This window comes from Mchenga conophoros, linkage group LG5 (assembly GCF_057382185.1).
Source record: "Mchenga conophoros isolate Kocher_MC1m ecotype Shallow Benthic linkage group LG5, M_conophoros_male_GT1.1, whole genome shotgun sequence".
Lineage (NCBI taxonomy): Eukaryota > Metazoa > Chordata > Actinopteri > Cichliformes > Cichlidae > Mchenga > Mchenga conophoros.
The window spans coordinates 7,069,416-7,141,504 of NC_140530.1; the positions used below are offsets into that span (position 1 = coordinate 7,069,416).

General features: G+C 40.3%; 2 protein-coding genes and 1 long non-coding RNA gene across 3 annotated transcripts in view; all 3 read left to right on the plus strand.

The window, feature by feature from the left end:
• Nucleotides 1–21,359: 21,359 nt before the first annotated feature.
• On the plus strand, nucleotides 21,360–25,322 carry LOC146573674 (uncharacterized). Its single transcript, XR_014892555.1, has 3 exons — nucleotides 21,360–21,572; nucleotides 22,684–22,818; nucleotides 24,102–25,322. It is a non-coding gene; the product is annotated as an uncharacterized LOC146573674 (long non-coding RNA).
• Nucleotides 25,323–36,044: 10,722 nt separating this feature from the next.
• Nucleotides 36,045–39,718, plus strand: LOC146573675 (uncharacterized). The gene is made up of 5 exons (XM_085272976.1): nucleotides 36,045–36,258; nucleotides 36,590–36,681; nucleotides 37,060–37,254; nucleotides 37,343–37,419; nucleotides 37,676–39,718. The coding sequence occupies exons 1-5, from the start codon at nucleotides 36,108–36,110 to the stop codon at nucleotides 38,313–38,315; spliced, it is 1,155 nt and encodes a 384-aa protein (XP_085129102.1). The 5' UTR covers nucleotides 36,045–36,107; the 3' UTR covers nucleotides 38,316–39,718.
• A 31,270-nt stretch (nucleotides 39,719–70,988) lies between these two features.
• Nucleotides 70,989–72,089, plus strand: part of svbp (small vasohibin binding protein) — a 2,901-nt gene continuing 1,800 nt past the window's right edge. Inside the window, exon 1 of the mRNA XM_085272980.1 lies at nucleotides 70,989–71,153. The gene's annotated coding sequence lies outside the window, so the exon portion shown is untranslated. The remainder of the gene's footprint in view (nucleotides 71,154–72,089) is intronic.

Below are 72,089 nucleotides of genomic sequence, written 5' to 3' on the forward strand. Positions count from 1 at the left end.
AGGGTCATAGGTCACTGGGGGCGTGGCTTTCCCATGGAATGAAGAGCCAGTTGTATTGTCTTCATACATTACTACAAATATGCAGGCATCATAAACAAGTGGCCAAAACTAATACTCATGGACTCATGGACTAATACTCAAACTAATACTAATGCCATGACGAAAAAACTAAAAAAAACTAAAAAACTAACTTTATTTCAATAAAGATTGTCAACTCAATTAAAACTTAATATTTTATGACACTTTCCAGGCATTTTGTTATATCTGTGTTGGAAATAATAGTACGTCCAAATAAACTTATAAACTATTTTTTTATAGTTTATATTATATTTACTTTTTATCACAGAAATCTAGAGACAGCTGTCTGCGCACTCATGGGCTCCTCACAGTCAGGAAGTCCTGAGTAATTGGTATTAATCTTGTCAGCATGGGTACCACCATAACTACAAATTAACATAAACTGTCAATTTTACATTAAACTATTGATATGGCAGTAATACACGTAGGATAAAAACATTCATTCTCTATGTGTTTTCTTTTAGAATCTCTCTCCACCATCCTTTGCCCCCCAAAAAATGTGCACAAAGGTTATCAATGAGTTTGGCTCGTAGGATTATTGCTTCTTTGTCTTTTATAGTTTTCTATAGATATTTCCTTTTTTGATTTTTTTTCTTTTCTTTTTGCATTTATCAGTAAGTATCAGGGTTTAAATAAAATGTACTCCACATTCTGGAGGTAGTATTTTCTGACAGTTATCAGACTCGAGGGGTTCTGATTACAGGCTATCAAATCCTCCTATTGTTACAGTGATCAACTCTAAAAATTCATTTGGATAGAGATAAAGATCCTGCTTCAAACAGTAATACTGTTCATACACCAGCTGTCCTGAGTAACACATCCCCATACCAGTAACAGAGAACAATGAGAGGACATTCTCTCAATATCCTAAAAATCCACAGAATGTTATAATAGCACCATTAAATAAGCAAAACAGAACATCCTCCTAAAGTCATGCTAGCCCAAGTTATGACCAAGTTGGTATGATAGACCCTGTGCACGAGAAAATGCTAACTTCCTGTTTTAAGACCAGATGTAGGGTTGTACATTTCCGGTAGCTTTATTTTGCAGTCAATTGCTGCTGCGAAGGTGGACTCAAAAATCATGCCCAAAATATGAAAACGGAACGATTACGTTAAGTTACAAAGAGCAGAGGGTGGGAACACTCACCATTGCTGTGACATAAAAAAATCAAATGATCAATTTTGATGTTTGAAGAGCGTAGCTCGATTGTTTGTTTACATCACTCAACATAAGCAGAACTGCATTACTGCATGCAGAAGACACATCGTCCACATTCAGAAGCACATCTCTGTATAGTGACAGTTCTTATGATTTAAACAGGCAAATGTCCAGCATTCAAACTACAGGTGAACAATAGTCAAAGCCAGATGTTTCCCCGTTATGTCGATATCAGAACACACCTACACAGCATGTCAACAAACCGTGAAAAAAAGCCACAGGATATAAAAAAATACATGAATGATGCTGGTAAGGGTCTCTATATGTTAGTATTTACGAAGGGTATGTTGTGACTTATCTTCACAATTACAGTGGTCCCTCGCTATAACGCAGTTCACTTTTTGCAGCCTCGCTGTTTCATGGATTCTTTTAGTGCAATTTTGCATACTTTTTTTTTAAAGCGCATTATGTTCTGCGCCCTGATCAGCTGTAGATCATTGTCGATCTCCTCCGTGCCGTGCTCTCCTGTACAGTACAGAATCGCTACATCGATCACTAGCAGTGTGACTCTGAAGTGGTGTACCTTATGTTTGTAAGTTTTCTCCCCAACAAACATAACAATGTCGACGAAACGTTTTGCACTGTCAAAGGCACCTGCGGTAGCACCCAAAAGGCAGAGGAAGATGCTAACCATCGCACAAAAAGTTGGACTTCTGGACATGCTAAAGTAGAAGCTACCGTTTTTGTTTCTTTTTACCATACCACCGGATGATAAGGTGCATTAAACTTAAATTAAGCAATTAAGCTTAAAATTAATCATTATTATCATTATTATTTATAGAAAGACAAATATACTGTATGTTTATTTCTCAAATAAATGTTTGGGACTGAAACATATAATGGACTTTTTTTTTAGAACATAACACCCACGATAAACGAGGGAACTCTATATACAAATACTGAGAAACTTCAACCCTTTCTCTTTTGCTCTGAGGCGCGAGGGAAAAATATCGACAAGCCGATGAACATCATCTACAGATATATTCGGTAAATGCCCAAAACATGTTGAGAATTGTAAATCGCCGCTTGATTCGTCCATTTGGTTAATTTTTTGGAAAACCCGACCGTAAACAAGACGCGAATATCACACCGGAAACGAAGCGCCCTACAGGAGTTTCCCCACCGGAAGTAGCATATGCTAAAGTTTTCAACATGTTTTCGTGCAACCGATATGGAAGATTCTTTAAACATGCCTTGTCCTCTGCGCAATGTTGTAATATGACAAATAACCAAAGTGGAAAGTAATGCATGCAGCTTTGCAATGCTACATTTCTGTTCCCAAAACAACGTTTGAGGAGAATTCCAAGGCTTTGTTAAGAGTCACTGTAATGTTAAAGAACAATATAGAAAGTCCCCTGAATGTCCATTTCTTTATGGGTTGGTTATAAGAACTAGCAAACATTATTTTAGATGATCTGATGATATAACAGTGGTGAATAACTGGTAAAGTCCAGCTCTGGTGGTAACAAAGATATCAAGAATATGAATATGACTGAATAAGATATATTCTCTTTGTGAAACTAGCCTCCAATGAACCCAATATCTCCTGGAGCTGTCCCAGTACAGTACCTCTGGCAGCCGTAATCTAATCTTTGTGATTATCTTTAGCGGGGAGGCTAATATCTGCAGCCTGGGTGAAAGTACGACTCCTGCTAATAAGGCTGAGTGAGAGCAGTGTTTAGACAGTGGGAGAGTGATCGCTCTCTGGCACTGCTCCCTGTGATTTATGACCTCCTTAATGGCTCTCTCCCTTCTGTATGTGTGTGTGTCTTCGCTTATCACCGGTATATATAAGTACCTCCTTGAGTTTCACCTTTTTACTTTGGCTGACACTTGCAGTAACACTTAAGGGAAAAATTTGCTACAGGCTACAGGTGGCTTAAATCAGAATGTTCAGGTAGATGACATTTTTCATAAAGAAGCACACTTTCACTTCCATTCCACCACATTTCATGTACGATAGAGGGAATAAAGGTCAGTCAAACAGGACAATCTGGTAGGGCAAATGTTACACTTTGTGTAATCTGAATTTCATCTACTGAACGAAATGCTATTTGTTGGACACAGAGTCAGAAAACAGGCAAACAAGTCCTAAGGTGAAGGGAACAGCTGAAGTGGGCCACAGTAAAATCAAACACCCACAGATTGAGGTGAAATGAAAGTAAAGTCTAAATTAAGATCGTGTGTGTGTGTGTGTGTGTGTGTGTGTGTGTGTGTGTGTGTGTGTGTGTGTGTGAGAGAGAGAGAGAGAGAGAAGGAGAGCGAGCACAGAGCTGTTTGGCTTGGCTGTAGCCTTCTGCAGAGCATTACAACCAAGCAAGCCAGCAAGGCCAACCTCACAGCCACACAGGCTGAGTGTGCAGCGGCTAACTCTCCATGCCCTGCTGCTGAGTGGCCCTAAAACCTCCCAGATCCTAGCCAATGACCTGGCTTACCCTGCGCACTCAGGCCCCTTCTTCTTTCGTAATCTTTTCCCTCCTGTGAGAAAGCACTTACAGCGCTGGCTTCTTTCTTTCATCTGCTATGTCTCTTAATTTCCCCGTAACTGCTCAGCAGTGGTGGAATCACACAATCCTGCTGCTTTTACAGATTTCTTAAACGGATGCTGTCCTCTGAGCAGTGAGAATGAAATCAGCTTGAGTTGCTACCTGAGAAGCCTCACTGCTGTTATCGCTGGCTCGGCACAAAGCCCCGTTGTGTTCGGATTAGCTTTTGAATGCATTACGCCATCTAGCCTCACCTGTTGGAGATGCACCCTAAGGTGGACACATCACATGTCGTTAGATGCTTCTAACTGAATCCTGGTCCAAAATTTTTGGGGGGAAAAATGTAGAAATGCACGATATTTCTGCCTTTTTCTTTTTTCTTATTTTATCCCCTCATCAGTTTGATTTATGCATGGCCTGCACTCCTGTAGAGATGGATCTGTTTGAAGAGAAATCTAAGGTATGCAGCTCAAGTCCTCTGTCATAAATTCTCTGTGTGGCTTGGTGAGTTTCAGGACCTCACACTAAGGAGGGTGGAAGAGCAGAGAGAGAGAGAGAGGCAGAGCTCGATATCCCTGAAATGTCATCCGTTTTGCCAAGCCATAATCTAGAGATAAATTATTGGAATAAAATGGAAACACAGCTCTCGGTTGCTTTGGGGAGCTAGAAATGTCTCAGTGCATTGTAAATGTTGACATTAACACAGTCATGCTTTCCACAATGTGCTCCACTTAGTCTGCATCCACAAATCAAAGTCTAAACCAGTTTTCAAGAAAAATGTCTTTACTCTAGATTTGATATAAGAACAGAAATCCAGTCATTTGGTTCAGTTTTGGCTTTTTTTAACCATCCATCATCTTCCATTTGGAGCTGGAGCGTATCCTGGCTACATTAGGGTGAGAGCTGCATACTCCTGGACAGGTCACCAATCTGACACAAGGCTAACACAAAGAGACAGATAACCATTCACACCTATGGGCAATTTAGAATCACCAATTAACCAGAGATCATGCAAACTGCACAAAGAAAGGCTTGCTATGAGGCAGCAGTGCTAATCACTACACCACCATGTTGCACCTTTCTTTTAGGAAAAAAATCTGCTAGTTATAAACTGATGCAACTCTGCAACCTGTCCTCTAATGTGTGCCTTTCTCTTGTTTTGTATATATTCATCCTGTTTGTTATTTATTCCTCCTATTTTATTCCATTTATACATGTACAATGACGATAAAGGACTATTCTATACTATATTCTTTTGGCATGGCCTGATTGAGAAGATCACATGATGTGGTCATGTGATCAGAGATGGGCAGTAACGCGTTACTGAAATGTGATAACTTTTTTTCAAGTAACGAGTAATGTAAGGGATTACTATTGCAAAAAAGTAATTAGATTACTGCTACTTTCCCGTAAGCGCGCTGCGTTACTGCATTACTTAACCGTGATTTCGTTTGTGAGAGTGTCTCATGACAATGACATACGAGCGGGCGACACCCATGGAGGCAACAGACGTGTGCAGATCAACAGTGGATAATACGGAGTGCAGGGAGAGTACGACCATGCAGCGTTTAAAGCGTGGAAGTACTGACATTACTTTTAGTTTGACTCTGTAAAAAGAGACAAAAACATTAGCGTCTGCTGTTCACTCTGCGTGGGAAGAAAACTTCTTTGTACAGCAAAAAATTTAACTGGAAATCTGAGCGAGCACCGAGCACGCTGCCACGGGAATGTGACGTTCACACAGAAACCCCGGGATCCTCCACTGACATGACTGCTGTGGCACCAGGCAAACCTCCACCCGCCCCACTCCTGCTAAACAGGTGACAATAGATTTAAGAGTGACAGGACTTAGTGCTGCTCAATCTTTGATTTTATCTGTTTTGCTGTGTTTTACTTGCATCTATTTGAAAAAGAGAGTGTAAATACAAAAAAAATAATATTTTATATGTTGGAATGTGCAGAAAACAGGTTTAACTGTTAAAGAATTTCTTCAAGACAAAGACGGTTGCATATACAGTGGAACTCCGACTTACGAAATTAATTCGTTCCCGAGGGTCTTTCGTAAGTCGAAGCACCCATCGCGCCTTTTGAGTGAACGATAGGCTATAGGCTAATTGCTAACTGCAACAACAATACGTCGTTCAAGTGGAACAGCGAAGCGCAAGTACGAAAGCCAAGGGGGTTGTCACATGATTCGGAAGGCATTGGGGGCATTGTATGCATTCTGGGCTCAGCCAATCAGAGCCAGCGGATTTCGTTACGCGGGCAATTTGCCGTAAACGGGCAGAAATATTGCCGTTAAGTGCCTTTGTAACTTGAATTTTTCGTTAAATGGGGTATTCGTAAGTCGGGGTTCCACTGTAATTTAATTTTTGCTTAATGCAATGTGCAAAATTCAAAGATTAAAACTAATAAAGCAATTTTTAAAAAGAGGCTTTCCATTAGATTCAATTATATATGATGAATTATGCATAAAAAATAGAATTGGGCTGAAAGGTCTGTTGCTTTATTACATATTCAGGCTGTATATCATGTTTTTAAAAAGTAACTAATTACTTTTGAAAATAAGTAATGAGTAAAGTAACTGGATTACTTTTTTGGAGAAGTAATCAGTAATTAGTTACTAATTACTTTTTTCAAGTAACTTGACCAACATTGCATGTGATCTCCTCAAGATTTAACTGTTAGATTTTTTTTTAACTCCAAAATTCAATAACCTCAAAATTATAATCCTGTTAGCTTTGAAAGAACTCTATAGAAATCTCTCATTTGCTCTTTTAAAATATAATTTATCTTTAAGGTCAACTTAACGGTTTATTGGTCAAAATTTGACAAAAAGCGTTAGAAGTTTGGTGCATGTTGCCAACATGTAGAAATTCTTTAAATTATATTATCATGTCACATTTGACCTCTGACCTTACTTTCATATTTCATATCTGCCTTCTTCAAGTTGACCCACAAATGTGTTATTTTTATTGCCCTGCAAACATTTAAGTCCCTTTCCCATCAGTACCTACTCAGATCGACTCGTCACAACTCGGATCCACTGGTTTTCAATTACAATTGAGTACCAACTAATGTGCATGGTCGTTGTCATAGCAATGTGTCCGAGCATCCGGCGACATAATTACTATGCTTCATGAACGCTACAACAAAAGTGGACGATGAGGCAACAATATACCTGGTGTTGGCTCTGTGGCTTTTCATCAGACTCTGGGACCATGGCGTTGTTTTTTCCATTTCCCTAATTGTCGGGTTTAAAAAAATGTCAGTTTCAATTTCCTTTAACGAGATGCTCTCATGACTCATCAAGCGACGCTACTGACTGACCAATCAGTGGCATGCAGTCTGATGACAACACATTTTAGTACCTGCTCAGGTTGCTTGGAACCCTGGGCGAACAGGTACTATTTTAGTAACTGGTACCAGGTATTATGACCTAATGGAAAACCCTGAAAACAAACCATGGCGAGTCGAGAGTACTAATGGAAAAGGGGCTTTAAAAAGGCCAAAAAAGACAAATAAATATATACAAAATACAATACTGTTTCCTTGAAAGCAAATCCTGCCCAGAGAGTGAGCTGTCTTGGCAAAGATTTGTATTCAGAATGCTTCGTGTACTATCTACTCATCAGCATAATTAGTGTATTAAATTACTTGTAACAATAATGTAACTTACTCTAACAATCAGCCTGTCAGTTCTAAACGTGTAACTTTTTGTGGCTGAAAAATAAAGCAAAGAAGTGCCAAAAACTGCAGTTCCTTCACCTGACACTGGTCTCTATGGTGGGTTTCCTTTTTGTTAACAATACATGGACTTTTTTTTTTTTAATCACCCATTTAAAATGTAAAGTCTGATATCAAGTCTAAGTCTTGTTCAGCATTTGGTTCTACTAAAAATGATTCTCTGCTGAATTTGTTTTTCGGTAGTTTCCTTTATAACCCCACAATGAATTAGAGCTTGCTAAGATAAGATAAGGTAAGAAAAGATAAGACTCTTAATAAACCCAAATTTGGGAATAGATTTGCTTAAGCAGTTATAAATTAAATTAAACACAACAAATAAACATATAATAAATAACTGAAAAAACTGGAATGGTATACAGCTAAATAAGCATGGCAAAAGACTTATCTTACTTAGGTATCTCTAACCCTTTTGTCCCATTGGTGATATCTGGTTTCACCAGTGGGTGAAATCACAGTGGCTGCATACATTTTTCATATACAGTCTATAAGAATTACTGACCACAGAGGAGCAGCTTGGTCGACTCTAAACAAACCGAGGCTTCAGTATGGACACGTGTTAACTAGTTTACCTGGCTAAGAAAACACATTTAACGTGAATCAAATTTCTCCTGTTTTGGTTATGTCCACAATATGTCTTGCATCAAGTTAACATTGACGGGATTAGTCTGCTCGCAAGATATACAAGCTCTTATTTATCGTAGATACAGCTGGCTGATATGACGGTTTCCAAGAAATGAAGCTACAATATCCTATTAATCCCCTGGTGGGTTTTTGCATTACAGGTCATACTTTACCTTTAAAGCCCAGGAATAAACAGTTTATATTGGGTTTGTTTATTTCAATTTAAAATGAAGCATAAAAAAACAACACGTCATTGTTTTACAGGGTTTGTACGCCAAGCTATCAACCTTCTCATCTTCCCAAAACATCAAAGCATTGCTTTAAATGGATAACAATGTTAGCTATTTGTCTGAAACGTCAGGTTATTTGTTGCCTTTTTAGTGACTTACACCGACAGTTGATACCAAAAAGTGGTCAGAGTGTTTGTCTCACATTGCATTCCAGATTCCCAGCATCACATCTGACCCCGACCCTGGGGAGCCTTTGATTACCTAAATAAACTGTTACGAGTCACTTCAAATTAAACCCTGCCTGACTTCTCACTATCTTTTTTCTCACTGTAATGCTGTTTTCTCTCTTTGTTGCTGCTTCCATGCCTCTTAACTATTTTTCTTGTCAACGGCCCCCACCTTCATTGCCTTGTTGTAAAATAAACTAACTAACCCCGCTTGTGAAACTCAATCCTCCACAGCACAACACGGAGAGAGGTACACCTCATAAAAGTCCGGAGGGGGGGGAGGGTTTACGCACTTCAAACAGAGGCTGGGATTAAAAGGCCATGTCTGTTTACTTACAACCCTCTCTGCAGCTCTCTAGATTCCCACCACTTCCTAATTCAATTACAGAGGCAAAGCTGTAGACAAGGCTGAATCTTCAAGGAACACTCTGAGGTGGAATTTCCCTCCACCCTACTGACTCACATTTCAGGGTCGCTGTTGGTTTTGTGGGAGTCGTGAAGGGCCATGACAGGAAGATTTGGCGCCAACATCTAGAAGAGCACAATCGTGGATGTTTTAACTCCATAAATTTAGGAAATAAGCAGAATAACAGCGATTAAATCTGTATCTGCTTTACGAAGTACTTGGCTTTCCAAGCACCTGGTGTCTGGTCGACCATTCCAAGGAATAATCATCTGGTACGCAGGAGGTGATTTGTTATACATTTCTTGGTTGTATTGGAAAGACAGGGAAAGAATGGGACTGTTCATGAGCACCGACAGTTACAATAATTGAACACACGAGAAACAGACTGCCACCTACAGAAACATCTGGAAACAGAAAATCCATGGCAACGATATCGCTGTACGATACTTGAGACCTCTTTGGCTCTCTGCATATAAGCATATGTTCGTGCATGTTTGTCAGCACAGTTATAAATTTCGGGCTGCACACAGATGTTTGTAGACATTTGGACCTGAAAAGTATAAATTAGGATGACATTGCCCACCTCATCGTACAGATGAAACCCACAAGAACAATTACAGTGTTTAAGATGAGCAAATGTTTAGAGTGAAAACACCAATTCCAAAGCTGGTCCTGCAAGAGTTAAGCATAGCGTATACTGATAGATTCATCTGTATTAAATAAAATAAAGGGCCAAGGTTTTGAGTAGACACGTAGCTAAGACTCTTGGCAATATCGTGTATCTTTTATATAAAGCATTCACTATCACATGCAAATCATTGAATCCAGGTGTTCAAATCACTTCTATGGCCAAAGGTGTATAAAATCAAGTACCTAGGCATGCAGACTGCTTCTACAAGACCTTTGAAACAATGGGTTGATCTCAGGACCTGATAGGATGCCACTTATGGTGTCAGGCAGTTTTCAGGACTTGGGCTTGGCCCCTTAGTTACAGTGAAAGGAACTCCTAATGCAAGACATTTTGGACATTTTTGATGCTTCCTACTTTGTGGGAACAGATTGGGGATGGGCTTCTTCCAAATGACTGTGAACCATTGAGAACCATTTATTGAACCATGTGACAAATTTCATTGAAAAATTAATTACATTTTCACTTCCACGTATGATTTTTATTTTGTATCATATTTGCATCTGACATTTTTTCTTAGAAATTGCTTCAAAATGTACTGTGCAATTTATTTAAGTTTTCCAGGGAGGAAAAATTCACCCAGCTAGAAAATGAAAACCTGTTTATGTTCACACTGGCCAGTGACAACAGTCATGACCTATACAGTAATCTTAATCATTTTTTTTTATAATCTTTTTGACATGTGCTTTAAACGTTCACACAAAATTCACGGTCCGATATGTATCTGTGTTTCTTTAAAGTACATTTTAAAACAATAATACTGCTATTTGTGTTAATAAAACATTTGAGAGTTTACATTTCAAAATGACCTCAAATTAGCCATGACACACACTGGGTCCCCATATGGGCCGTCCCCAGTGTGGCTGGCAGGTCCCACTGATCTCTCTCTGTATAGAGATAGTGGTAACATTTTTTAAGTAGACTAAATCACCAAATTTACTGTCCCTATGAGGCCTTTTAATTAAACATTTCCATTGGCCACTGGATTTTTCAAAACGGTCATGTTTACAAGATGGCCATGATTTCCCTACGAGAAAACTATTTTGCCACAGAATTTCAGCCACTCTCAAAAACATAAAAATGAGAGCAAGTCATATTTACAGCTAGATATTTTTTTTTCAGATTTGTTGCATCTTCTTTAACAAAAGAAATCAAACACCATATATCATACCAAGAAACCAACACTGAAGGAAATTTGATCTTACTTTCATCTTTTATAAAATTCTTTAGCTTGGCCACATAACAGAAAAGTGTTAAAAATAAATAAATAAATAAAAATAACATGTAAAGTAACATGGTCTCTCTTTCAGTCAATACTTCTTAACACAGTTCTATTCTGAAAATGTTAATGAAGATAAAGAAAGATCCACAAGTTACTGAAATGCTCAAACTTTTTTTCAGCAACCGGTCCAAATGCAGAGCTGTTTGCCTGCATTCAAGCTGTCCTTTGTTGTACAGCAACAGGCCAAACTGAGTGGCCACATTGTGGGTAGAATTCAGAGTCGTGGCAGCCCGCAGCAGCTGAGAAAACAGTACTCATGTAGCTTGGTAGGACGCTCATACAGAGATTAGCATAGCTGCTGTTTACTCTGTACTGCCATGGAGTCAGCCACATGCATACACACAGCAACTCTGCTGCACATCCTTTGTTATACAATATTAGAGCTAAACCCAAAAGATTTACCAGTGCATGAAAATTAGCCCACAAGCTGTTAACCTTTGAAAATGCTCATTTCACGCACACACTTACACAGCTAATTGTTCAGGTCAATCAGCAGCTCAGTGATGCATAGTTGTGACAATTGTGTAAAGTGAAACTGACGTCAACAGTAAAAGGTTAAACTAAACTAATGACCTACACACAGCTCAGGACTGTAGGTTAGCTGAAGATGGTTGAAGATAGTTAGCTTAACCTCATGATAATAGCCCATCTTACTACAGATTAATACTGCAAAACAACGAGTTCACTTTAATGCCAGAACTTGACATTTGTAGTCAAAAGATAGTGAAAAAAGGAAAATGAAAAAAATGAATCCACCCCGGCTTAAAAGTTTGGACCACCTCTTTGCAACCAACGCAATCAATGCTGTGCAGGTCCGCTAAACAAACTGTTGGCTCCACATGAGTGTGTCCATGTCAGTGAAATAAAAAAAGATTTAATGTTTGTTTAAAAATGTTTTTCTTATAACAATTTATATTTTTTGACAGCTGAATATTACTCGATGAGTTAAGTGTTATGTGAGTGAATCATAAATTATTGTAAATGAATGTCTGCACAGGCTTACAGAACACCAATACTAATGCTTTTCAACTTAATTCAAATAACAGTTCAGTGACTAACTAGAACAGATAGAGTGAAAAAACTGAGCATGAACACTGTTTGTTGAGATGCCTACAACATTCTTACCTGTCAGTTTTATAAAACAGAATTACAAACACCAGTCCAAAGTCCTTCTAGAAGCAAGTCTTATGTTTCAGCAACTATCTTAAAACCTGTAGGTACTTATTTGGGCAGTAACTGTTTAATGGCAAAGGAATGTAGACAATGTACTGAGGAAGATTTGAAGAAAGCATAAAGATAGATAGATTCTAAGTTTGAGTCGTAAAACCTCTGTGGAGGCACAGAACAACAATAGTCATATAACAGAACATATCAAAGGACTTGATGTAACTTGCCATATCCACTGAATGCTGTTTGACTGGAGCTAATTTTCTCAAAAATAAGGGCCAAGACCCAAAGCACAGCTCCAAACCAAGCAAGCAGTCAGTTGGTGTTCGGTCTACAATGGAGTGGTCACTCGTCTCAGCCCCATTGTGGTGTGCGGGAACAGTTTGACTTTACAGTTTGGATGACATGTCTCCAGATTACCCCAACAAACTGACAGCTAGTGCAACAAAAGGCTGCAAGGCTGTGGCTCTTTCACAACGCGTTCTCAGGCTTCAAACTACATCCCATACTGCATTCTTAGGTGCACAACAGGATACATATTTATACGATCCCAGTTTTCTCTGGTCCAGTAATAATTCTAAAAAGCAGTAACTAACAGTAACAGTTACTGCCATTCAGTGTTGTACAGTTTTTTCAGTGTTTCATACATTTGATTTTGTATTGAAATTACTTTTTATGTGTTGAAGAACATTCATAAGCATTTGATAACTTTCAAAAGGTTTGGTAGTGGTGCCAGTGGAAGTTTTGGAAACAACTGGTTAGTCTTAGTGAGGCTCAAAATTTTGTATTATTAGGAATGGTAGCTGCAGACACAGGTGGCCATAACTGGTGGCTCTCTGGTAGGTTAACACTCTACTGACTGCCTTACTGATAATATGGCTGGTTGTGTGATTAACTGTACTAACAAACCAACCAAGAGGTCTTAGCTTTTGGTGAGGGAGTTTCTTTTATTATATGTTTATATAAGCTACAGTTGCACCTCCCATAATTTTGTTGTACATGTACTAGGGCTGTGCGATATGACCAAAATCTCATATCCCGATATAATACATTTATCGTCCTGACAACGATATAAATCACCAAAATGTAACATTTTCTGTAAATTCTGTGAATCTCGGGCAGCTCACCTTGCGTGAAGTGTTTCCAGCTGGGCGTCATGTAGCTGGAGTCGAGTGTTGTAACCGATGCATGAAACTATACATTTTTAGACATAAGTTGTAACGGCTACCATTTTCTTTCAAAGTTTGAGTCTAAGGTTTGTTTTTTAGGACCTGACGGCTCTTTTTTGCTTCTCATCCGTAAACTCTCTGCATACTCTTTCCCATGATTCAGTTTATTTTGAAAAGTCTCAACAGGATCTTGAGCTTTATTGTGAAAGGTTTACGTGGAAAACAAACAAGCGGACAGCGGAGCCACGCAATGGTTTTACCGTCGTTGTTGCTAACGACAACGCATAAAAACAGGTGCTTGTCCGTCCGTAGTGTGGTTATATTAAATATAAGAGAAAGAGAGAACTTTAAGAAATTAATTTAGCCACTACAGTGACCATCAAAACGATGAAAAAATATTGCTGTAAACTGTTTATTTTACGACACCCCGAAACAAGCATAGCGTCATAGGAAACAATAGATGTTTTTATATCGTCATCCGATATATATCGTTATATCGAACAGCCCTAGCTTGTACAATAACAATAAAGGGCTATTCTACTCTGTTCTATTCTTACTAAGTAACATAGCACTCTTCAGGCCACTAAGCCAAGTTCGGCAGATTCTGTCTAAAAGACAAACAGAAAAACATATTTTTTTGGAAACTATGGGATGAACTTATGACAGCTTTACTGATCATTAAATCGATCAAACCCTGTTGTCTACTCCATTCACAGTGGCAGTAACGTTCCGTGAAGTCCCAACCAAAATGCATTTTTGTGGCTCATTCGTAAAACCATTTATGTAATCCACTTTGTATTTTTGTGGGCCTTACGTGGTGTCGGCCATCACTGCTGTCAACAGACAGTAAAAGAGAGAGAATGCTGCTGCTGACGTCTGCGATGACCAAAAGCGCACCGAGAGACCACCGTGAATGTGCACTGGAAAACGCCAGAAATAATGGAAAAGAATGCTAATTGTTAGTTCTTCTTTGGCTTAAACTGATACGTGTGAATTACGCACCAGTTTACTGTGCAGAGCGCGTGCATGCACGAGACCCAGAGAAAAGAAAGCAGCGTGAAAACATGGATTAGTTTTCAGGAGCTCAGCCTTAATTTGCCTGATGCTGCTCTTACGATGTGGTACTTGTGGCCGGCGTGTGCGTGCCGGTGCACGTGCGTCTGTGTCTGTCTGTTGATGGTGACGGTGGATATTCTTAGTTTGTCGTGCAAAAAAAACCAACTCTCACTGGAAATCTACTTACACGCATTTAAATCTTCATTCTGGTTTGTGAATAATGTTAAGATAATAGACTCGCTCACGTAGACACACAATCTCACACTCAAACTTTTAGTTACTCCGTATCCTGCTGAGATGCTGTTGCTGTCAAATATGTGTGTGTGTAACCAGTGTGTTCCACTACTGGTTAACTGTAATTTCATGTCGGTTTTAATCCAGGAGCTTCAATCTTCATTCCTGGATAATACTGACTGGAAACTCATAAAGTCAGCACATAGCTTTTTCAGTAATCACCTTCTCAGTGTGTGTGTGTGTGTGTGTGTGTGTGTGTGTGTGTGTGTGTGTGTGTGTGTAGGTGGACGGGTATTAACATCTTTGTGGGGACCAAAAATTGTACGTTTGCTACAGGGCTGGACTGGGACAAAAAATTGGGCATTTTGACTAGAGGACCGGCCCACCAGGTATTAAAGCCATAAAGCCTTTGAATGAAAACGAACGCTGTGGTGACAGTGATGTCTGCTGTCTTGTTGGCATATGTATGATGTCTATAGATTTTACATCAGATAAAAACTTTGGTTGTAAGATTCAGATAATTACTTAATAAAAGCGAGACATTTTAAATGAGAATAAGAAAGAAAAGTATTTCTTTGTGCCCCCCTCTCCCTGTTAATGCCCTACCTGGCCCCCTGGCAAAAGCTTTGCTAGATCCGCCCCTGCACAGTTACCAGCTGTCAGCTACCTAAAAAAGGATCCTGGTGTTATTTGTCTCTCAGAAACAGTTCATAACTTCCCTTCAACTCATTCATGTCACCTAAAAGGTAAACCTGTTTCTCCATCACCTGTTCAGCTCTGATGATTCAGTAAGGACATCTCCTGGTTTCATCTTCATGTTTCCCTCTCACCACATATCCAAACCGATACCATGACCAGCAGCTTTTACAGCTGTGGCTCCAGCAAACATCAGCTGATACTAGAAAGTAATATTAAATATATTCTAATAACAGCTGATCAAGCTTAAATGTGCTGCTGTTGTTTAGCGCAACATCTGCCGGTTTCTTCTTTCCGGTGCAAAGTGGGCGATAAACAAACCAGAGAGAAAAACCGATCAGCTGATCATTGATCAGTTTCATGATTGAAGTAGCAACAGGAGAGGGAGGGGGGAGAATGAGAGGAGAAGAAGAGACAGCTGCAGCGTAAAGACACAGAATAACTCCACCTTTGTGTCTTTTTCCATTCTAGCTGAAGTACAGGACAAACTGTGTTTCTTTTCAGCTCAATACGAAACGAGTAATATTTTCTCTGAATACGGGACGATTGCGATTTTTACAGGACGGTTGGATACTCTACTAACTAACCTTATGAATAAAATAAAGTTCACTATCAGTAACATCATAGCACCCACCCAGCTGTATAGAAACTCCGTCTTGCTAGCTGGTACGCAGTACGAGTTATAGTAACTGAAGGTAAAAAGTCAGCATAACGAAAATAAACTCCAACTAAACTTGGTTTATATCTGATTCAGATGGACTGCAGGCCATAACTTCTTACCTGAAGTTCAGTTCACCTGACACTCGGACCAGCAGCTGCCTCGGGTCTCTCCTCTTGCCTCTCCTTTCCCTCATCCACCTGCTGGTCTCTGTGGAAGCTCCGCCATAGAATAATAATAATAATAATATATTGGATTTATACAGCGCTTTTCAAGGCACCCAAAGCGCTTTACAATGCCACTATTCATTCACTCTCACATTCATACACTGGTGGAGGCAGCTACAGTTGTAGCCACAGCTGCCCTGGGGCAGACTGACAGAGGCGAGGCTGCCATATCGCGCCATCGGCCCCTCTGGCCAACACCAGTAGGCAAGTAGGGTAAAGTGTCTTGCCCAGGGACACAACGACCAGGACAGAGAGCCCAGGAATCGAACCGGCAACCTTCCGGTTACAGATGCGATTCCCAACCACCTGAGCCACGGTCGCCCACAAGAAACCACCAAACAACTGAGTTATTTTTACGCATCGGCCAATCCACCAGCTTTCATTGTTTATACCATTACAACAACAACGACAACAACAAAAAAAACAAAACAAAAACACCCATAAAAACGAAAAATCACCATCGGCCCACCCAAATGCCCGGTATGCCCAATGGCCAGTCCAGCTCTGGTTTGCTATACTTGTGGGGACAGACAGCCTTCGTGGGGACCAGAATTTGAAGGCATTTTTAAGACTCAAAATGTGGTTTTAGTGTCAGGGCCACAATAAGGTGATGGTTAGGTTTAGGCTAAGGGTCAGGGTTAGGCATTCATTTTTGATGGTTAGGGTTGGGGTAAGCGGCTAGGGAAAGCATTATGTCAATGAGATGTCCCCACAAGGATATAAATACAAGCATGTTTCCTATTGTTGCTTTAGTGTCTGACCAGAAATCTGAGGCCTTAATTAGCCTATCGCTGATTAAGCTAGTGAACCTGATAGCCGATGTACACAGCATCCAGATATGAATATGATGTAAGAAGCAGCATGTTGTGAAACATGAACATTAATGAGGCTTGTCGTCTGTGGACAACATGGTATTCAAAGGTATTAGAGGGTGCTGATGAACAAGGACACACCCTGATAATTAATGTTTCATCAATGAGTATTTACTGAACGCAATGTCAAGCTGGTCGAACTGTGCATCCCGATGATTAATGGCAACTGACTCTACTAGACATTTACCGTACCTCCTAAATTTGCTTGAAGAAAATAAAACTGGACCCAGAATGAAATTACTTATCAAACTTCATGGCACATTTATTATCAAGATCCCAGGAAGCACCTGCTGCATGTATATTTACACTTTATTATGTTAGCAGTTATTGCATTATGGATGTGTTTTTTTGTGCTGGCTGCTTAGTGCACTTCTTGTCGCTGACTTATGATGAATGCAAAGTCCCTTGGTAGCACCAAGTGACAGCAAGAGGTGAGTTATTGTACTCATTTCAGGATTGCTGTTAGTGTGTGTGTGTGTGTGTGTGTGTGTGTGTGTGTGTGTGTGTGTGTGTGTGTGTGTGTGGGTGAGTGGGTGGGTGTTTGTGTGTCCATCCTGAACCTGACTCACTAAGACAAATGACCTGACGTCATCGCAGAGGTCTGAGGAGTGTCGGCTTGTCTGGTTCGCATTCATCTTTTACAAGGTGAAAATGGAAACTTGTTTTCTGAGAAACAGACACACTTGTTTAAATAATGATGTCTGAGCACTCTGGTGTCAGCTGCAATGACTCTGTTCAGCAATTTAGAAAATGCTTCATCGGTTGTCTTCCTTAAACCCAATTAAGTGGAATAAAAAAGAGCCTGCTGCACTTTTTAATGTATTCTGACACGGGTTGCTTAATATCTTTTGTTCCGGCACCCAAACCTTTTTTCCAGACCTCGTCCAATAGAGGCTTTGTCTCAAAGAGCCACAACAAAATGCCCACAATGATTTGTACTTTGCTGTCACTGCTGACATTGTACTTCAGCAAAGCATGAGGTCTGCATTACGCTGCGTCCTCTCTTTTAATTATCAAGAAGGACAAAAAACAAAACAAAGGCTCCTTTTGGGCTTTTTTCGGTTCCTTCTAAGATTTGTATAATCTATCAGACCAGATCAAATATCAGATTATCTGTTATGAATTTAATTTTTAGTACTTGGGCTACCCCAATTGTTCATTTTCAATACGGTTTGATTACTTGTTCACACTAAATATATAGTGTTGAGTTAGTTGGTCCACTCCAAAAACACCTAAAACACCGATAGGCCGCCGTTACATACAGACAGTATGATGATGTTGTTGATCATCTCATTTTTCTTTTGGTAAATTTGGACTCAACTAGAGCAGAATGATACACAGTACACACAGTTATTTGCTTTAGTCCTTCAGATCAACCACTGTTTAAAACAATCTTCTGAATTGTTCATCTCTCAGCTTCTTCTTTGCTAATTTCCATCAATAATGGTGGACATTTAAATGCTGATGTGCATAAATCAGTGCATACAGATCAGTATTTAAGGTTTCACTCTCATCATCCACTGGAACACAAACTAGGTGTCATCAGGATGCCACAACACAAAGCGAACACAGACACAACAGCCAGGGAAGCATCATATCAGGATTAGGAAACAAAAGAACCTCTGGCTAAGCAGATCCCTCAACACAGAGGTGACATCTTGTCAGGAGAGGACTCTGCAGTCTATTTACACCTACAGGCCAGTGGACGCTCTTTCGGTGCATGGGGAGGAATCCTGGTTTGAGCGAGGAGTCAAGGAGGTCATTTAGAGAAGGAAATAGTATCTTTCAACTGAGAAGCGGGTACTTCGCATGTCTTGGCATAAACTGGGCGAATGGAGGATAGAGGAAGAAATGGCAGGCAGATGAACAGGGAAAGGTTGCTGCCAAGAAGCTATTCTTAAGGAACGGGGTTAAAGGCTGAGATATGCCACAAACACAAGACCTGGACTGGAAATCAGAAGAAAACTGAGAGGCAGCTCTAGTTTTGAGTTAGTTCAACTGTGGGTAACAATGTTCTAGACTGTGTGTGATACATTTTAATATGCTACTTACTGGCTTCATGGTTCACGGGTATTGCAGTATCCAAAGCTGTCTGCCAAGTCGAAATATGGAACAAAATGTTTTCAGAAATAAAAGCAGTGATTAGAGCTAGTGGCCATAACTTAGGTGATCTATAAAGACAGTTTTTCTTAGGAAGTAAATTAAGAAAGAATGAATAGGTGCAGACTTAACAGTAAAAGCACATAAAACACAAAATTTTAGTTTCTACAATACTTTGACCAACATAAATGTTACATCTGTTGAACATTTGCTTGATACCACTGTTCTTTTGAAGATATAAGCATGCTAAACTCACTAAATGTATCGAAATGCCACATTACATATTGAGTGATGTGTTTCTACGCTCTGTCAGGCACACACAAGAAGGATGCGAAGGTTGTTGCAACTTATCCCCTACTATGGCTTAAACAGTGTTCGGCTTTGTGTCTTTAAATTCAGATGAAATGAACTATAAATAAAATGGCCAAGTTTTTAAATTTAAACATGTCGCACAAGGAGTCCATGCAAGGAAACAAGATGTCACCAAAATAGAGCTGAAGGGATTCACTCTGAGGGGCTCAGTGGAACGTGTCGCTGAACATGATGTGGTGCGGAGGAATCTCATTCCCACCGTAAAGCATAAATACCTCAGCATACCACGGTTCACCAAGGCTGTTTGTCTGGCAGTGGGACAAGTGTTTATGTGTATGTGTGTGCGGAAGGTCAACACTACAAGCCGAGAAAATGGGGACTCTGTTATGACACTCGGTCCATGTTCGACTTCATTTCAAGAATGCCAAATTCACAGCAAACTAACACGTGAAACCTACTGTTTTCTACATGCAGGGAGTTAATCTAGTGCATAATTTCTTCCATATATTGAGCACATCCACACACACCAAACCAGACTGAGGGCAAAGCTGAGTGGTTCATTCATGAGGCGGTCCTGTGGGAGAGAGGTTGTGCCCTGTTACCTTATAAAGGAGGGTTTATAGAGGCCTGTAGCCTGTTTCACTCCCCTCTGACAGCACACGACCTGTCTTACATGTTTTGTCTATCTCTTTATCTCAACTCTAAATATCAGATAGAATAACTATTACTTGAAATAGTGTTTTTAGAGTAATATGCCCAACAGGAAGCCCTACTTTTTTTCTTTCTAAACAGACTTGGTTCAACATCGATTATGTAGGTTGCACGTTTGATTTTTAATAACTCTGACTGCTGTTTGAGAGCAAATTGCTTCATTGCGCTTTAAAAGTTTCACTTATCAGCCATGCTTCCTTTAATAATATCGGTACATTTTGATTTCTTAAAGCGAAAGTGGTCATTCAAATATTTGATGTAGACAGAGAAAAAAAATAACATTTGGCAAATCTCTGTGGCAAAGCAGGAAAAGATAAAGAGTCATTTAAGTAGCTCGACCATTTTAAGCAAGTACATCAAGCTGGGTACGCTGCACACAGGTACAATGAGGTCTTGTCTAGCCGATCAGGGCTGAAAGCTTTGCAGAGATGTGGCCAACTTTCTGTTTGTGTCTCTGCTGCCAACTTCTTGACAGCCAAATGTTCTGCAGTAACTTTAATAAGTGTTTCAGGGAGAAGTGCAGGAATGTAAAAACTCCTCAGTCACCACGATGCTGTCACTGATAAGCTTTTTTTTTTTACTGTAGTTGCCTTATGCTTAGACTCAAGAACAGATTGATTAGTAACATTTCACCTCTGTTGAGCCTGTGTTCTAATAATAATATCATTTTCGACCTGTAACCTGCTTTGTAAGTCGCTAACCCCAAACCCATCATCATCAACTTTTTAATGACTCATGTTTTGCTGTTAGAATAAGTCCTGAGGTCCATGCAAAGACTGGATCAATGTTGTAGAAAAATTAGAATAGGCTCCATTTACAGTAACTATAATTTAAGCTACATGCTACCAATAGCATGTTAGTATGCAACATTTTCTTAAAAACAAAAAAACCCTGATTTACAATCATGTTTTCAAAAATGTTGGGATACTGTATTAACCATTAATAAAAACAGAGAGCATTGATTTCTTTATGTAACGCATTTTTACATAAAGGCCACACTTTTTCCATCCAGCCACCAGACTGCTGAACAGTGACACTTCATAGACACCTCACTCTCACCAACACTATGCACTCCATATTGGACATATATGCTATTCCTTTTGTACGATATTCAAACTGCTGACCTCTGTGTATTTTACATATATGTACACTGTAAAAAAAATCCGTAAAAATACAGTACAATCTACTGTATAAACGTGAAGGAATTTTCCGTATTAGTCATTTACAGGTATTTTTCTGTATTTCTCAACTACTGCAATGCATTGTGGGAAAAAGAACCTGAAAAGGAGGGAAAAGTAAGCGCAAGAGCAGCCATTAGGCTTCTTTCAGGCTTCATCTGGATTTTGGATTCTGAAGTTGGAGAAACTGCCTTCAAATTTCTGTGGTAAGTATTAAAACTCATGTTTCGTTTTATTAAAATAATGTTTTTCAAAAGACTCCGTGTTTTTATTTAGAAAGAATTGTTAATTTATTTGTTAACTGGTTTCGGCTGTCTCCAGACAAGTCAGGAATATTTTGCTGACTCATTTTTTAAAATAATTGTTATTTAGGTTTAACATGACTTAAGCTTTATTTTAGTTAATGTTAAAATAATTTTTACTGTGATACCACCAGTTTTGCCCTTCAGTGGCTGAACCAGTTTTCATAAATATTATAGTTAGCGGTCTGTGTCTCTCTGGGTATTACACAGCTGTGACTGCTAATTAGCGAAAGTCAGCGATGTGGATAACTGGGAAAGTGAGAACTTCATGGTTCTAGAAATTATTCTAGGACTCTAATAAGTACTGTATCAATACCTGTGTTTTACAGTTGGCTCTACTGTAAAAGGGTTTCAGGCAAAGTTACACTAACCCTAGTTTAAGCCTCAGACCTTCCTGGCTGACGCTAGCAAATGCTAATGTTAGCCTCTGATTTGGGCTGCTAAAGTAAAGACTTTTAGCTAGCTGACCAGCATAGATTATTTCGGTGGTTAACAGACTGTAGTGGTAAAATTATTGAAAGTATAGTTTCACCTCAGCACATTTACAATTACAGTATGTCTATTTTGTAGCACATAGAAATGTTTAGTTAATATTTACAGACAGACACATTTTCCCTGTAACTGTGTTTTTACTCCAACATTTGTTGAAAATGTAATTTATGAAATGCTGAGCAGTATTTCTTGTATGTGGAATATTTTTGTCACCCCACTGTGCTAATGTGATTAAATACTAAAAATTATTACTAAAAAAATTCAATAATAAATCAATAATAACTATTTCTTGATTGAACTATAATGTAAGTGCAGTGCTGGTGTGCAGGGGCTCTATATGCCTTGTCTATATCAAGCTTTTAGCCAAATATAAGCAGAGATATTTGTATCTTTCTTAAAAATCCAGATCCTTACAGATTATTTGAGAAATGGATCAACAGCTATCACTACTTGAAGCACTTTAAGTCCTGCAGTGGAAAAATATCCCTTATTTCACCTTTGATCACACACTTTGGTTTTCCAGTGCAGAGCAATGGCCAAGAAAAGGAAAGACTTCCCCGAGTGAAAAAAAAGATGAAGATACAAGCTGGTGATGATCCAGAGCAGCTGGTCTCAGGAAATGAAGAAAAACCCTGATCACCTTCTCTACAAACACAAGGTGAGTTTAATGTTGTGGTTGATTTAGTTTTTCAAGGTATGTATGTTACTTTAATTATAAACTGCTTTTGTTGCAACAGAATGGTGTTATGTGTATGCAACTCTACGTGAATTATAATCCTTTGTAGGGCTGCGTGATATGACCAAAATCTCATATCCCAATATAAGACGTATCTCTCCTGATAACGATATATATCACAAAATAGTGCATTTTCTGTAAATTCTGTGATTCTCGGGCAACTCGACTTATGTGAAATGTTTTCAGTTGGGCGTCGTGTACCTGGAGTCGAGTGTTTTGACCGATGCATGAAACTATACATTTTTAGACATGAGTTTAAATGGCCGCCATTTTCTTTCTGAGTATTTATTACACGGCGTGCTGCAAGGAAAAGCCTGTTCTAACGTTTGAGTCTAAGGATTATTTTGAGCACCTGACGACTCTTTTTTGCTTTTCATTCGTAAACTCTCTCGAAACTCTTTCATGTGATTCTTGTGTAGGTGGTTAAAGAGGTTTGTCGTGTTCGAGTGGTGGTGGGGACCAGTTTGTGGCATAATTTGCATAGTACAGTTTTCTGGGGCGTGTCAGACTTTTCATAACCAAACCATGTCCATGCTACAGAGGTAGCCCCTCATTTAACAATAAGGTCCTCGATTTCTTTTGACTGGTCCTTCTGGTTCTGCCTCATCCTTGCTGGCCATGCTGGTATTCTCTGTGCCTTCGTCTGCGTGGTGACTGTAAGCGCCATTTATAGTTACTTGATGTTTTTATTTGAGGTCATTTGTTTGATGCATATTCTGAAATTTTATGTTTGAGAATAATGTATATCATTTCAGTTTAGTTTGAAAAGTCTCAACAGAAACTTGAGCTTTATTGTGAAAGGTTTATGTGGAAAATAAACAAGCGGACGGCGGAGCCACACGATGGTTTTATCCTCATTGTTGGTAACGAAAGTACGCGTAAAAACAGTCACTTGTCCGTCCATAGTGTGGTTATTTTAAGTATAAGAGAAGGAGAGAACTTTAAGAAATAATATAGCAACTACAGTGACCATCAAAACCATGAAAAAAATATTGCCGTAAACAGTTTATTTTGCAACACCACAAAACAAAGAATAGTGTATAATATGAAACGATAGACATTTTTATATCGTAATCTGATATATATCGTCATATCGCACAGCCCTAATCCTTTTTTTGTTTATGTTGTTTATGCTCTAGGTAAAAAAAAATTATAAAAATACAAACTTTTTAAAAATGTCTTGTTGTTTCTCTTTTTTTCCTCAGAATAAATTGCGACTAGTCTCAATGGCTGACACGGCGGAGCAACACAGCGACACGTTAACTCCGACTGCTGCAGTTCCTGTATGAACTGAGCAACTCTTAAAATCCAAGGAAAAGCTGAGTGTATTTTACTTAAAGCTCAGGTGGACCTTGATGTACTAACATGCAGGCTGCATTCAGGACTTTGTCACACTGTTATATGAAGAACGGTAACAAGACTTTGTAGTAATTTGTCTTACTATTGTCTTATTTGTTGTGATTTAGGGTCTGTGCGCACTAGCAGAGGTTTTTGTTTGTAACTGTAACCTCGTTTTCAGAGCCTTGTCTAACATTTAATGGTCATGAAATATGTCAGACTTTTTCCTCTACTTAACCAGCTTAGAGAATTTGAACACCGTGGAGAAAAAGGTGTGCATTAAGGATTTTGAACTATGATGTTTAAGTGTTGTCACTGCTGAGGATTCGTGGACACAGATCCTTATTCACTATGCTGCTGTTTACAGTTTAACTTTTCATCAGAACAAGCACTTCTAATTATACTTTGCTCCTCACTGACAAAACAAGTCCCGTAAATACACTTTTATCTTTAAGTTTGGGACAGTAATCTGTCTTAATTTATTATGTGTTGTAGTTATCATATGGGGAAAAGTCCTGTGGTTATCCATCAGTCCTGTTCGAATAAACCCAAAGTTCAGGAACATCTTCTTTAGATCTGTTCAGTTGTATTCATGTGGCACCACTTAAACAGTCAACAAATTTTGACTCAAGTATGTTATATTGTAAGGTAAAGAGCCCAAAGAGTTAATCTCAGACAAATGTTCACACAAATGTGAATTACATTCACTTCATTAATGAAGTGAATGTAATTCAGTAATCAAAGGTGTTTGGCTATAACTGACTACATGTGTATACTGTATCATAAGTGGACAGAGATGGATGTAAACCACACCTTAACCATTTGGCTGAGGCAAAACTACCACAAGGCAGTGATTCTAACTAAAAGGTACTCTGGATATTATTAAATGTGAACATGTCGTTAAATATGACATTTTTTGTTTGTCAGGTGTCCTGTTTGAAGAAAACACTTGGTAGCCACTTGAATGAATGTAAATAAACACATTTACATGAGGGCAACCTGATTTCAAGGAAATAAAAATGCTCAAATTTGAAAGCTTGTGAGTTATTTTGTTCATGTATCAGCTGTTTAGTAGTTTTATGACAAGATGGATGCTGTCATTATATTTTAGTATAGTGTTTGAGTTAAGGAGAATAAAAGAATATTTAACATTAATTGTACCAATGTTGTTGTGTACGAAGCACAAATTAATTTAAGTTTTAATTTATGAATTTTTGAGTACATGGTGTACTAGGTTGTAATTGCATAGAAATGTACGTTTATGGATATAAAGAACTATATTTAATGAGTTACAGTGAAAAGAAGTGCTTGGAAATAGTAATATAAACAGAAATTTCAATTTTTCTATTAACCGAAAATATCAGTTAATGATACAGAAAATATACTGTGAATAAACGGAATTTTCTGTTTTATAGCTGAAGGAAATGTCCGTAAATAGTACAGAGAGTATACTGTAAATCTACAGAATTTTCCGTTTTATCATTTACAGAAAGGTCCGTCAAACCTCCGTAAAAAAAACAGAAAATGTACTGGCAGAAAATTACCAGGACATTTTCTGTTTTTCTACGGAATATTTTTTTACAGTGTATATATGTATACACGCCCTCACACACATATGCATATATATACATATATATGAGTCATGTGCATACATTCTTATAATTGTGCATAGGTGTATTCTTCTCACATTCCTGCTCTTATATTTCGCTTGTTTCTTATGTTCTTGTATTTTTTCACCGCTGTTGCTTATAAAACTTGCACACAAGTATCTCACTCACATGTGCTGTACCAGTGTACCAGTAATATGACGTAATAATAATAGTGATTTGAAATGAGGTTCAGGCAGCATGTTTCAAAAGAAGGCACTCTGTTAAAACCGCTTTTATTTTAATAGCCTTTGCAGTTAGCAGTTAGGAACCAAGTGGACATGTTTAGATGTCCTTGTAAATATTGTAAATAATGCACTTTGTTTTATAAGAGTTTAATAAGTTTGTGTGATCAGAGAATTTTGTAATCAATCAAACTGATTACAAAAGTTTCATGGCCTGATCACGGGAAGAGACAGTGACATATAAAATAGTGTCATCTGCAAAAAGAGGTACATCACAATTTTAAGTGGCAGAGATAACACTGTTTATGTACAGAGTGATTAAGAGAGGTTCAAATATAGAACCCAAGGAACATCCATACAAACAGATTTGACCTACAAACTTGCAAAACTACTAACTAAGAAAGGACATTCATCCAAACCAAGTGACAATATTTTTTTTAAATACAATGCCATTCTGCTGAATTAAATACTTTTAGTAGATCTATGAAAACTGCAGCACAATGCTGATAATTATCAAGGGCTTATATAATTACTGAATACAGATACAGCAGCTGTTGTTGTGATGTGACTTTAACTATAATGTGACTGTGCTGCCTGTAAACTCAGGCAAGACAGTTTTGAAATAATCACCAGAACTGTTAGAGTGTTGCCAGTTTTGGTCATCATGCAAACTGTTTATAAGGTTGGTGAAACCTGCAGTCGGCTGAGAATGAAGACGTTACATTATAGGTGACAAACGTTTCTCAGACTGGAAAAACAACGTCCAGATGAAGACGTTGCTTTTCCTTTCCTTACCTGGACAATTGAGAATGCATCATGAGACTTGTAGGTGCAGTGATCAGATTAGCTCTGTGTTGAAGGAGTGATGGGTCTAAACTGTCCACACCCTTAGATTTCTTTGGGTTTAAGGTAATTTTAGTTTAAGGGTAACTATAGACCTCCCCACAGGTCTATAGTTACCCTACAGACCTAATAAGTAATACATGAGGGGGGGTTGTTTGCTTTTGCATATTTCATAGAAAATTTATAGAATTAGGGATACTATGTTGATCAGATAACAAATTTTCAAGTCCAAGTCAAAATGAAGTGACGATGAAAGTCGCACAGACATCTGACTTACTAGTTGTTTTTCCATTTTCAAAGAAGATTTTTGAAGGAAGTGATGCATATTTGTAACCTTATTATATAAATTTAATAGTTACCACAAAACCACTTTTTATTGTAAAGTAGAGACCCTCCAATAATACAGAGAAACTCCAACACTCAGCTGGGCATCTATGAGCAAGAGCTTGGCGACAGTGGGAAGGAAAAACTCCCTTTTGCTATTTCTGCATTTAACAAATGAAGCCCCCAAAAAAGCATGTTATCCAAGAAGTTTGACTAAATAAAATTCAATAAAACATTGATTTTAATCAAAAACTGACAAAATATGCAAATACAAATATTAAAATTAATAATAATAATAAAATAAAACCATTTGCACCAGAGCATATAATAAGGGTGCTATTTTGCTTTGGTGCCTGGGCACGTAATAAGAAAAGAGTTCTTTCTTTAACACCAGCCTACTGCAGCCTGCTGTCATTACGGCATACTTATCAAAATGACACAGACTCATTACAGTGAGCAGAGACATGATGACTGATCAGCATGTGTTTGGGTCTGCATCTGTGTGCCAGTGGTCAGGTGAAAGAGGTCGCTGTGACCAACACACACTCATTATGGCACTACCTGAAAGTTTGTGTGTGTGTGCGTGTGTGCGTGCGTGTGTGTGTGTGTGTGTGTGTGTGTGTGTGTGTGTGTGTGTGTGTGGATGTAAGGTCACAAGGTCATGGTCTGAGTCCTGTCCTAACAACATAGCGTCTGTGTCCTCCACCTTCAATAAATAGAGACAGTCATTCATACATACCACCCATCCATCAGAGCTCTCAACATATCACCACAGAAAAAGGGAGCACTTATTGAATGAGACTGAGACACCTAAATGAAGAAAATGTATGTCCTAAATAAAAATTGGTTTTAACCCCAAGTAATTCTTTTCAAAGCCAATAGAGATTAACCAACAAAGAATTTTAAAAGTTATAAACCTTTGTAGATCACTGTGATCACACAAGAATGTGACATAGCGTCTGACTCAGACTTTTACAAGAGTCAAGATGTAAACCAAAAACTGTGTATACAGAGATAAAAACTATTTCAGATGAGGTCAGTGTAATCTGCCTGCCTGTAATGTGTCAGGATACCGCTGTTAACAAGACTGTAAGACAGACTGATTGTGATACCAATGTGCAGCCTGTAAATCACTGCATGGGAGACGAGGGAGGAGTGGACTGAGTCAAAACGAAAGACAATTAAAAATGGGAGAAGGAGAGCAGAATCACATGTTTCTGTGAATGTGCTCGTGGACATGGTGTTCACCTCACTTGGACATCTGGCCAGTGTTTTAACCCTCTGGGGTTTAACTTGTCATCAGCAAACACCTTGAAGAAGCTATTGCTGTAAATTAGCACTATTTAAATAAAACTGAATTAAATGGAACTGAGCTGTAATTGCAAACCTCAACTAATTCTGTCGACAAGACTGAGAAGGTACTCGATTAAGGATTCAAAGGCAAGTTGGAAGTTCAGAAGTACATATTATATTATTAAATGAAAAGTACAGAAGAGTAATATCAGTACATAAGCCTCAAATACTTGTATGTATTAAGTTAAATTAAGTGTAGGTAACGGTGGGAGCTTAATTCGTATCCTTTCCACTAATGCTGCCAGCTGGTCAGTGGTCAGTAGTTGTCCAGAGGACATTGTTCCAGAAGTCTTATTGTTCCGATGCAACTTTCCAAAGCGAAGCTTTGCAGCAATTTTTTTTTTTAAGAAAAGTCTTTCTCCTGACCATTCGCAAACTGCCAGATTGAATCTGCTTTTATAGCTGTGCTCACACTTGCTGCTAATCAGTTAAACAAGTGCATGTAATTACCGGCACCTGGCTGTTACTTACCCTCTTAATTCCTGTGGAAGCAGTAACAGTGTACTCGTGTTTTCACAGAACTGTAGCTCCTAGCTACACCCCTGCACGCACTGCCATTAACCATATTACCTTAAAAAATTTTGATATGAAACTGAAAACATCTTGTGGTTATGAACTGTGCACTAGGCACTCTCTATTAAACTCTTGGAAACAGCCACACACCGTCGCATTCACACACTTGCACTCGCACAGCAGATACACACTCGGCATCTAGCAGACGGGTCATAATTCAAAAGGCTAATGTTTGTCATGGCTGCCTGCTTAGTTTAGATATATTGAGACCTGATCCCCCTGGGATGTAACAGTAAAGTTACACACAGGGACACTCACACACACACACACATGTGCCCACACACATTTCTGACGTAGCAGTGATGGAATCGATTCTTCACGACTCGAGACAGATGAATGGAAATGATCCACATGAACACCTCTGTGCTTTCTGCCCTGCTCACACACAAGGTGAAGGTTATTGGACGTGAAGGAGAATGAGAAAGGCTGAGAGAGAGCTGTTCCAAGATTGTGTGTGTGTGTGTGTGTGTGTGTGTGTGTGTGTGTGTGTGTGTGTGTGTGTGTGTGTGTGTGTGTGTGTGTGTGTGTGCGTGAGTAACTCCTCCAGGAGTCCCACTTTAAATCAGGGCTTATTAAAGCCGCCTTATTTCAGCCACACTGAACCACTGCTGGACTCCCAGGTTATCACAATAACAATAAATCCCATTCACTCTGGCTCTACAGGCCGCTGTGTGTGTGGGCGTGTGTGAGAGCGTGTGTGCGTGTGTGTAAGTGATATAGTGTTTCTGGCCTTGGAAACTCATTAGGAGTTTCCCAATGCTGTCCACTGGAGGGAGGAGACTGGGGTTGTCACGGAAACATGTCAATCGGTTAACTCTCCCATCAACAGAGTTCCCCCACTGTACATGCATGTGTGTGTGTGTGTGTTTAAAACTGATCATCTGAGAAGAATTAGGCCTCATAACAGTGACAAGCTTCTGTGATCGGAACCAATCCTTTAGGGCTGAATGCAATAGAAAATCTTTAATAGGACGCACATTGTTAATATGTTCCCCATTGTGTAATAATTTCCACCTGAACTCCAACACAGGCACGCTAACAGGATGATACACACTTCAAAGATAAAGCAGAGTACCTGTTTGTAACAATGAAATATTAATTCAATTACATTCATCTTGAACCGGATGAAAGGATGAGGGTATCTTTTGAAACCTCCATGCAAAACGTTTACACTGATGTTTGTTTGCCAGCACTCTTCTTCACTTTTCTTGGACTGATTGCTACAACTATCCCTCATTAGAAAAGCAAGAACTGAACTTATCTGGATGTTATGTATACTATACACTATATATTTAAAAAATAAAGTTGGTTAGTAGAAACATTTAGAATAAATACCATCTATTCTTGGCTGTATTTTCATGGCAGGATGAAGAAGTCTGTCTAGACGTTCTCATGCCACTACGTCATGGCTGTGATTGCCATGCCTTAAAAGAAATGAGAGGAGCTGATTTGATTGGATGTGATTGATAACCCTTGCACATTCTCTGATAATGTATTCTGCTTGATTTATCCTCTTTCAAAACACCAGTCCCAGTGTATCTGAACTGTGCCAACACCTCTTGTCGTTACTAACTTAAAGACTGTTGGACATTGTCCACTTTATTTGCTTCTGGCACCTGCAGCATGCTAACCAATTTTTCTTGTCCCAAATGATTAATGTAGACTCACGGGTCAGGCAGCATGGCTCAGTAGCCCTCACCACATATGTCATATGTCAGCGGGTTGAAAGGTGATTTTGAGATAGAGGTGAGTACATTATCTTAGCATCAAACATGCCAAAATGACTTAACACATGCACGTGTGCCCTGTAAAATCTGGCAAGCCCAGAAGAGCCATATAATTCTTAGTTTTTATAAGTGCCTTGAGATTACAAATTCCTCATAGCTCTGCTTACATCACTCTGCCATATATTAGCTCGCTTTGACAACAACAAGTCTGGTTGGCCACAAGACTTCATCGTGTACAGAACTTTGAGTTCAAAAGGCGAGGGAGCTCTTTTTTTTAACCTCTGTGCCCATTTGAAGCCTTTCATATAATGAATAGAAGTCTCTCAATGGAACTATTTTAAGGCGAGGACTAAAGCTTTACTGCAAAATAACAAACACAAAATCTTGGGGGGGAAAAGGCAAAAAAAAGAAACAAGAAAGACTGACGAATGACCATTGACACTGTAGCTATTAGACAACCACAGTGTATTTTCATGTCCTATTGTCCTTTTGTGATCAATAAGGTGGAGGAGCTTGGTGAGCTGATTACGACCGAGAGGAAACACCCTGGGTGTAGCATGATGTGTTTCATGAAGACGTTGCTACATCCACACTTCCTGGTCCACAGTGTTACCACCATGCTTGGCTTTGTGACTGCACTAGCTGTGATCGAAAACTAATGCAATCCCAGATATTACTGCAAAGAACAAATTTTGTGGCCTGAATGTTGAAAGTCGAGCTGTGGACCACATCAGTACCATCAGCTGAGGGATTCTCTTTAATTATTGATGTTTCTGATCAGTTTGAATCAATGCAATCAAATGCAATCAAATCTATCAGCTGACATAGAAGTGATTAGGGGGACCAACCGTCCTCTTTTCCCCGGACATGTCTACTTTTCACATTTTGTCTGGGGCGCCTGGAGGATTTTCGAGATTGATGAAAATGTCCGGGTTTTCCTACAGGCCTACAGAGGACAGATACGTGGGACGTCATCCCCGAACTGCTGCTTTGTGAGTGGTTGTTCTGCGCTCACAGAAAGTCTATATGGCATTTTGTATTTCACAATTCATTAACCGCACAGAGAAGGCATTGTTTAAATATGTTAAATATGTTTATTTAAGCAAACAGTATTATTAAAGTTCTTCATGACTGGGCCAAGTGTCGTGTTTTTTGGAAATCAAAATAGGGTATTCATGATGATCATAGCTATTCAATTTTTTTCATTTTATTTATTTATTGCCAAATCACAATAACAGTTGCCTCAACGCATTTTATATTATAAGGTAAGGATCCTTCGATAAAAGCGAGAAAACCCAAACAGTCAAACAACTCATTATGAGAAAGGGCTTGGCGACAGTGGGAAAGAAAAATTCACTTTGAACAGGACAAAACCTCCAGCAGAACCAGGCTCAACAATCAGCACATCGGCAGCAATCTGCCACAACCAGTTGGGGGGTGAGGGGAGGGGGGAGACAGGACAAAGACACACCATGGAAGAGCCTATGTCACGGCGAGTGAGAGGAGCCGTGTGGAGGAAATGAAGGGGGATCCAAACGCAGGCAGTAGTGGAGAGGTGAAGGTGGTTTATTGAACACAAAATGAGGACAAACAGCAAATGGAGCTCGAACTAAACTATACAGGGAAACAGCTAAACTATAGCGCAGAAACCAGAACATGAACATGAAGCAGGGCGAGCAGAAGCAGACGATGGTTAACAGCAGGGTGAACACACGAGCGAGACACGGTGGTTACACAGACGGACCAGCAACTACAATGACGGAGGACACGACTTAAATACACACAGAGAAACACGGGAATTACACACAGGTGGTGGACACAGCTGGGAATAATCCGTAAGACGAGACAGAGGTAAAACTGAACACTCACATAAGACGCAGACCTTCACAATAAAACATCACACGCAGGCTCGACATAGAGAGACAGACAGGAAATGACATATGAAACTAAGCCCACATCTTAAACCCAGACAAACAGAAACATGGAACTCTCATAATAGACATCATATTCATCACCATAACACGACAAGAGAACAAGAACACAATCCCTGATGCAAACTTAAATCAAAACACAATAAACTCAAAATACTGGGTCCAACGGACCCAGAACCGTGACAGTACCCCCCCTCAAAGGGCTGGCTCCCGACAGCCCCAAACAAAAAGCACAAGCACCAAGCCAGGGCGGGCGGAGGGGGCCCAGGAAGGAGGGCCCGAAACACAAAAAACCAGGAGCACGAGAGTCCAGAACCAAAACATGACTGTTCACTAGTCCATAACACAGTCAGGGGGCCGACCATGCACACAGCAATGGCGGCGACGGGCAAACAGTTCTGGGGACCGACCGTGCACACGGCAATGGCGGCGACGGGCAAACAGTTCTGGGGACCGACCGTGCACACGGCAACGGCGGCGACGGGCAAACAGTTCTGGAGGCCGACCACTTGGAAGGTAGTGGCGGCCACCGAGCAGGTCCGGAGGACGGCTGCGATGCCAGCGGCGGCGACGAACTCTTTCCGGAGGCCGTCCCCGAAGGCCATGATGCCATCTTAGAGGCCCGGAAAACGGCCGGCAGAGGCGAGGCAGAACGGGTCGAGCTGGCTCCGACGGCGGTGTGGCAACCGCAGGATCAGACGAGGCGGGACCAGACGAAGGCGGAGCCGAGGCCGGACCAGACGAGACTGAAGACACGGAGGCCGGACCAGAAGAAGGCGGAGCCGAGGCCGGACCAGACGAGACTGAAGACACGGAGGCCGGACCAGACGAAGGCGGAGCCGAGGCCGGACCAGACGAGACTGAAGACATGGAGGCCGGACCAGACGAAGCTGAAGACACGGAGGCCGGACCAGGCGAGACTGAGGTTGAAGCGGAGGCCGGACCAGGCGTGGATGACGGCGACGAGACAGAAGCGGAGGCCGGACCAGGCGTGGATGACGGCGACGAGACAGAAGCGGAGGCTGGACCAGGCGTGGATGACGGCAGCGGGACGGCTGCGGAACCTGACGGCAGCGACGCTGCAGGAGGTGATGTGGAGATGTGCTGGCTGGGTCCTCCAGGACCGTCAGCAGGTGTGAGGATGTGCTGGCTGGGTCCTCCAGGACCCTCAGCTAACGAGGCGTGGTGCTGGGTGGGCTCCTCGGGCCCTCCAGCAGACGACACTTGAGGCTGGCTGGGTTCTCCTAAACCCCCAGCAGACGACACTTGAGGCTGGCTGGGTTCTCCTGAACCCCCAGCAGACGACACTTGAGGCTGGCCGGGCTCCTCAGGCCCTCCAGCCGACGAGGCAGGACGCTGGCTGGGTTCACCTGAACCCCCAGCTAACATGACTTGAGACTGGACGGGCTCCTCAGGCCCTCCAGTGAAGGCAGTCTCTGAAGCAGCAGGTACGGAGACCTCTGCCAGTGTGGACACTGGCTGGGACTGAGCAGCACCGTGGCTAGACTCAGGCAGCAACAGTGGGATACAGTCCTCAGAGGGCTGGAAGTGTTCCCCAATACACTCAGCAGAGGACTGAGGCAGACAGGTGAACTCACTTGAGCTCTCAGGGGGTGCTGAGAGCCGAGACTGTTCAGGTGAGTTCTCCGGTGAGGCTGCTGGTGCTGGTGTCTTGACCTCTAGGGGTCCAGAGTTGGCTGGTGACTGACACCCAGCCTCTGGGGAGGCCCTAGAGGGAGCAACTGTCTCTGAGATGGCCAGCTTAAGTGAACCAGCTAAAGTTTGTATGAAGTGTGTTCCCTGCTTGTGATGAGGCTTCGAGGATGATGGCTGGGTTAATGAGTGGGCAGACAGCTGAACTGGTGGCAACAGAGCTATAGGCAGCAAAGCGGCTACAGACTGAACTGAGGGCAGCTGGGCTACAGACTGAGGTGAAAGTAAGGATGGAACAATATGGTCAGAAAAACCAGTTTCAGAAAGGTTTATAGCTTTCCCTGAAGGAACTGACAGAGACAAGAAAGCTTCCCTGACACTTAAATTCCCTATGTTCGTAGTGCTAGGCTCAGCTACTCCGGGCATGGGAACAACAGCGTGAACATAGTCATTAGCACGAAAAGTCGGCTCAACAAAGGCAGTCTTAGGAGCAATGGTCATGGGTGAGACGGAGAAATCCTTATCATGTTTAGAGGAGACACAAAAAATAGCTCCAGAAGAAATAGACCTAGCATCTGGGTAAAAAGGAACAAAAAGAGTGTCTGCTTCACCCACCACAGCCGACTGTTTTGACATCCTGAAGTCCGGCTGTGGGGTGCCGCGCCGGTGACGCGAACGTCGCTTCCTCCCTGCCGACTGCTCCGGCGGGCCGGGCAAAACCTCCGGCGGGCCGGGCAAAACCTCCGGCAGGAGAAGCTGACGTGACTGTTCCGGGGCGGCCGTAGTCCGCTGCTGCTGGACAAAGTCTGTGGATTCCCGAGCTCGCACCACCCCCCGGGCTTTATGCAGGTTGCAGATTAAGCCTGATACTCCCTTAAGCTGGCAGAGGTAGGGATTTCCTTCCAGGATTGCCTCGATGGCTTTTAACCCCACCACTCTTGCCCTTGCGTTGGTGGTGTGGGTTACCCAGTCCATCAGGCGTCGGATGCGTGCGAGGTCGCTCTCTCCAGACAAAGCTGCTGGATCCATCTTGTGGCTGGTCCGTACTGTCACGGCGAGTGAGAGGAGCCGTGTGGAGGAAATGAAGGGGGATCCAAACGCAGGCAGTAGTGGAGAGGTGAAGGTGGTTTATTGAACACAAAATGAGGACAAACAGCAAATGGAGCTCGAACTAAACTATACAGGGAAACAGCTAAACTATAGCGCAGAAACCAGAACATGAACATGAAGCAGGGCGAGCAGAAGCAGACGATGGTTAACAGCAGGGTGAACACACGAGCGAGACACGGTGGTTACACAGACGGACCAGCAACTACAATGACGGAGGACACGACTTAAATACACACAGAGAAACACGGGAATTACACACAGGTGGTGGACACAGCTGGGAATAATCCGTAAGACGAGACAGAGGTAAAACTGAACACTCACATAAGACGCAGACCTTCACAATAAAACATCACACGCAGGCTCGACATAGAGAGACAGACAGGAAATGACATATGAAACTAAGCCCACATCTTAAACCCAGACAAACAGAAACATGGAACTCTCATAATAGACATCATATGGACTACTTGCACTAACACTTCCGCGTTCTATGTAGTCCTGCCCCAGTGCTTCCGGTGCGGTTAAACCATGGCGACGTTCTACACTCGCTGCCTACAAGAGCTCCCAAAATTGAACATCACCGATGTTCATCGGATTTGCAGAGTGACGACTACCCCCGCCAGCAAATTAGATAAAGGATTTAAGTTATATGCTGCATCATATATACACAACTACGAAGGTAAAACGTAAATTAACCGACAAAGAAACGCTAGCTAACGTCAAATGCAAACACTACGTTACTCCGCTATGTCCTTCATTTGATGTCAGTTCTCTACATTACATGTTTTCTTAAACGGTGTTTTATGTCGTCCTAAACTATAGTTGAGGTTTTCTTAACTAATGTCACTTTTGTAGTTAGACACTGTTATAATGGCGTTAGGTAGTTGGCTAACTATGGAGGTAGTTAACTACCTAATGCTACTCTTGCTAAGTGTAAAATATATATGTTTAAGACATGCTGAAATGAGTAATACAGAAATAATGCTAATGGTACTTGTATCTTTATTCAGTGTCCAATAAAGACAGGTTGTCAGGGGAGGTCGGTGTGAAAGCCCTGTGCTACAAGTCAATGAGGAAGAGTGAGGCACCACACAGACTAAGTGTAGGCAGGAAGCTGTGTAAAGTTGTTAATCCCCGTTCAGTGGGGTTCAGTTCATTTAAGCATTAGTTAAGTTCATTCCTAAAGGCCCATCAACTTGAATGTTTTCCTTGTCTCCCTGCTTTATCACTCCTAATTTGACTAGTCAGATAGTTAAATCAACGTGTGTTTGGGTGATCAGAAACATTTGACAACAAGTTAATACTGCAAATATACACAATCTAAGTTATTACAGTTATCAAGCATGGTTAAGTTGTTTTAATAGGGAGAGAAGGAAACACTAAGCATTCAGGAGGGTGCGTAACCATAACACTGAACTATGTTCCTGTTCGGCTCTTCCATGAAGATGTTACATTTTTAATTTTCGTTCTTTCTTCTTAGATTAAGCTTCTGGATTCATCGCCGGTGGTACTGACACATAGCCAGTGCTCCTGTGTGGCAGGCACTGTTATGTGCAATCACACAGTGGCACTGCTCTTCCAAACAGCACACTACTCACAACTCAGAGTGCCGGTTGTCCCCCCTGTGCATAGCTGCACGGAATCTGAACAGCAATGGCACAAGCCACGGACAGTGGTAATTTAAATGAGGTTAAAGTTTTTGAATTAGTCCATGTTTACATATGAACAGCAACACCATCCATAGTAAATGTGTCTTCTGTTAGGGTGTGAAGCCAGGACCCATCAACTCCATGATCTTCACTAAGCCGGTACCAAATAGGATGGCCCAGACTGGAGTACGGTAATTACATTTGTAAAATTTGGTTTCACGTGTTACAAATGTATGTTGCTATTTTTTTCATACATACATGTGTCAGAATAGGTATTAATTTACATACAACATTACACTTTCTGAAGACGGCTAACTCAGTCATGTACATATACATCCCAGTCTCTAACTTATGCACCACTGTTTTACACCTTTTAGTTTTTAGTTTAGTTGTTGTTCAGTATAACAACCTTCTTCCTTACATTATTGTCATTGATGTTTTCTTTAGGAGTGGCTTCTACAGAGGCATGGTGGGTCCGTTACCAGATCCCTGCTTGTTCAGAATAACGGAGGCATATGCAAAATTTAATATTGAGGACAGGCCACTTGTGACCACAATGAACATGAGACCTGACAAGCCCCTTGTGGAAAGTGCCTTTGGGCTGGTGCAGGTGGGCAGTGTTCTGTCATATCAGCAGCCGGTTTTGACAACCCGGTACATCACACTACACCGCGATGCACCACCAACACCGCACTTGCCTCTGGAGGGGTATGACATCTTGCCATCAGATTGTGTGTTTGTGTGCTCAGAAGAAGAGCTTCTGCATCTGAAAAGCTTGTCTGTAACTCTGGAAATGGCTCACAAAATAGAGGAAGCTACACGTGAGCAAAGCTCTTCGTCTGAGTGGCATCAGCTCCGCAGGCCCAGAGTGACTGCCTCTAGGTTTCGGGAGGTGTGTCACGTCAGAGGCCAGAGCTCGGCCGAGTCACTAGCAGAGCGTATATTGAAGGGAACAAGGCAGACAGCAGACATGAGGAGAGGAACTGAGATGGAGCCTGCAATAGCAGCAGAGTATAGTAGGCTAATGAATGTTAACTACTCACCCTGTGGTCTGGTCATTCACCCCATTGCTTGCTGCATCTCCTGATGGTGTTGTTTTTGACCCCAATGAATACCCCCAGTTTGGCTTCGTCGAATTCAAATGTCCCAATGTACAAAACTTTATTGACTGCAAATATGTGCAGATGGAATGTGGTACCCCTAAACTAAAAAAGAGCCACGCATATTACTGGCAAGTGCAAGGACAACTGCTCATCAGTGGGATGCAGTGGTGTGACTTTGTTGTGTGGGCACAAGAGGACTACCTAGTGCAAAGAATATACATGGATATAGATGTGCACAATGCAATCAGAGAAAAGGCAGACTATTTCTTTTTTTACATATATATGCCAAGATACCTGTGTTTGAAAAAATGAACAGTGAAAACATAGCAAAAAGAAAAACAGATCCTTCAGGCTGGCTGGAACAAAATAACTGATGTTTTATTTTCAATATATTTCATGAATTCTTTTGTTGTTACATGTTACTTTTATGTGACATCAATAAACTGTTATTTAAGCAATGGCATCAATTTAATTTTTAAAAACACACATTAAAACGTTGAATTTGTGCAGAACTTATTTACATGGTAAGTATTTAAAACTCCATGCCTAGCATACTGATATACATTTAGACAATAACACAACTGAACTGTAGAAAATGACAAATGGTATTTTTGATGTTCCAAAAGCTCAATGTCACTTATGATTTTAAAACGATTTAGTGATTTACTTTATAATTTTGATAAACAGTTTTGTTGAATCTGAATAGTAATATAGTAATATAATTAAACAGTATTATTAACATTAAACATTTGCAATGAATTTGAATTATCAATAACTGAAACTCAACTATCAGCACTCAAGTACCAGTTCTGTAATCAAGTATTGTCAGCTGAGAAGGAAGAAATGCAACTGTAGTGGCCTCAGCTGCAGGTCATTTTCCATAAGTTACTGGCACTGGTGTCTTGGGAAAAATCCATCTTGTCTCACTTAACCCATTTTTTAACTAATGCTGTGTTCTGGTAATTTGACAGCATACATGCCACTGCAAACAGTTGGTTGATATTATAAACATGTGACATGGTAATGATGCTATCAAAAAGTTTGTTCTGTTTGATCCTCCTAATGACTCGCTCCACATGTACCCTGAGTCTGGCTATGGCCTGCGTCTCCTTAACCTGGTATGCTGGCATCTGCTTCTGCTTAGATAGAAAAGGTGGGCAGTACACTTTGCATTTACAACAATCAGTGATTAGGAAGCCCTTATCTACCATCACTGCCATGTCTTCAGTCAACTTCTCAGCAATGCCTGATTGTTTGAATAGTTCCTTGTCACTAACCGAACCAGCATACAGATTAGAGATGAAAAGTAAATATCTATTTTGTTTTCATTAAGACTGGAAAAACTTTCGAAATTTAACTGATGGTGACCTTGGTATATTTTAAACAGTTAGCTTGGATAGAACTTAGGTGTACCTGGTATAGAATCGGATGTCAGTGTCGGAGCCAGCAAAACGCTGTAACCCAAATTCTCGCTGGACACGTAACTCCTGTATTTCCTTCCTCAGAGTCTCCACGTCTTTGGACAGGTCTTCTGCAGCTGATGCAGATATGTCCAATGCAGACGGCTCAGGGACTGAGCAGTAGTCATGATCTCTTGTAAGACTTTGCTCTTCTTGATCGTCAGGAGGAACTAGTTCAGGGCGTCGCTCCGTTCTCTCCCAAACACTACGCCGCGGTGGTTCAACTTTATAGCCATTCCACTCAAAAAGTGTTGGTACAGCACCTTTAATAAGCCTCCTTCGACCATCGAGGGTTGTTGGCTCTATGAGTTGATCACTGGCAAAGTGTCTGCAGCAGACCCTGGTGTGAGAGGTGATCGTGAAATGATCCCGGCGTATGTTTACCGGCCATTGTCTTCTCAAGTCGGAATGGGTCGGAAAGGCATGAAAACTTAGTATGCCATTAAATTTGGCTGAAGCTGAACAAAGTGGGACACAGCAATGCTCGGAGTATTTCTTCTCCTGTTTTTGAAAATGTTCTGTTTTAAATACTTTCCTTTTTATACTCATTCTGAAGCGACATTAGCATAGCTACCGATAGATAAGCAAACGTACCGGAAACGCACAAGCGGTACTATTTGGAAACGGAAATACGTCACATGCCCTAGTGCAAGTAGTCTATTCATCACCATAACACGACAAGAGAACAAGAACACAATCCCTGATGCAAACTTAAATCAAAACACAATAAACTCAAAATACTGGGTCCAACGGACCCAGAACCGTGACAGCCTATTAGAGTTCTCTGTGGCGCCCACCTTTCAGTTGTGTTTCAGCTGGTTTTGTGATATAGACATAAACACCCTGACTGCGTGAGGAGAAAAGTAAATGTAAGAGACTTCTAACTTTCTGAGTGATCATTTTACATCCAAATCACAGCACAGCCGTTATCTCAAATGTGTGTGTGATTAAATCACACACATTTTAGCTTATTCTTGAGATTGGATTATATTTATGGATTATTAGCTGCTATTTATGTTGGTGATGGTGTAGCTGTTCATTGGAGTTTTTGATCTGATTATAAAAACTTAATTAAATCTTTTTGTACAAGTTTTTCCACCTTAGCATACTTTGAAAAGTATTAATTGCAATGTGAGCTCTTAGCTTGTTGCAGACTTCTGCCTTTTTCTGTCATATTTACAACACTTGCAATTTTAGAGATGATTTGATAAACGACTTTTCCTAAACAGTTACAGAAAGTATAAAAACATGTGTGTGTTTATGTGTATGACATGTAGTAGTTTACTTTTACAGTATGCATGTGATGAATATGCATGTTTACATGTTTTACTTTATATGTGTGGGCGTCGATGTGTTTGATCAAGTGATTTTGCATACAATATTGTGTGTGTGTGTGTGTGTGTGTGTGTGTGTGTGTGTGTGTGTGTGTGTGTGTGTGTGTGTGTGTGTGTGTGTTGTGCCAGTGGAAACCATCGAATCTATTTTCAGAAGAGACGTTCATTTGTTCCATCTGGAGCCAATTAGATAACCTGAAAGCAGCACAGACGCTGTGTTTTGATACAGTGATGCTCCATCTTTTTGGTTTCAGTGACGAGATTGCTGAAGAATGTCCACACACACACAGACGCACACACCCACACACAAAGGCAAATGATTGCAAATTCCTCATAACTTTGTCTCTATCATTCTGTCATGCGTTAGCCCTTTTTGTCCCGTTCCACCCATCTGCACACAGACTTATAAATGTGCTGTTGGCAATATCACGGGTGATGTTATTTGACAGAGTTCTGATCAGTGTGTGCCGCACGCAAATGTCATGGTCCAAATCAAGTAATGTATCAAACATGTGTCCTTTACACAAATCACATCAGAGAACAAGGCATCGCTCTCTCTCTCACACACACACACAGAGACCAGAGTCTTCAACATAGATGATATCAATCACTTCATTGGCATTCATACTCAGTAACATGCTCTCCCACAGTAAAACTGTGTGCGGCTGACCACAGATTCTGTTGGCCAGCGACTCAGTGGAATGTGACAATATCCCAGGGAAGTAGATTCAGCACTGAAACTCTTAGTCAGCCAGCAACACCAGTTAACCCCTCTATTATGATAAGGGCCGTTTCTGCTGTTTTGAGCTGTCTGAATTACTGCATCTCTTTTTCTTTCTCATTTTATTTTACATAATGCATGTTAATTTAGTTCTATTAAAATGGCCTAAATCAGTGCAAAATGTGAACTTGTGCTGTGTCTGATTTAAAAAGATGGTGAAAGTACCACTGCATGTGTGGAAAAAAGTGTATAAACACCTTGCTAGGTTCTAAAGAACAGTGTGAAATCTGTTAGTACTTGGACCACCGTCATATGGGAATGAAGGAGGTCTGAAAAAGTTGGAATCAAGTTAGCTTTGCACCACCTTAGGGCCAATTTATTGTTTCTGTAACCACAAGGGGCCACGTGGAAACTTTGATAAGCTCCTTTGTTTTTATTCAGAATTTTAGATGCCATAGTGTTTCCTAGCTTCCTAGAGAATAAAGTTGCTGAAACTATAATCTGATCTTTTCAAGATAACACAGAAGCAGTTACATGTTTAGAAAATCTGAAGAGTTTAATATAAGATCTAAGAAGGTAAATAGATGTTTCGATAAACGCTCCAAGACTTTATACTGGGGTTCATTTTAGCTTCTTCAGTAAATGTGTGGCATAACATATTCATCCAATTAAGTTATTACTTTAGTTTGAGCCTGAAGCCTATCCAGGTCAATTGCAAATACATCCTGCTACTTTTTGAGCCCTTTTAATTCTCTCTCTTTTTTAAGGGTGTAAAGGGTTTGCGGGTGAGCAGGATTGATTTTGTGAGTATTTCTTCATTTTTACTTTCTTTTAGTGTTTTCAGGATTTTTGCATAAACAGTCATGTGAAAATGAAACGGAAACAAATTCTTACTGCTTCTATAGCAATTAAAATGTTCAATAGCAGCCAGGTGCTACTAATTAAAAAGAAATTGATCTATTGATCATCAGCAAGTGTGAGCACTTCAATGAAAGCAGACGTACGCTAACAATAAAACTCAACTTGACTCGACATGACTCAGGTAGATCGTTACAGTTCAATATTGTACAGCTAGTGACGCTACAAGTATAAAAAGATTGCTTGTTCTCTTTAATGAAACATGGCTGCACAGCTTAGGTTTGTTAAATTTCATCTGAACAAACCTCAAGACTTCTGGAACAATGTCCTTCGAACAGGCAGGACCAACGTAGAGATATGTGGCCATAATACACAGAGACACCCGAGGGTCCTGTAAAAAGCTAACAACTCATGCACATAGTTAATATGGTAACCCACTTCAGGTCTGGTCACACACTTAAGGACACACAACTTACAGTTTTACATTTAAAAAATCGAGAGCTTGAATGCAGTTCAAAAGATCTTTGTTTTTTTCCTTAAATTCAAAATCAGTGTGATGTTTTTCGTTGTGCATGCAGACAGGATGTAGATAACGCTGTATGATGTTACCTGTATAATCAGAAAAGTAAACAGGAAAAGTGACCTTGCAGCAATGACGATTATTTTATTTCATTAATACATGTACAGATTTTTCAGGCTTTCCAAAATCTTAAATAATAATAATAAATAATGATAATAAATTTTATTTATAAAGCGCCTTTCAAGACACCCAAGGACACTGTACAATAGGATAAAACACATAACAGAATAATGACACAAGGGAGAACAATAAAACAAAAGCACAAGATAAATAAACTGATACTGTATTTTCTTAACAATAACTGACATGGATGATAATTTTACCTAAATCCTTATCTCATGTGAGGCCAACAAAATGGCTAGATCCGTCCCTGGGCATGTAGAAATAAAACTGAAGGGAATAAAAGCAACCATATGTCTGGCTCTGTTGCATCTTTTTTTTTATCTTTTTTAGTCCATCGTGGGTTACTTTTATAGGAGGGCAGTGCTGTATGGGTGGAGTGTTTTTAATAAAATTGCCATTGCAACCAAAACCATAATCTTTCCCTAATCATTTCCCAAGATTGTTTTTGTGTATAAAGTTACCTAACTTTAACCAGCATTAACTAAATCAGCACATGTCAGTACTACATGTTTAAAAACCATCTCTTATTCTTTTGAATGACTTTTTGAATCATTTTTAATCAAATGTCCTGTTATATGAGCATCAAATAACATTATGTTGAAAAGCTAAGTTATCAGTAAATATAATCATGTCTGTCATAAGTCTGCAGAAGCTCCTAATCTGAAGTTAATATCCTGTGATTACTCCATTACACTCCTCTCAAACCACTCGTGTGCACGTACATACACGTGTAATCCCGCTCACACAGATACCAGCATTTACCTCCGAGGAAAACTGTAGCTGCTTATTACGTCAGAGGTGTTTATGCTGGCATGATTGGTGCCCACAGAGCCACAAGCCCTTACTGCTGTTTCTCCACCCAATAAAACACAAATCTGTTGACAAGGATCCGGGACTTAAGTGCCTCAATGGAATGTATACAAATCCTCTCTATACGGATTACTCGTGGAAATCATAGAGGAGTTTCTGTTAATGTTGTTCCACATATGAACACACTGCACAAACTGACAGAGAGGAAAAATAATAATAGGTCATATATTGATTGATATTAAAAATCTTGCTCAAAATGTAAATAGCTTTTGTTAAGGTTTCTATGGGCACCTCACTGCATACTTGTGCTTCTGAAACTTCATAATGGACCTCAATCAGCTTTATTCTGAGTTCCCTTATTGATGACAAGAGGCGTGTCTTCAGCTGTGACTAAACAGTGCACTGTCCAAACCTCACACTGTAATATCAGGTCAGGTTTGTTGCTTTTTCTTCCACGTTTACTGGGTGAGCCGACATCATATTAAACCCAATGGATTAAGAATGGTATGTCAAGTTCACATGCGTGTGAAGGCAGACAAGCGAATACTTTTGGCAATAAAGTGTAAGTCAAATACACTGTGTATCGGCAGGGGCAAGAACTAAAGCTGCCTGCAGTCTTAACTGATGCAAGTTAATTGCTGTCTGTCTCCAGTTTCTTCAAATACAAGTTAAGGACGAGTAATCTGAATACACTTTTAACCAGCCATTGAACCTGGAGATAAGCCTTCAGAAAGTGGCAAAGTGACTGGTTTTTCCTCTTAAAACCACGAGTTATGCTTAGAGCTTATATCTTGGTTGCTTCCATTCACCAGAGGATCAATCGTTTAAACAAAGACTGTCACTGCTGCTGCCTCCATTGTCCTGCTGTGTTTATAGACTTTGAGGTGTTCCAGAACTCTCTAATATCCTACTCTTAGGGAGGCCATACAGGCATTATCCTTATTCCTCATATACACCCTAAGAGTTAGTTTTATTAGCACACGGTGAAGAAGGTAAAGCCTGCCATTTCAAACATGAAAGACTGAGGAAACAAGACAAAGGCGTTTTCGGAATTTTAGGTTGTATGCTAATAAAGATGTTAGGAAGCTGCAAACGCTCAACTGTCACGATGGATTATGCAGGAATTTTGGGCTAATGTGGTTTTAAAAAAGCAAATAGAAGCTGCCCTTTTGAGAATAATCAGCATGGAGACATCACATTTTCCCTCCAAACCAACCTCTGCAATGTTTCAGCTGTCTGTTCTGCCTGGACCTCGTGACTTCACTTTGAGCTCAAGGCTAACTGCTCGGCTCTTTGCAGTGACTGATTCGACTGTTTGTAAAAACAAAAATGAACAAAACATACAAAAAAGACAATATAATGTTAGATTTAACATGCTCAAATGAATGTATGCTTGTTTTGTTTTTGGTGTTTTTTAAAGGACCCTAGCTTTGCAGTAATAGTCAGTAAGAATCAAGATTACTCAATAGCTTGTTGGATTATCCCATTTCCTATGAAGAGATGGGTTCAACTCCACTTGACGAACATCATTATCAACATTACTGATACAGCAAAGCATTCGATAATGTTTCTTACTAACACTTAGCTTGTGCTGCAGCTTTTAGCATCAAACGTCATCCAAACTGTACTAGAAGCAAACAGTTTGAAGGAATTTTAAGAGTACCTGTTACATCCTGCTTCATTTTGGGCATCAGTTCCTTACGTGCTTGTGTTTTAACTTTTCTCTGTTGTTGTTGTTCTTTCCTCCATTATTATCTGATTGTGTTCACCTGTTCCCTGTTAGCCGTCTGTACCTGGTGTCTGTTCCTACCTTAGTCTTCCTCATTTTTGAGCTCACCTACTTTGTCTGCCTGTATTATTTTCTGTCTCCATGTAACCAGGTAATAGCAAACCCAAGTTCTAGAGGGTATCAGCCATTGATGTAGCACTGGGGGCAGGGGGTGGGGGTGGTGTCAGTGGAGAACTTTGTTCAGAGTCTTTACAAAAAAAACAATCCACTTTAGGATGACCCAAAGTCAAAACAAATAGTGCGAAAACTTGAAGGCTCTGTAAACTTTAGGAATTCACTATTTGCAAAGTATTACCTACATGGCACAACCTTATCATTTGTACTGACTTATATTCATTATTTAAAACATCTGTTCATGTTTCCCTTTTTTCTCTGTCAGAAGTTCAGCTTGAGTGCTCAAATCCATTACAAACATCAGTGGTTCTGCTATTTACTTAAATTTGTGCAATGTAAATGGAAGCTAAAATGGTCTGAAAGAAATCATTTTGCCGTGTTGTTATGTTTTCCAGGCACTGCAAAGCAGATGGGAAGTAAGGACAGAATACGAGGTACAAAAACAAGCGATGAGAGGATGGATGTTGAGAGATGCTGTGTGCGTGTCGCGGTCCCAAAGCGTGGTGAATTTAACCCAGCAGGGAGACCAAATGCTGGCTTTGGAGTACTTTGAAGGAACAGAACCAGATGTTGCAAAAGAGACATGAAGAAATTAGATTTTTTTTTTTTTTAAAGAACCTACTGTACAGATCTGAGGGTTACAGAGGTAAATTTAAGAGTTTCAAAGACAAAGATCTGCAAAGCTGCATAACTTCATCAAGGCCACAAACAGACAGCACTAAATACTGTGTGTTTTTGTATGTGTGTGACATTCACAGCCCATTAAGCCTGTCCCCCATCCCACCTCTATCTACATATAGACGTGCAAATCATTCTCTCTGGAGCACGACCTGCTGTCACCATGGTTTGAGCAGCGTGATTGGACACAGACCAGGAAGTACTCAGAAAGGCCATTAGCATAACATCGTTCATGGGAACACTTAAAAATGAGCATGGTGTCGTGAGATCGGCAAAACCTCACTGGAACCGGTTTCCTCCCATCTGCACGACTGTTCCCAGTTAGTCTTCATAATTTGTTATTCATCCTAAATCTCTGTTGCCTTCAGTGATGACAAGAAAAGCCACAGTAAGAATAAATAATCCCAGGCGACTAGAAACAAACACAAAGGCAACACGTACACACACGCGCATACGTACTAAAGCATGAAACATCAGTTGTGTGGAAATCTGTGTAGCCATAATATAATTAGCCACTGAAAACAAGTGTCAGTGTGATATACTCATAAAGCACATTGGAGTGGTGGCTAAGACTAGAAAAACACCATATAAATGCAGCCCACTCATACACACATTTGCATTGGAGATCGCTCCCCCAAAGAAGCTGAGATACAGCTTTAAAACTGCTGTAACTTCATTTCTCCAAAAAAGCAGCTCAGTAGGAGCAGTAGCTCAGTATGGCTCACAAGTGATTAAGTTACTCATGATGTGAAACAGGACAGTTTTAAGAATTCTAAGAAGGAATCATGGTTGATGAAAATGGTATCATGAAAGGTGCCTTTCATATTTGTTTTGACATGAATGATAAACATGGAATTTTGCTGTTGAAGCTATGATATATTCCACCATACAGTTTTTAAAAAATCTTTTGAATTCAAAGGTTATGGAGTTGGAGTTAGCATTAAAGTTATTTTTTCATCCCTGAGACGTTCAAGAAACTAACTCTTGTATGTAAAAAGTATGTAATTCCAAGGGCTATAACTTGGAAATATTATTGGAAGTATTAAGGAAAAAATGTTCATAGCTTCGTTGGATATGTTGAAATTACTCGAGGAGGTCGGGTTTCAAATTCTTCTCATACATTGGATGTTTGCATGTTTTTAAATATTAAAGAATATCTTTTTCTGAATTTCTGTTGGACTCTGAATTTAATGTAAGTAATTAATAAAACTTAAGTAATTAAGTTTGTTTAAGATAAATTTCTCTGTGTGTAGAGGGAAACAGATTTGCGATTTTTTCTTTTTTATTTATTACAAGTAATTGGTGTTGTATTATCACAACAACAAAAAAAAGATTAATGTAACTGCCAATTTAACTCCATTGAAGCACAACAGAAGATTGACTCCAGCTTATTCCTGTTATATCACAGGCTTGATACCGGTGAGGTTGCAACTCAGACCTGGCTCCCATATTCAAAGCAGCCATTCCAAAGGTAATGAAACTACTAGTTCATTGCACACAGTTGCAATAATTTTGGTCGAGCCGCAGTCTTCAACCCCTTTTGTGTGACTATCGCGCTAGGTGTTCCTCAGGGAACAGGACAACCTGCCTACCAGCAGTTCAGCACACCATTAAGAAAGATTATGTGCAAACATGGGTGATTCTGCTAGATATAACTGTTATAACACAAATAATCGCTGAAGTGAAGATATGAAGTCCGCTATGACAACTTACTGAAGGAGCAAATGAGCTGCAGGGTGGCGATCTATCACAGTACCCACAGCTGACTGCAAGCTGCGGAGAGCTCTTTATCGCAGCCCAGCTGTGCAGTTGAGATGTTTTATAAACTAATAATCCTCTTATCTGGGTCATCTACTGTGCTGCTCTGCTCTCTTCACGCTACATCACACCTAGGATATACACACATCTCACCTGGGTATAACCGTGCATGGTCCACCACCTTCGTTATCTGATGCTTTCGCTCTGCCAGCAGCAGGACCAGCACAGGAGAAGCCCATATGGAGCACTTTGCCAAAATACCAAAATCTTCTCCTTTATGACTGTATTTAAAATGCAAAGCAAAGATCAAGGCTGATACCTACAATGATTATAGTGGAATTGTGATTGAAACTAACAGGAATAAAAGTATTCCCCCGCCCCTGTAGTCTGCACACATGTTGGGTAGGTGTATAGTGTTTGTTGCAATTTACCCAACAGTACCAAAACCACTGTAACCAGTAGTTTGTGCAATATTGTACCAGTATCAGCCGATGATTCAAAGAAAGATAATTTTGGAAACTAATATTCAGAGCACCATCAAGGCTTCACTTTTGACTCATAGGGACTACCTTTGCCTCATTATTTGGCTATTATGAATGTAATATTAAACGGTATATATGGCGGCAAAAAGGTATAACTGAGCCAAAAAAAAAAAGTTATGGGGTGATGTGCATGAACACAGTCTGGTTAGTCATGTGACTATTAAGCGAAACTTAAGACTCGAGATGGGGATATCAGATTTTCTGGGAACAATGAATTTCCAAAGCTGACTCACTCTTATGGAAAAGATTAAAAAACAATGAACATACAGAATTGGGTCAGGACACTTTATGGTAGAAAGCTATGATAAAGAAATGTCTAGGACACAAGACAGTGTTACTTCTGTGTTACAGATGGTCTTCTTCTGTAACAAACTAGTGGAGAGAGCTGCTACATTGATGCCTTCCATGTCTTACCTCAGTGTGCTGCTCTTAACCTGACCTGGAAGAAAATGAGTGGTGAAAGGAAAGGTGGAAAAGGCCCGAAGCTCTGTACATTATCACACTCATCAAGATTCTCTGTGATTTGTAGTGGACCTGCGCATGAGGTACGTAGCCCTCGTGATGAATATCACCTTACTGTAAACTACATGATAAATGCACAGAAGTGCAGAGGGGGTTCTGTTATTCAGAACAGGTTGCCATGCGTGCTAAGGCCAAAATGACAAACAGCTGTGGTGCTGTGCTCGTGCCAGCGCACACGTGCATTCCCACTGTTTCTCTGTACTTTTGAATTGATTAATGCGAGCCCTTTAAGCTATAACCAGTAAGGCTGACTAGTAGCAATTGGAGGACAAGTTAAAATTACATTTGATGGTACTAGAAAAAATGTTGGCATATTGAATAGCTAAAAAATGATCTTTAATTATCAGTAATTCTTTTTTGCTAGTGAGGCTAACAATAACAGGTCTACCCAAAAGGATTTTCATGTGTTGCAAAATGATTGAGACTAATGAAAATGCAAAAAATCATTCACATTAATGCCATGACCCAGTTTTTATTGTTTTGTATATTGTTATGATCAATAACATTAATATTTCTGATAGATGTTTTAAAGTTGTTGTTGATTTGTTAATGTGGAGTCAAACTATGCACAGGCTGAAGAGTTGACCTGGACACACCCTCCTGTGGACGCACATCCCACATGAAGTCTGTGTGTTGTGCCACGGGTCTCCCTGCTCGTCCAATCCCCAGCTGCTGAGGCTAGATATAGGGACATGGAACATCACCGCTTGGGTGGGATGGGGAGTAATGCCGTTTTAGTCCTGGTGTTGGAATGCTGGACAGGTCTTTATCCTCTTAAGGATATTCAAGTGTGCATGGGAATTTGCCCAATCAGTCTGCATTTGCTTTATGGGCTCGGAGCAGGTATTTGACCTCATCCCTTGAGGAATTCTGTGGGAGGTGCTTCAGGAGCATGGGGAATTTCGCCCATTGTTATGTCCTTGTACATCTGCAATAAGAGCTTGGGCCACTTTACCAGCAATAAATCTGACTTGTTCCCAGTGGGTGGTGGACTTTACTGGGGAAAAGATACAGAGCTATTGAGTTAACAAGATGCTTATTGTAACAAATCGCACAAATCTCAACAATAGTTTAGAAAATGGAAATGTATACTGAAAGAACGTTGTTTTTATGGAGGGCTGGTGTTTTTTTCTAAAGTTTCTGTTAACCATATCCTTCTTTCTAAGTAGATAAACTATGAGTGCTCTGGCAACTTTCACTGGTGTTTATGTTTATCTTCTTTTTATCTTCCTGGTATGTATTTTATAAATCTGTTAGGGTATGCTTGTATAATTTGTCTCTTAAGTGACTGACATCCCCTACTGTGAGCCAAGTAGTCATGTTGCAGTCACCTATGGTTTTTGGAGATCTGAGGGGTGTTATCTCCAATGCAGCTGGAGCATGGCACTAGGGGCTAAGGGCACGCATTGATGCCAAGTTGCTTTCTCTTGTGCCAAGTCTCTGAAGGTGTATGAGTGTTTACGATGTTCACACTGGATGAGAGGCATGCCCTCTTGCATGAAGGACCTCTGAGTGCCAGTTTCACGCTAAAGACTTTTCCAATGTCAGTTCACTTTGTCACTCAGTTTGCTTAATGGGCCTCCTAACCTTTCATGTGGAGCTTTTTATCAATCAACTCTATTGTTCTGTTTTTATTATTGTTCAGAGAGAAGCAGGCTTTTTTGCCTTTATTTAGATGGGACAGAGGAGATGAGACAAGAGCACTGATAAAAAGAGCAGGGGGAAAACATGCAGCAAATAACCTCAAAAGCTTGTGCTATACCTTTAGAGCATATAGATCACCTCTGCAAGCTAGCAAACTATGCCAACATCCCTTATTTGTATTTCAAATGAAGTTGTTATTGGTACTGAAACTGAAACAACAGGTACAAAAACTCAGCATCTGGAAGTAAACCATTCCATGGAGTGATTGAATATGTATGTAGTAAAGTAGAAACAAATAAGCCATCAGTTTTATGAATGCATGTCCAAAGACTTGATATCCGGCTGGCGTCCTAAGCGTCCACTCAGGTCCCAGCTGAAGCTGGGCCAAGAGTAACTCTCTGAGGCTGCTCTGAAGGAGCCAAGCCGTGACTAACATGAACCACCATCACCAATGCTGAACTGCCAGCCAGGAAATAAATACAGCTGGAGAAGCCTTGGACCAACACGCCTTCCAGTCATGTTTGGTCCCAGGTGAGAGCAGAGAGCTAGTAGATGGGCATAAAAAAGTCATCACAGGCTTTTTGAGCAACACATTATGTCCGTCAGTGATAATGTTAACATAACATTAAAAATTAGCATGCTGTGCTAAGATAAACTGAAGCAAATGTATATACAAGACTTGACTGTATGACAGTTTGGAGCTGCCACATGTAATCAGTCAAAATCACAGGTTCCAATCATACTGCGATAGAGTATAATTGCACCCTGTCCATCCCTAAATACCCCACATGCTGTTTTATGAGAATTAGTAGAACCAGAAGGCCTAACAAAAAATGCAAGTCAGCTGCAGTGCAGTGTCATAAGCAAAGTTTTTACCCAGATTACAGTCATGGTAAAAAGAAAGCACAGCTTCTTTCGGTTCTAGGGTTCTAGGGTTGAATGCCCACAACTTAAAGTGAGAGACTAAATGATACAGAAAAGGATTACTTCACATTATTTCGGCTAAAGGTGGTTTTACAAGCTGTGTTGTTGTTCATCTCAGGTTATATTTATACAATTTTAAGGACATGGCCATTTTTTATTTTGTCCTAATATGTAAAACCACAGAAGTGACAGAGGGTTTGCTTTCTTTACCTTGACTCTATGTTACAAAGTTTAGCACTTGATTGTGTTGAACATGCATCTGTTTTTCTTTCCTGCCATCAGTTTACCCATTAAGGGATAAATGAAGTAGTTTTAGCAAGCAGATTCATGGTCTGAATGCCTTGTTGTGCCAAGAGGAGCACTATAGACTCTCTGTCTCCTCTTGTTAGTCTTTTTGTATTGTTTTTATTTAATTTTATTATTCACATTGTTATCAGAGTGGGTTTTATGCTGCAGTGGACATGAGGTGAAGGCCACAAACAAACATACAGTTTTGCTGTGTGTGTGTGTGTGTGTGTGTGTGTGTGTGTGTGTGTGTGTGTGTGTGTGTGTGTGTGTGTGTGTGTGTGTGTGTGTGTGTGAGGGAGAGAATTTGAGTGTCTATGTCTGAGCGTTTGTCATGAAGCTTACTTGATAATGAGGGTGAGAGATTGAAACAGGAGCCAGGGGCAGACAGGGAAAGACCCCAGGCTGTCCAAGGATGCTGAAGAACCAAAGCCACACATCTCCATCCCAACAAAGGGAACAGGAAGGCTCCGGACAAGGCACCAACAACCAAAGGCCCCACCAAGCAATGAAGAGGTCCAAGCAACTCCGACCCACAGCTTCCAGGGAGCACCCAAGCAACCACACCAAAATGCCCATCCAGGCACCAACAAGTACCCATGCCCAGGGATGGCAGCAACAACCGGTGGGGAGTGGCAGGGAGGGGAACTCCCCCACCCACAAGAACAATGTCCCACAGGGGCCATGGCTTAGCGAGCCCCCGACCCAGGCATAGCCATACACACACCCACACATACACTCACACAGAGAAATTGCATGAAGACAGACATCCATCCACATCCACCCCACACTCTGAAGTGCAGAAGAACAGATGCCCCCCAAAGCCAGCGACTTAGAAATATGGTATCCAACCAGATACAAACTCTGGATGGCATAACTTTGGCCTCCAGTAATATTACGAGAAATCTCATTTTTGACCAGGTCATGCATTTATTACTTCCAGGCTGGACGACTGTAATTCATTATTATCAGGATGTCCTAAAAACTCGCTAAAAAGCCTTCAGTTAATCCAAAATGCTGCAGCAAGAGTGCTGACAGGGACTAGAAAGAGAGAGCAGATTTCTCCTGTTTTGGCTTCCCTTCATTGGCTTCCTGTTAAATCCAGAATTCAAAATCCTGCTCCTCACATACAAGGTCTTAAATAATCAGACCCCATCTTATCTTAATGACCTTGTAGTACCATATCACCCTATTAGAGCACTTCGCTCTCGCTCTGCAGGCCTACTTGTTGTTCCTAGAGTATTTAAAAGTAGAATGGGAGGCAGAGCCTTCAGTTTTCAGGCCCCTCTTCTGTGGAACCAGCTTCCAGTTTGGATTCAGGAGACAGACACTATCTCTACTTTTAAGATTAAGCTTAAAACTTTCCTTTTTGATAAAGCATATAGTTAGGGCTGGACCAGGTGACCATGAATCCTTCCTTAGTTATGCTGCAATAGGTGTAGACTGCTGGGGGATTCCCATGATGCACTGGGTGTTTCTTCTTCAGTCACCTTTCTCACTCTCTATGTGTTAATAGACCTCTCTGCATTTAATCATTAGTTATTATTAATCTCTGTCTCTCTTCCACAGCATGTCTTTTGTCCTGTCTTCCTTCTCTCACCCCAACATATCCCCAAATTTTTGTTCCCCAAAGTACAAATTATTCATGCCCAAAAGCAACAGGCATCTAACAACAGCATTATTGAACATTCTTTCTTGGAGAACAGTCAAAGAATGAAATCAAAGAATGTTTATTTAGAAAACCTGCAAAAAACGTGTAAAGGTTAAGGACAGATGTAAACGTTCTGCAGGACATTTACAATATACAATCCATGGCAGCATCTGTAGTTGGGAAGGAGCCCCTCTGATCCACGGCCCATTAGACCTGCCTGGTGGAACTGTGCTGCCTGGGCCTGTGTAGCCATAGTGTTGGTGTGACCCATGTCCTGTTCTCTGTGGGCAGAGCGCAGGCATTCCAGCAGCTGTCACGCTCCCATCCCTAAGTAAACCCTGCTGGCGTAGTCGTCCAAGGGAAGCAGCCAGAGGAGTTGCTAAAACACTGGAATCACGCACTAACTTAACAGTGCCCGTATTGAACATGGCTGGGAGAGCGAGGCAGGCCAGAGTAGAACTGCAACACCTGCAGCACCTGCCCCGTTTAATGCACCATTCGTTTCATGTGGGAGAGCCGGCAGGTATTGTAGAGTTCGGCTTGTAGGAGCTGTTCACATCAGATTATAGCCAAGAAAAATCTTTGAAGTCCATTTTCTGTTTGTGACTACTGCAAGTTGGATTTGGCAACAGGCCCGGACCTCTTTGATTTGACTGAATGTGACAAGACTTAGTGAAAACGTGGAAGGAAATATTCAGTTTAAAAAAGGAAATCGTATGTTTGTTTCAAATAAGAGCAACAAAAGTGGAGATCTTTCACACATATGTATTATTATAGCAAGATTTTATTGGGGTTCTCATAGTAATGTTTAATTTGCTGTGGAATATATGAGCATGCAATGTGACACTGACTGAAGAACACAAGTAAATAGTATATGCGCCTTCACAAAATATATTGATTAACTTCATAACATCCAACCAGTTATCACTGACGTGTGAACTGCTCTTTAAATTGTTTTATTAGCAAATCTTTTTCTATATTTATTATAAAACTGAAAAAATCTGAATACAGGTGCAAGTTCAAGTTAAGTTAACAAATATATACTCACAACCGTATCAATTATTTTCAGGGATGATGGGGCTTTCCTAGTATTTGCAAACAAATACTCCATCTTATATTTGAGTATATTCATTGATTTTGTATTCCATTCTGTTCTTGCTTTGTCTTTTGTCCTATTGGGAACAAAATCACTTTAATAAGGAGGAATCATCTGGAACAATTGAACATGATTTATTGAAATACAGAATTCAGTCAAGCTGTTTGTTAATTAGAATCTGATGACCCATCATAGCATAATGGAATTTCAAGCAAGGAGACGGAAAGGCAGAATTACAGAAGAGTACTGGGTTTCAAAGTACATAGGATGGAGGTTGATTGGCTTAGAGAGGGCAAGCAAGAGGATGATTGGACTAGAGCAATGATGCCAGCATTGAGGTTGACAGCATGGGAAAGTGGATGTAACTATAAAAAAAGACTAGCAGCTGAACATCCATGAAACTGTGCAGATGTGTGATTACAGATCTTTGTTTTTCAATGTTTGTATGAGATTCTAAGTCTATGGGTGTTATGATTCATTGCAGAAAAATGTAGCTGCGATGATCCAGGTAGTTTGGTCACATTTGTATCTTTCTTTTTTATACAACAATAAAGTTGTATATACAAGGTTTACTGCAAGGTCCACACAGCACATTATAGAGTGTTGAGAGGCTTTTCTGTTCGTCTGTGTGCCTCTACAACAAATAGACGTAGCCAGATTGCTGGTGACCTATGTAAGAGTTAGAGGTATGGTTAGCTTGGCATCAACCCATTTATACAGAAAACTGCCTGAAGAATACCAGTTTAATCTCTAAGGCCAAAATGGATGTAAGAGATTCGATTTGAAAGGTTTATAATTTTGGACACTATGCTGTGCACGTGGTTCACCCTAATTCTTCTCTAAGTGGCTCGGGTGGATGTTATGATGTTAACATGTATTTATGTCTTCATGAATCTCTGCAGAATTATGATTCTAGCTTAAGCGGGGTCAGACAGCAAATGGGGATAGATGAGAACAAAAGACTTTGTCATTTGAGCTTGGATTTCCATTCTAAACCTTTTTGGAAAAATAAGAAAAGCTTGTTTCAGGCTCAGGGCCGGGAGCTGAGATTTGACTGAAAGCCTTGTATGTAATAAGTAGACATCCAAGTTGAGAATGCTTTGCTGCATAAATGAAGACACACGCACACACATATTCATTTAAATGTCAGTAAATTTGTGATACAATGTCATCTGCAGGCTGTCATCGAGAACACTGCATACACACAGCTCATTTGGCTACTAGACATCAGCACATTGTCAACCAAAGGGCAGAAAGGGCCACTGACACATTTGCCCCTGCCTTATTTACCACAGCAAGACTCCTGTGTTCTTGTCATTCCATACTTTCTTGTCTAACTCTCCAACACACACACAGAGGAGGGCCTGTAAGCGTCGTCCTCAATTAGGCATGTTTAGCTTTAACAGTGTGCCGGCGTCGGCTAAGCCACTACTCCCTCGGGACCCAGCCGCCAATCTCACTGAGTAAACACATGTATACATGGAGTACCCTGACTGCCCCACAAAATGAGTCAGACACAATCATACACACAATTTGCAGGCCACTGCAGTAGATTTACCTTGTAGTGGGTACCATGCATAATACTGCTCTGACATACAGAACTGAAGTACAGTTCAGGTAATCAGTCTCCTCTATGTGAGCTGTGGTTATATGCTCAATTAGGGTGATAGAGTGAGATAGTGTTGTGCAGGTGGGAGACACTACACTTATTCATACTAAAACACCTGGCTGCCGTGCGTGCGTGCGTGTGTGTGCGTGCGTGCGTGCGTGCGTGCGTGCGTGCGTGCGTGTGTGTGTGTGTGTGTACATATTTAGACAGCTGTTATCCCCAAGAAACCTTAACCCTCTGACCTACCACCTTTGTTGTCACCATGACGCTACAGTCAAGTTCAGGTTTCCTGATTAAACATAATGAAGCAGTATCATTATCTTATTTAAAGATTTGTGTGTTTCTTAATTATTTTTCATCGAGTCTCTTGAGTTGGCTTTTCTAATTGTTCACTGTACCACTCTTAGCTTTTTATCAGAAGTAACAAAAGCACAGCTGATTAAACTGAACAGGACTTTTACTTCAAGACCTCAATTATTTCAATAAAGAGAAACCACGTGGAGAAACTGAATGTGATTTATCGAGGTGGAGAAATTAATTAATGTATTTGGGCTCCAGTAACACATCCCAGCAGTTTTTACTGTGACATGATTCGTGATAATGTCAAGTTGTTACTGTTCTTATGCATGACTTGCATAAATGCTGCGTTTGCCCACAGTTTTGGTTTGTTTTTGTTTTTGTAACACAGTGTGAGATGGGGGTTTTCATAGAATGGCTCAGATCCAACATCATTTAGTAACATCTTGACCACGCGGCTGCAGTGCGTCTGGACCGTAGTGGGAACCTCAGTGTGCTGGAGAAGCCTCACTGATTTGGGTGTGTGGTCATAGTCCAGCTGTGTGTGACAGAGAGACCATGACATTTTTATGTCTGTTCAATAGTTTTAAAACTACCAGACACATATGTCTCTGTGTGTGTGTAAGAGTGAGAGAGAGTGAGAACATATTTGTGCCATACTGCATGGATGTCTGCCTGCACATGTGTGTGTGTGCCAGGTCCTAAGAATGCTTGTATTGTTTATCATATTCCTGCAGTGTGTAGGGAAACCTTAACCTAACAGTGCTTGCTGCTCTCCACAGCCCGCCTGTCCCAGACAGAAAATTGGGAGGGTTGGGGTCCAAATTATACTCGGTGAGAGAGGAGAACGCTGCGTTTGTTTCCTGCACTATGTGTGCAGCGTGTGTACAGTGTGTTGTGGAGTGTAATAGCTGTGTATCATATGTTTTTCTCTGGTTTGGCCACAGGGCATAAAGCAATAGCAGCCTCACTGTGACAGGCTCTTTAAGGGGTATTATCAGCTCTATCTACATTAAACCAGTGTCAGAGTTCTACACAACATAAACACAAGAAACACTGGCACTGTGTGGATGAAACCCACAATTCTTTCCAATGCATTTGCTATATGGGTTAAATATAACTAAAATCTCTGCTGTTTAATGCTCGATCATCACTGGAACAGAGCAATGCTTTACAGTTTTAGCTCTCAGCCTCAAAATACACCTCTTAAGCAAAACTCAGTTGGCACAGGGGTGCAAAGTGCTTGAAATTTAATCAATCATCTCACCACATTTTAGACAAAAATGTTTAGACCTGTGCAGCCACACTTCAGGTGAAAAGCATCTTTCTGGTCTCTTCACACTGCATTTTCTGGCTAAATCACACCACAGATATGACTTTAGACTCAAATTACAGTCTCCAGTGTGAGTCTCAAACAATTCTGTAAATAAAGTTTTGGATATGTATTTAGTCAAATGGGTTAAATAAAGACAATGCATGAAAAAAGTACAGTGATTTTCTGATAGACATATTAGCTTGTTTCAAGGTCAGTATTATAGTATGCAAATATTTCAATGAAAGGACAGAATAAATGTTAAATAACTAAAACCTTAATTTCTGTAATACATTTGTACAACGGGGAGTGTGTGTGTGTGTCCATACTCTGCAAAAATAAACATGATGGTGTGTTCGGCTGATCACTGGTGTTTAGAGGCTCTACTAAGTGGCACCTGGCCACTGCCAAAACAAACAAAACTGCGCATGCATGTGTTCTTGAGGTGCACGTGTGTTTGTGCGCACACACGTGGGTGAGCGTGTTGCTGCTAAGTGCCACTATGTGTCAGCCAAAACAAACAGGCTTAATGAGAAGCAGCTCCTGGGAGAGAGAGCAAGAGAGTTGTGGAGAGAGAGAGGGAGAGAGAGAGAGAGAGAGAGAGGGAGGGAGAGAGAGAGAGAGAGAGAGAGAGGGGAGACCCGGCCAGGCCAAACACACTGATCCTGCTGTCTTTCTCGCATGGACAAGGATCCACTGTTTCCCTCTGTCCACCTATAGCACGACCATCACCTCCATCAGCCTCACCCCTCACTCTACTCCACGCTCCTTCCTGCACCCGGCTCTCGCCACTCCATTTACCAGTGAGGTGTAAGGGTGAAAGGAGTGGAGGGGGTGTATGAGGTGAGTGATGGCAATTAGAGGTACATTTGTAGCTGTGTGTGGGAAATGCAGGGTAGTTATGCCAAAATGTTTGTCCACATAAATACACCGGCATAGCATCTGCGAGAAGGAAAAATTGCAGATCAGATTAAACCCTCACACACCCTTTAACAAACATCTTTCACAATTAACTGTCAGCCTCTCTGATCTCTCATCTCATCAAAGAGGCAGATTATTCCACACGTTTTTTTGAATCCTTCCTATTTTGAGGTTGTAATTCAATTCAATTTAATTCAGTTCAGTTCAATTACATTCAGTTCAACTGAATTCAGTTCAATTCCAGTCCAATTCAATTCAATTCAATTACACCTGGTGGAAGACTCTAAGAAGACCCATCTTGGATGAATTGTAAAGTTTCCGAAAGGACAACAAAAACTTTTTAGCTTTTAACAAACAGAAATGTCTAACAAATTACTGATTGACCATGTGCTCATCGTCAACAGTGCCTCCAAACTCAGAGGGTAATACATGTACATAATGTCAAGCTAGCTTAGCTAAATATTATTTTCATTTAAAGACTTTTCGTTGCAATTTAGTTGTTTATATTGTACTAGTATTTTTTTTTTCACTTGAGTAAAGAAGTATTTTACCCACCACTTACTCCACTTACTCCAGTTTGAAATGGACTGATATCTACAGTGTTGGGGAGTAATGGAATACATGTACCGCCGTTACTTATTTAAAATACAAAATATGAGTAACTGTATTCCGTTACAGTTACCGTTTAAAAGGGTGGTATTCAGAATGCAGTTACTTTGTTGAAATAAATAGATTACACTGCGGTCTTTTCCTGTTTCATATGTTAGGCTATGCCCTCTCTATTTCTGGTAATTCCACGCAGGTGAAAACCCAAACAAAACACGCATTAAGAGGCTCTATGTCATGTTAACAGCAACTGGCGAGACTGAACATAGGAACCTGAAACATGGTACAGAAAGGCACAGTAGACACAACATGGAACACAGTGAAGCCATATTACAAGAACTAAGACCATGATAATCATAACTGAAACCTAGGGAAATAATAACTATAAAGATCAAAACAGCACAACCCACATGAACATAATGAACTCGCAGGGAAAGAGTAAAACTAAACATGGTGAACACAGGAACACAAGATCTCTTCAAAATAAAACAGGAAACGTAAGTCGCAGACATGACAACCTGAACTTGACAACGTAAGACACAGACATGAAACACATGAAGGGCACGGGAGACTTAACAGGGGTGGAAGACACAAGGGGAATCTAATAACAAACTATAACAACCTAGGCATGATAAAAAATGAACTAGAAAACCTGAAGGGCTTAAACGTAAACCATAAACTAAAACTCAAAACGCAGGGTCTCATAATGACATGAAGAAATATTAAAAAAAAAATATTTAATATGAAGGCAGAGTGTTACAGGAATGTAAAGAATGTAGCCTCATGGGCAGCGTAGTCCGTGCTGCATGGACTGCCATACCCGTTATGTGTCTGTGAGCGAGGGAGGGAGAAAAAGGAGAGTCGAAAAGTATGACCACCGACTAGAAACGGGAGCTGGAAGCATGTAAATATAATAATAACCACTGCAGCCAAGAAGAGTGCCTGACGAGCCCAGTTGTAAGTAAGCTATTAAGACTCGACTGTACGCTGTGTTCGTGTTTTCCTCCGAAACAATAAGTTCCGTTGGAGCAGTCTTTCAACGCCTCTCTCTGTCTCTGGCTAGCAAAGTTGACCCAGACAACAAAGTAAAGCTATTTTTCAGCTACGAGCCCGACATGAACCCAACGCATTAGCCAGAGGTCCCTTTACGGTTCACGGTTCGGAGCCGCGGACCTGTTTTATATACGCGCGGAATAGTTTTCTATAGGAGATCGCTGAAAAAAGTGCAGCCTTACCTAATGTCCACCTACTGTTACTCATTTTATATTAAGATTTAAAAATCTAGTTGGTATTGGTATGGTGAGTAACCTTCAGTAATAGTAATAAATCACACAGCAATAGTACATTCATGTAGTTGTAAAAAGCATGATAATATATTTTAAGTGTTGAGTAACGTAATGGAATACACTACAAAATACATGTTGGGGCATGCATTCTGTAATCTGTAGTGGAATACATTTTAACCTTCCCAACACTGGATATCTACATAATACTTATCTACTCTTACTCCTCTTACCTTCAACCATGCACGCACTTTCTTGTAGCATTTTCTGTTTTACGTTTAACCACTTTGTAAACAGTGCAGCCAAACTCCCTCTCCAGTGCTTCAGGTTTGATGTATTGCCCAAGGACAATTTGACACGTGCAGGAATCGGGGATCAAACCAACCAGAGAGAGGCTGAGAGGGATATTTGGAGATAAATATGTATTTGTACATTTGAAAGAGAAAACAGAAGCCATTCGAATAAATATAATGCAGTTTTGCTTGCATGGGAACACATGCAGGACAAACACAAAACAGAGTCTGTTTTGATATTTGAGAGACTAGGAGAGGAGACAGGAGATTAAGATTTAAAGTCCCTCAGTCTCCAGGAGGATCGGGTTGGGGGTCGGGGTCAGTTTTTCCCCACAGATGTTTTTTGGGCGGTTTAACATCAGTGTTTGCTAAGTGTTACCTTATTTATGTTATTCAATATACCAAAGCACCAATGACCGTTTTTAAAGTCCTCAATCTGATCACTTTTGATCAGTTTTGTTTTAAAAAAAAATCTCATCCTATTTATAACAATGCATTGAGTAAGACTGTGGTTAAAAGGTTTGCCAATCACAGCTTGATATGTTATGCCTGTGGAAGATCAGAGCTGTAGCTGAAAACTAAAACTTGGGCTTGACTTGAGGTCATGAAAATGAAAATGTTACTGCTTTGTGAATCCCCCAGTCCCAGACTTAACAGGATCAAATGTGCTGGCTAGTTAAAAGTAAACTCTCAGAACAAAAACAAAAAAAACATAACTTGAAGGCAGAAAGTTTGAACATTTTAATATCTCGTTTGTAAATTTGAAGGATTTTAGAATTAAGTACTCAACGATATGCTTGTTGACTTGGCTTTGGGAACTAGAGACTTGAAGCAGGTCTTGATCTGATAAATTTGTCATTTGAGTTGAACCTGACCTTACGTAGATTTTTTGGACCTTTTCTTTGACTTGAAATGTGCTCTGAGATTATTTTGATGTCATGAAACTACATTTTGACTCAACCTAAAGGAATTTACACGGATGCGATGGCGAGGTCTTACCATCAAGGACTTTAGAACTGCTTTGGTTCTTGCTCTGGCCAGTTTGAGACTTGATCTCAAAGGATTTTGACGTATTTCTAGGACTGAGGTTCAAGGTCTTAAAACTTGACTTGGCTTTGACCTCAGACATGGTTAGTCCACTTGACGTCCTATTTACTCTGATATGCTAAAGAAGTGACTGAACAAAAACTCACCTGAGATTTGATCTGGATCAGATTTTGTGGATCTTACTGTGCAACGTGACAGGTTCTTGCAGTTAAGTTCAAGTAATGTTCAAGTCAAGTCTCCACCTACCCCTATCCTTGCAACACAACTCTGCAGACAACTTTTAAAGTGCTCATGAGCAAGTTACTCACCTTTCTGCTGCACACAGAGCTACACCTCTAGCTGTGAAAGTGATGCAGAGCAGTGTTAAGAAGGCATGAAATCTGAAAACCTTTCCTGGCTTCAAAAAAATTAACCTCAAATACTAACTGACAGGAGTGTGCGCATATTGTCATGTTTGTGTGTCTGCCCAAGTGTGCGTGTGTGTGTGCTCCATCATTTAACTGACCCCTGCTTGTCAGGTCACATCCTGTTCATATCTTTTTTGCTGGTTACCACTTGCTGTTTGCTTTGGCGGCTTTAGGTCTGTTGGGGTTCAGGTGTAAAGAGAGCAACCGAGTATGTTCGCACATTTGTGTGTAGCATGGCGCGCAGGCCTTTGTGTATGTGTGTACAATAACTGTATGTATGTGTGTGCTCCCAGTTATTTTAGGCACAGTCGCCATGGCCGTTTATTTTTAGGCCTGAAAGACTGTGTGTATGCATATGTGCATGTCTACAGGGATTTGTACACACTGTGCTAAGGTGTGTGTGTGTGTGTGTGTGTGTGTGTGTGTGTGTGTGTGTGTGTGTGTGTGTGTTTTGGCAGAGGAGCTTAGGAGGTTGTGGTGAGTTTGTGTGTTCAGGGCCGCTGGTGTGAAAGAGCAGTCAGAGCAGCGCTTCCCCCTGGAGAGAGGGTTTAATTTAGAAGAACAAGGCTCCTAACACACTCTTGTGCTGTTGCCGTCTCCTTGGCCTATCACTCCACACCTCATCCCTCCCCTTCCCCAGCTCTCTCTGCCACTCTATAAACCTTTAAGCATCTCTCCATCTTTTCTGCCCTTACTTGTTAACCTTTTTATAGATTTTATCTCACATCTGTTTCTTTGATTGTATAATCACACATTACTGGGTAAAAGGTTGCCAATAGTAGGTCAGCAATCTCTCCATTACTTTATTGTCTGCTATGATTTTGATTAATGCTATAAAGTTTTCTCTGAGGTTTTTTGTTTGTTTGTTTTTTCAAGCATTTGCATGTCTGGTTTCTTAGTAATAAATCACAAGTCTGGATGCTCATCAGGCAGGACTGTCAGAAATCCTGAAGCAGAGCAGGAAGGCTCAGACTAGGGTCATCGTTCAAAAAATTAAAGACCAGTACGGTGCTTATTTGTGCTCTGACTCAGTGCAAGAATAAGTCTACAAACAGTATGGAACATAATAAGTAAGCAAGCAAAACTTTACAGATATAGCACAATTAGTTCCAGGTGAGAACACAATGCACTGCAGAAAGCAGGAGCTACCACAGACTGCTATGATCCTGGGTTTTCACCCAGGACTTTCAATTTCTGTCCGTTCCCTGTTTGTCATGGTTTGTGGTAGCTTTGCAGTTGAAAGTTTGGTCTAATATCATGTTTTTGTCTAGGCTGTGTTCTTGTTCATATTAGGTATTTCTGGTTTTCCCTGGGAGTTTAATTCAATTCAGTTTTATTTATACAGCGCCAAATCACAATCACTATTGTAAGGTACGCCCTACAATAATACATAACAATCTCTGTTCCTAATATCATGATTAGCTGGGTTATGTTCTTAACTTTAGTTGGTTTGTATTAGTTCCCTTATTTTCAGTTATCTACCTTTACGTTTTGGGACTCCACACAGCATTGCACATTGATGTTTAAGCTATATATAGATATTTATATATATATATCAACAACTTGGTCAATAAAATAGTTAAAAACAGACATACTGTAACTAGTAGATACAAATAAAAGGCAACAGTGGGATAGGAAACAATGATAAAACTGCTAAATCAATAAAAATGATTAAGAATATTATGAAATAGTAATGAAGATCAGCAGCAGCCCAGTATAACTGTAAAAAAAAACTTTTTAAAAAAATGAAATGGATAAAACAAGCAGATGTTTAATAAAACCGAGTGATTATTAACATCAGACTGAGATTACCGATCATGACTGCTGATAGGTCTGGGTTTTTAGTTTGGCTTTAAATATGGATGATCTTGGAGAATGCCAAATATAAATTGGCAGATGTTTCCAGTGTCTTCCAGGGAAGAAATCAGGCAGTCTGCTCTGCTTGACCTGAAGGGCAAAGCCTGTTTGTAGCTTCCTAGCATTTCTTGATGTCATAGTCCATGAAGGACCTTCAAAAATAAGCATTTAAATTTGAAAATTAATGCTAAAACTAAGAAAGTTTTCACTGATTTCATACAAAAGTTCATATTAAATATAGCCAAAGTTTCACATGAAGTCAGTCTGCATACAAGTAATCCCTGTAAGTTAAAAATTAATGGGGGACAAGCAAGCTAGATAAGCTGTCTGCTCTACTGAACTCTACTTTCACTGCTCTGAGATCAGTCACCTCTTCCACTTTGTGTGGAAACAGAGCAGACAGCTCGAACATAAGCTCCGCTTTGTCATCGTAACAGATACATTTTCTGTTACTGACCACATTAGCCAGCTTATGTAATGTACGGTACTTAGACGGCAGTGAAATAACCCCTTTAACCACGTTAGCAAAGAAATTCTCTAATCAAGCTGAACAGGCACAGACGCCACCAGCACGTTCAGATCAGCCTTTCTGAGAAATCACTTGATTGAGTGAAGGGATACGTTTAACCAGCTGTTTTGTTGATACACCTTCATTTCCCATGAATGTATTTCGTCCCCTCTGTAGATATCGACAGTTAACCACGTCACATAGTGTTGAAGCTTTTGTGTAGGCATCTCTGTAGTTTTGCTAAAAGAATGGTTCATAAAACAAATCCAACCACCACTTGTCATTGTCAGCTAATAGTACATTTTCAGATTATATCTACAAATGTAATAATATTTCATAATTCTTTACCATAAAGCAAAGATGGAGCAAATGAAGATAAAACAAGAGAGGATCATAATATCTGATTATGTTGTCCCTACCTAAAAGTCAAAGTGATGATAATGACTTGTTTTTGTTAGATCAAGTGTTATCACCACTTGTGTACTCCCCTCTTGTTTATAAACTTATGTGAATGGGACTATATTCTGTTAAAGCTCCTTCCAAGCAAACCTAGCAGCTGCACAATATGAAGGATTTCTCAGCATGTTATTTAAGGTACCATGCAGCTACTAACCAACCCTGCACCACCTTTTCCCTCTGATCTTTTGCTAAGTCTGGTCCCGTCATCGCTGTGGGTGTTTGTGCTTGGCTCTTCCCTGAAATCACCTGTCCATCAAACAGCGTGGTCAGCTCTGTGACGTCTTTCCCCTTGCATTTTCTGTAGGTGGCAGACATGATGACTGTCCTAACTGCCCAGTTTGTCTATGTTGTCAGTTAAATGACCATTGCTACACAAGACACATCCCCTACTGAGGATTTTTCCCTCAGCTCTTCCAAACCAGCCCAGGTTCCTGCACACAGGAGCAAAGCAGGCAAAGAGTTTAACATTTACACTTCAGCTGCTTTAAATGAACTCTTAGTTGTGCTATATGACCAAAGTCCAGAGACTACTTTTTAACCCCTGTAGCTGATTGCCAAGCTTCATGTGAGTGTTTTTCATTTGCACTGCTGTGCATATGGAGTAGCCGGTCTGGCCGTCGTCTGCAGCTTTGAGCTGAAGTTGTTCTTGGCAGGATATTATTCTGAGGGAGAGCGCTCTCCCATAGTTGGAGGATAAATCCAGGTAAACCATTGGTATGCCGTGCGATAAATCTCCGTGGCATATAGCACTGCCAGAGGGCACACATGCGCACGATCAGACATCAAGTTCACAACAGCAGAGAACTGCAGTGCTGTCAGGTATATTTGGTGTGAGGAGACGGTTTCCTTGCTTCATATGTGAGAGTGTTTAGTAATTCTGTCGCTTCGTAATGACTGTTTTTGTTTCTGCGGTGATGAATGTGTTGTGGACCACCCTTTGGCCGGTGTCAGCCTCACTCCTCACCTAGTTGATTTATGCACTGAAGAGGTGCCCCGAGGGGAGTCTGCTCAGTATGTGTACGGTGTGAGCAGTGCTTATCAGTTACAGTGGACAACACTTAAAAACTGTTTATCTAAAGATTCCTTTTTTGGCCACATATGCAAGTGTAAGATGATGAGGTTCCAACGGGAACAATTTGATGAAGTTTCTCTTGTGAGACGTCTATGTTTCTAATGTCACGCACTCCAATGATCTGTGCTAATGGAAACTGACAGAAATTTACTGCTGGACTGTGGCGACATCTAGTGGCCAGACCTGACTAGAGAACAGCCAGCGCTACACACCATGCAGTTCCACTTTATCTTGTTGCAGTCTTTATTAGAAACCTCTTAAAATTAGCCTCAACTTAGTTGATACACAGCACATGGTACACAGCAGATGGTAATCGACTTCAGGAGAACAAAGCGATCTGAGCACTCGACCCTCTACATTGATGGGGAGGAGGTAGAAAGGGTAGAAAACTTTAAGTTCTTCGGAGTCCACATCTCAGCCGACCTTACCTGGTCCACAAACATCTCCCACCAGGTAGGGAAAGCACAACAAAGGCTTTACTTCCTCAGGAAACTACGTCAGGCCCAATTACCCCAAAGACTGCTAGTAAACTTCTACCGCTCCATCAGCGAGAGCCTTCTGACTTACTGCTGCACACTCTGGTTCAACTGCTGCACCGCGGAGGACAAGAGGAAACTGCAGCGGGTGGTGATGGCAGCAGAGCGGGCAATCGGCACCTCACTAACCCCCCCTCAGAGACATCTATACTGGCAGACTTCAGCAGAAAGCCAGCATCATCATCAAAGACCCCTCGCACACTGGACATTCACTTTTTCCCCCCCTTCCCTCTGGTAAACGTTACAGGTCCATTAGGTCGAAGGCAAACAGACTCAAGTTTTTACCCACAGGCTGTCAAACATTATCCACCCTGATTGGAGGATGACTGCACTGCCAACACTCATGGACATTACACCTTATTTATAAATCGTATTTCTATTTATACTTCAATGCAACCAACATCCCTACCTCTTTAAACTGTATTTATTATAACCTTATTTAGTATAGTTGCAACAGCACCCCCCCCCCCCCCCCCCCCCCCCACTCAATGTGCAATATCACCCCCACACACACTCACACTCAATATCACTGATCACACTGCACTTCTCAATGCACCTGCTAGTTAGATGGCATGTATGTAGATGTAAGCGTGTGTGTGGAAATATATGTGTGTATGTATGTACGGATGCATACATGTGTATATATATATATATATGTATGTATGTGTGTGTAAGTTTGCAGTTGTGTGTGTATAACTTGTACATATCTTTCTTGTGTAAATGTAAATTTGTCTGTTATTGTGTAAATACTTACGCTATTGTGTACTTCACACACATGGAGAAATGCCAAACTGCCTTTCATTATTCTTGTAACGGTGACAATAAAAAGCTATTCTATTCTATTCTATTCTATTCTATTCATATTACAGCTATATGTGTAGCAAACCGGGGCTGGTGGTTTAGGAAAATCCCCAGGAAAAGGTGGTTCTCATATAGTTTGATTCCATGTGTGCCCTCACAGGGAACAGTTACTGCAAATCATTAATAAGTTGTTCTGGTGATGAAATATTTTGGTCCCGATGGGTTTGGTCTTTTCCAGGATTTCACGCGACATTAGAGATCACTGATGGCAGTTAAATCCAGGGACCTTTGTTGTGACCAAATGTCAGTCTCTCTGAAGACATATAAGAGATTTGTGACCAACTTCTTGCTCTTGTCCAAGTCATTTCTCAATGAGGTCATAAATCAAGAAATTCTTTTACTTTTATATTGTTCTTTTTTAACCATAAATAACACAGGTTTAAAGAATTTCTGCATTGGCTACACGTATCTTTTTACGTGAAATCTATGAACTATTAAAGGTCATTACAGATTATTCACTAAAAGCACCAACAAGGTGTTCCCCTATTAGCTGAGAACTTGGTGTACCTTGGCATGGTGTGCAGTGTGTGCTTAAAAAATTGGAGGGAAATGCTCGAGTGAATGAAAAAGAACTGGTAAGCCTAAAAAGAAAAATCCAGTAAAGACCTGACACAGAACCTGAGAGATGCATCTGAACCATCTACTGTTCACTGAAGTCAAAACAGAAATGGACTCAGAAGAAAGGTGGCTGTCAGGAAGTTATTCTTAAGGAAAGGGAACAAGGAAAAAGCCTCATGTATGCCAAATTACAGAAATGAAATATAAAAACTGACTAAAAATCAGTGTAAATAGGTCTTATGGAGTTGTGAACCTAAATTTTTAATTGTTGTTCCAAATCAACGTCAATAAAGGAGGTGAGTAGAGAGGTACAACAGTGTCCACAGCCATCTGTAAAACATGGTGGAGGCTCTGTCATGGTGTGGGGCTTCATTTCAACCAGTGTTGTTGGCAACCTTGTCAGAATTGATGGAATTATGAACACAGAACAGTGCTGATTATTGGCAATGGTTTCATTATTAAGTTTGAGTGTGTTTGTATTGTTGGAAGATCAGCCTTCACCCCATTCCGAGGTCCATAGTTGTTCTGATGCAGGTTGTCATGAAGGATGTTCTGTACATTGCTGCATTCATCTTTCCCTCGACACTCACTAATCTCCCAGTTCCTGCTGCTGAAAAACAGCCCCACAGCATGAAGCTGATAGCCCCATGCTTCACCGTAGGACTCATATTGGCCTGGTGATGAGCGGTGCATGGTTTCCTCCAGATATAACTCTTGGCGTTCAAGACAAAGAGGTCAATCTTGTTTTATCAAAGACTGAACAAAAAAAAACTAAAAAATTTGATAAAGGCAGCATTGTGTTAACGAATCTTGAGGCAAGTATCTGCAACAAGTCTGTACTGCTGTTCAACTCATAGCCAGCAGAGGGAGCACAATTGATTTGTGTCTGCAAACTCTTTCTCTGTAAAGCTACAGGTTACAGATCACAGCTGATGGGAAACCTCTGTCCTTTGGACTAAGCATCAGACATGACCTCAGTCAAAGAAAAACTTAAAAATCTATTGGGTTAAATGCCACAAAATCATTTATGAATATCTTCTTCTTCTTCTTTTGTCACACTTCCTTTTTGGATCACCACAGTGGATCATCTGGCTCCATCTCACACCATCCCTATCATCCTCTATCATAACAACCATCTGCATGTCCTTATGAATCATGTTTGCATATGATTTTACACCAAATGCCCTTCCTATCACACCCTCACTCTCTCTGTGGCTGGGTTCATTTATGAATATCTAACAGTTATAATTCATTCTCAAAGACAGTTAGACTCACACTAATAAATGTAAAGTATTCATAACCTAAACAGCATTTCCTCAGTAAATATATAATAAATTTGATAGTTTGGTGCAGGTCTGTAAAGCAGAACAGGAAATTGCTTGGGTTAAGTCATATTCATGAATCTGAACATGTATATGTTTACACATCTATCAGTGAATATTTTCTTCTTTTTTTCATGAATACAGACATAAACATGTCACAGTACACATACAAGCAAAAAAGGATCAGCATTTGGTAACAGTTTTTTTTAATGATGCAGACATATTCTGAAACAATTTGCCAAATCTACCAAAATTCATGGAGTTTGCCTTAATGTGGGATCCAGAATTATTGGTTTTGTTTTTGTTTTTTATTAGATTTTATTTTATTTTATTTTAACTTTTTAGTTTCAGTTAGTTTCCAAAATGTGTTTGCGCATTTCAGTTTAGTTTTTGTTATTTGAATATCTTTGATTCTAGTTTAGCTTTTATTAGTTTCAGTGTTAGTTTTAGTATTTTTTTTTTTTAATTATTACGCCAGAGAAACGATTAAGGAATATCAGTATATTTTATTATATTTCAACAGAAACAGTTGGAAGAAGTTGACTCAGTCTTGTAGACATACAAAGTCTCAATAAACATGTCCATAAAAGCCTGATCAGGAAGTTTGTGACAACTTTTTTTTTATTATTTTTTATCAGATTAACAAATACAAAACTAAGACTATTTTCTCCACATTTTTTTTCTTTGTTTGTTTGTTTGTTTATTGTTTGTTTTTTAGTTTTCCAAGTTCACAAACTACATAAGACCTATCGAGGGCACCAATGTGGTTTTGTTGCCTCTAGCTGACCGCAAATTTGAATAGAAAAAGAAGGAAAAATATCCGGAACCTTCCACAAATGCCCGCAGACTAAACACGGACTTGTTTGTTGGTAGCACTAGTGATCGTCTAGTAGCTAGCTGCAGTCAGTTTACAAGCTGATTAAGGGTGGTCAAAGCACGTTATAACGCCTTTTCTACTTGTTGTCTTTACTTTGTCAACTGTAGGGTAAGTGTACCATTATCAGAATCTAAAATGCTGCTGGCGATTGAAATGTTACTCTATTAAAACCAAACTCTTAGCTCGCTAATATTAGCTACATGTACAGAGACGATCTTGGCGATAAAGGATTAGAGCTGCACATTTAGGACGTTTAGATTTCTCTTTTTGTGGAGCACTTGACTTGTGTCGGCACAGTTGTTTTCGCTCTTGTTGCTGTTGCAGCTTTACAGCCAAAGCTAACGCTCATTTATCATCCATTAACTCCGTTAATGGTTTTTGTTCGAAAATAAGGGGGAAAGATCGTTAAAACTTCCCGCTGTCCAGGGAATGAAAATGTAAGGTCCTAACTAAACTCCTAAAACTGTGTAAATGTGGAACGCATTCATCATAAAGCTGGTTATGACACTGCCTAAAATACTTGTTTAAAAAGGCCTACATACACAAACACACACTGGATAATTGGAGGGAAAGGGGAGGGGTGATGTGATGCATTTAAATAAGTATTTAAATGTATAAAATCCACAATTAGTTAAGTAAACTTGATATATTTCTCATTTTGTGGGTCATTTTTGTTAAAAGTTGCGCTTTTTGTGTCTTAATCTTCTACATCAAAGGGTTTAGTTCTCTTGTTTCCTTTTTTATTTAAATGTTCTCAAATTTCTGTATTGTGAATAGTTGCCACCTTGATGTCACGGCTGTATAATTGGGCAGTGGATTGTAAACCTTGAAACTACAGCTTCTCTCACCCACTCGTTTTTGTTGTTTTCCTCATTTGTTTGTTTCACTAGCTGTTCATTAGGTTTAGCTAGTTATGTGTTACTGAACTCTTCTTGATCACATTAGACAATCCATCATGATTTGCTCTCATATTGACTCTATTTTTAGTCACAATATATGGTTTTCTTTTTAATGTTTTGTCATTATGAGACCATTTGATGCTCG

Excerpts from the sequence above, each read along its gene's own strand:
- LOC146573675 (XM_085272976.1), top strand. The coding sequence starts at position 36,108 with ATGGCGACGTTCTACACTCGCTGCCTACAAGAGCTCCCAAAATTGAAC. Across the intron at positions 36,259-36,589 it reads ATATATACACAACTACGAAG|TGTCCAATAAAGACAGGTTG; the intron begins GTAAAACGTAAA and ends ATCTTTATTCAG. Across the intron at positions 37,420-37,675 it reads ATGGCCCAGACTGGAGTACG|GAGTGGCTTCTACAGAGGCA; the intron begins GTAATTACATTT and ends TGTTTTCTTTAG.